Source organism: Schistocerca piceifrons, chromosome 5 (assembly GCF_021461385.2).
Source record: "Schistocerca piceifrons isolate TAMUIC-IGC-003096 chromosome 5, iqSchPice1.1, whole genome shotgun sequence".
Classification (NCBI taxonomy): domain Eukaryota; kingdom Metazoa; phylum Arthropoda; class Insecta; order Orthoptera; family Acrididae; genus Schistocerca; species Schistocerca piceifrons.
This window is the reverse complement of record NC_060142.1, coordinates 130,938,779-131,010,867: the sequence shown is the minus strand read 5'-3', so window position 1 is coordinate 131,010,867 and position 72,089 is coordinate 130,938,779. Positions and strand designations below refer to the sequence as shown.

Below are 72,089 nucleotides of genomic sequence, written 5' to 3'. Positions count from 1 at the left end.
AGAAGAACGCTGAAGATTAGATGGGTAGAACATGTAACTAATGATAAGTTACTGAATAGAATTGGGGAGAAGAGTTGTTTGTGGTACAACCTGACTAGAAGAAGGCATCAGTTGGTAGGACACATTCTGACGCATCATGGAATTGTCAATTTAGTACTGGAGGGAAACACGTGGGCACAGGGAATTGGGTGGGTTGGGGGGGTGGGGTGGTAAAAGCATAATAGAGGGACACTAAGAGATGAATACAGTAAGCCGAGTCAGAAGGATGTAGATTGAAGTAGTTCCTCAGAGATGAAAAGATTTGCACAGGATAGAGTAGTATGGAGAGCAGCATCAAATCAGTCTTTGGACTGAAGACCACCACCACCAACAGCTTCCTGGGCACACATGAAGTTACTTCCACATCAGATGATGACTTCCCATCCAAGACAACATGCTGTGTCCTCCCTACCAAAAAGTCCTCAATCCAGTCACGAACTTCACGAACTTCACTTCACACCCCATATGATTGTACTTTTAACAAGAAGTGTAGATGAGGTACAGAGTCAAATGCTTCTTGGAAATCAAGAAATACTGCATCTAGAATGAGATTTTCACTCTGCAGCGGAGTGTGTGCTGATATGAAACTTCCTGGCAGATTAAAACTGTGTGCCGGACCGACACTCGAACTCAGGACCTTTGCCTTTCACGGGCAGGTTCTCTACCAACTGAGCTACTGAAGCACGACTCACGCCCCGTCCTCACAGCTTTACTTCTGCCAGTACCTCTCATTCTGGAAACATTCCCCAGGCTGTGGCTAAGCCATGTCTCCGCAATATCCTTTCCTTCAGGAGTGCTAGTTCTGCACGGTTCGCAGGAGAGCTTCTGTAAAGTTTGGAAGGTAGGAGACGAGGTACTGATGGAAGTAAAGCTGTGAGGACGGGGCGTGAGTCGTGCTTCGGTAGCTCAGTTGGTAGAGCATTTGGCCGTGAAAGGCAAAGGTCCAGAGTTCGAGTCTTGGTCCGGCACACAGTTTTAATCTGCCAGGAAGTTTCAATACCGCATCTACCTGACTGCTTTGGTCCAAAGCTTTCAGCATGTCATGTGAGAAAAGTGCAAGCTGGGTGCCACATGATCGACATTTTTGGAATGCATGCTGGTTGGCATTGAGAGGTCATTCTGTTTGAACTCTGAATATGTTCTAAGATTCAACAACAAATCGGTGTCAAGAATATTGGATGGTAGTTCTGTGGATCAGTTCTACTACCCTCCTTGTAGACAGGTGTGACTTGTACTTTTTTTCCAAGAACTGGGCACAGTTTTTTGTTTGAGGGATGTTCGATATATTAGTTAGAAGAGAGACCACTCAACTGCAAATTCAGTATAGAACCTGACAGGGATCCCATGGGTCCTGGATCTTTGTTGAAGTTTAACGATTTCCGCTGTTTCTCAACACCACTGACACTAATACTTATTTCATTCATCTTTTCAGTGGTCCTAATATTAAATTGGGGCAATTCTCCTGGGTTTTCCTTTGTGAAGGAACATTTGAAAGTGAGTTAAGCATTTCCGCTTTTGCTTTGCTACCATCAATTTCAGTTCCTGTCTCTCTCACTAAGGAATAGACGCTAACTTAGGTGCTACTAACTGCTTTTACATATGATCATAATTTCTCCGGATTTTGTGAAATATCATTTGACACTATCCTCCTACAGTAGTCATGGAAGGGATCATGCATTGCTTTCTTGACAGCCACATGCGTTTCATCTATAGTGCTACACTTTGTTCTACTGGGTATGTATCTATCCACTGTGTGGTCAACTAGTCTTTTAAATTTGAGCCATAATTCCTCTACATGATTCTGCCCTGTGCTTAAAAATTTCAAGTGCCTCATCAAGATACGGCACTACCAATTTTTTTAATCTAGTTTATTGAAAATATGTAACTTTCTGTTTATTTTAGTTGTTTATCATTGTTGACACAATCACGTCATGGTGCTGATACCAGTTTCGATGCAGACTTCCTCAAAGAGGTCAGATCTATTTGTTGCCATTAGACCCAATATATTTTTAACGTGAGTGGGGTTCCTAACTATCAGTCTATATGGTTTTCAGAGAAGGCATTAAGTAAAGTTTCACAGGATGTCTTATCATGTTTACCATTAACAAAACTGAAATTTTCTCAGTTGATTGCTGAATGATAAAAGTCTCCACTGATGATTATAGAATGAATGGGGAACTTGTATACTAGTGAACTGATGTTTTCTCTAAGGTTTTCAGTTACATCAGGGGATGAGCCTGATGGGAGACACAACAATTGATTTATCATTCTATGGCCAACTCTGATACCGAGTCTTGTCCCAACAATCTCACAAGCAGCTTCAATTTCTATCTTGATGGAGTTTCTTGTCTACTGTGACAAATACACCAACTCCATTTCTCATTTGCCTATCCTTTCAATATACACTTGACTTTTCCCCAAAAATCTCACTACTGTCTATTTCAGGTTTCCACCAGCTTTCTGTACCTAGTATTATGTGAACTTCACTCCTTTTCATGAGTGCTTCAAACTCTTGCACTTTGTTGTGAATGCTTCAGCAGTTTACCATTAGGATTTTAACACTCTCACCAGCGGGAGTTATTTCTTTCCAACTTGTATTGATACTTCTGGGTTTCCCACAGTTACCATTATATAGATTGGATGGAGAGCCAGCTAAAAAAATAAAACCTTTTTTGCACCCCACATACAGTCAGCTACCTGAGTAGCAGCCTCTGACTTGTCACAGAACCTTCCTTGGTTCAGTCTTTCAACTCGACTCAGAATTAAAGAGCCACGATCAGTTCTGGGAACAATGCTGCAAATTGTGAGCTTCGTTGACACTTTATGTGCAAGGCTGGTCTTCTCAAACTTCTGTGCCATTCACTGGAATGACTCAAGTATGATCTTGCACCAAGACAACAGGCATCACACCATAATCAGCAATTGGTTGCTCCCTGTTCTCTCAATGGCTCCTGAAACTGCCTCTTCAACATGTTGAATCAGATCTACAGGAGAGAACAGCACAGGTACACGACTCTCAGTTCTTCCAACACAATGACTCACAGCAGCTGCCAATCATTTGACAGTAGTCTGGGCAATTGACAGCTGCTTACAAATGTCAACTATATCCTGTGTCCAAGAACAGCACTCACAGTGGGGCTGCATTTTGCCTCATCTACATGGATACTCTGCAAATCACATTCGAGTGCCTGGCATCTCCTGTAGTGTGCGGAAAAACGAACACCTATACCTTTCCATATGAGCCCTGATTTTATTATGGTGATCATTTCTCCCTACGTAGGTCGGCATCAACAAAATAGTTTCACATTCAGAGGAGAAAGTTGGTGATCGAAATTCTGCTGCAACAAAAAACGCCTTTGTTTTAATGATGTCCACCCCTAATTCTGTATCATTTCAGTGACACTATCCTCCCTATTTTGCAATAATACAACATGTGCTGCCCTTCTTTGAACTTTTTCAATGTGCTCCGTCAATCCCATCTGGTAAGAGTCCCATACTGCGCAGTAGTATTCTAAAAGAGGATGGACAAGCTTAGTGTAGGCAGACTCTTTAGTAGATCTGTTACATTTTCTAAGTGTCCTGACAATAAAACACAGTGTTTGGTTAGCCTTCCTCACAACATTTTTTATGTATTCTTTCTAATTCAAGTTGTTTGTAATTGTAATTCCTAGGTATTTAGTTGAATATATTGTCTTTATATTCGACTGATTTATCATATAACCAAAGTTCAGTGTATTCCCTTTAGCACTCATGTGGATGACCTCACAGTTTTCATTATTTAGGGTCAACTGCCAATTTTTGCACCATACACTATCTTTTCTAAATCGTTTTGCAATTTGTTTTGATCTTCTGACGACTTTACAAGTCGGTAAATGACAGCATTATCTCCAAACAACCTAAGACAGGGTCTCCCAAATCTTTTATATAGATAAGGAACAGCAAAAGGCCTATAACACTACATTGGGGAACACCAGAACGCACTTCTGTTTCATTCGGTGACTTTCCGTCTATTACTACAAACAGTGACCTCTCTGACAGAACTCACGAATCCAGTCACATAACTGAGATGATATTACACAAGCACACAGTTTCACTACAAGCCGCTTGTGTGGTACAGTGCCTGGTACAATGTATGACAAGGCAGCTAACAAATAACATTAAATTAAGCTCGCTGATTATCTTTTCATCTGTTGAAGCAAAAAGTTGCTAATTGCCTATCAGAATTGAAGAAAATACACAAAATGAGATTTCTATTAGGGCAATACAAAAAACCTGTCGTAAAAATTAGTAGTTTCCGAAAACATTTCTGGTTTAGTTACAGTTGTTAGCAAACTCGAAAAACAGATTTAATTTACAATAAATGCAGATAATGTATAGGGCTACTGACCTTTAAAAGAGAACTTGATGTATCACAATACCTTAGCTAGAATATCTACTACAGTAACTAAATCACAAATTCCACTTTATTACAAATTGGTTAAAAATTATGCTGAGGCGAATGGTAGCTTCCAAAATTTTCAAAAATACACTTTTATTTTCGTTGCTATACAAGATGTTCCATTTATCTGATGACCGCCTGCCTGGGGTATTGCTGGCCAGCCATGTAAGTCACAACTGCTGGTTGAATGAGTCCATCAGGAACACACTATGTGCCGTCCACCCCTCTTTTTTTTTTTTTTTTTTTGGGTTTTAGCCTGAAGGCCGTACAGACATACGTGCCTTGTCGGACAGTGTCATTTGAACAGTGAAACAGGTATCACAAGTATAACAGTGGAGTTTGCGAATGCAACAATGGCAAGAGCGAATTATTCAATTCCATGAATGTTTATTTACAATTCATATGTATGTACAGAGTTTCCAGGTGTTTGAATTCCAAGTAGTGATGCAGTTCACAACTTAGTGAATAAATTTCATGAAACAAGAAGTGTTCACGACAAGAAGTTAAACGATGACATACAGTGCTCACAGAAGCTCGTCTCTATGACATTGCGTACTGCCTGGAGAAAGTCTCTTAGATGTCTTTCGCAGCAAACACAAATATCGTGCACCTCTGTGCAACGAGGTGCTAAGCTGTTTGGGCTAAGGTCCTTTAAAATATCAGTAGTACAAGAACTTTGACCTAGCGATCCTGCACACAAGGTTAATTTTTGTGAATGGGTGTCAAAACAAATGCTTGATGGTGAAATGGACCCTTATCTCATTCTGTTTTCAGATTATGCTTGGTTCCATTTACTTGGTTATGATAATTCCCAAAACTGTCAACACGAGTGCAGACTTGTTGCACTTCATGAGGAAACCCCTTCATGATCAGAAAATAGGGATGTGGTGACAAGTGAAAGATATGTGCAAAACATTTTGTGACTTTTTTTAATGAACTGAGTGAAAGAGAATGAAGCTTCACATTTTTTCAACAGGATTCAACAAGAGCTGATATGGCCAATGTTTCTTTGCATGCAATTCACAATGTGCTCGATAAAAGTGGGATTAGTAACAATATCTGGTCCACTAGAAGTTCTGATTTAACTCTGCACGATTTTTATTTGTGGTGTGGGGTGCACTGGAGGACAAAGTGTACACAACAAATCTCACATGATAGAGGAACTCGAGGATAATATCCTTGAATTAATTGATCCATATGTCAGAGAGAATAACTTTGTGTGATTAAAAATTTGTTGAAGAGATGTCAGAAATGCAAGGAAAATATGGCCGGCAGTTCCAGCATCTCCTTGCATGACTGGGGTTAGTAAAAATTTATTTGCTTATATTTTAAATGTAGTCATGTTGTACACAGCAGTACACGGGTGAGACTGCATCTGATCGCCGGGTAACAGAGCGCTCACTGCCCATCATCTAATGCGCCACACTGGCGGTCGTCAGATGAATGGAACACCCAGTACAATGAAATTCAGGAGTGATGTATTCTTTGGCAGAACTTTGAAGCACAAACACTGATTTGCTACGAAGTATCTTACGTATCCTAAACACTCGTACCAGTAACTTACAGAAATATAGTTTTGTATTCATCCGAAAATTCTCAAAAATAACCTATTCTCATGTAATTGCACAATAAAATTAGAGAACGAGTGTTCTGTGCGAGAATAGACCTATTGTTCTCAAAAATTTTGAAGAGTACAGGTAAGTTTAAGTCTACAACTAACAATAACTGTAAGAGTTTATCGGGACACTTGTGAAAATTTGAAATTTCACGATATATCAAAATACAAACGAGTTTTGATACAACCAATAAGATTATGCAGAAGCAATGCGAACAGTGAAATATGCAAATGTAGAACTTCAAATCGGCAAAATGAATCTGGTATATGTGGGCTCACACAAAGGAAAATCCTAATACCTGTACTTGTCATACAAGTGTTTTGGCAGCTTGTGCTCCTTAATCCTGTTACCAAAAGCAGCTTGCGCTACCTTTGCAACACCACCGCCATCACACTTATGTGCCACCAACTTTAGCCAGCACAAGGTGATTTAAAAATTATACTTACATTCGAAAATTTTAATTGTGAAATGAAATTAAAATGTTTGATTGTTAAATTATGTTATCTCTAAATTTAAGACAACAATGAGACTGTTAAATTCATCCAAGAATTCTTTCAGGGAGAGGGGAGGAGATGTACAAGGTTTCCCAAGCCCCCATAAATGACAAATTTTTATTATAATCCTGCCAGAGCCAAGTTCTGTCTGTCACAAGCCAGAACAAAGGGGGAGTGATAGAGGAGTAACACCTCTTTAAAAAACCTTGGTTCAGCTGACCTAGCTGATAGTACCATGTGAGGGCCCCTGCCAGGGTGACAGTGAAGATGGCCGATGGTTTTGAAGGCAGAAGACAACAACCATGTCCCAACAGTGGATAAAGCAGATGAACTATCTTCCTGGAGCAGTGTCTGTTCTTCAGAGAAGTGGCTGCAAAGGGGGACTGACTCCAGAGGAGCGGCCTATTATCAAGCGCTGGGGGCATACAACCTCGTTTCTATTAACGGGAAGGATTTGTCTGACCCACACTAGTTTGATCAACCAAGCATCATGGAATGTCATCATAAAAAGAACACTACCCCAGGTAGTACATCTTTGAGGGAATCTACCACTCATAGGAGTGCAATCAGGCCTATGGATTCTGGGGAGCCTGAACCTAGATGCTTTGAAGACATGACCCTGCATACAAATTTCAAGACAAAACAGAATTACTATTTTGGGATTCTGAAAGTCAATTTTCTATTGTAAGTTGGATAACACAAAGAGTTGACTATGACGATGGACAAACATAACCATCTTGGCCATTCAAGAAACCAGATACTTAGATGAAGACAGGATTTATAAAGGCAAAAGGGCAGTCAAAATAGGTAAGAACATGCCTGTACTTGGCACAGCTTTTGTTGTTTATAAGAAGGTTGTCAGTTCAATCGTAGAGTTCTTCAGCCCTTCTTACAAACTTTCTATCCCAACTCTCAGCTGTGGTAACGAAGGATACACACTGATCAAGGCGCATGCACCAATCAATGAAGACAACAGACATAATCCTGAGAACATTGAACAGTTCTGGGACCTTCTTGAAGAAAAGTTAGAGAAAATACCAGTTAAGAACATAAAGATCCTACTAGGTGACTTTAATGCTCAGCTGGGAAGAGAACCGCAATTCAGATTAACAATTGGAAAGTATTCTGATCACAATACGACTAATAGAAATGGTATAAGACTCATCAATCTGTGTCGATCCTTCAATCTTCAGATGATGTCAACATTTTACAAACACAAGCCAAGTAAACAGAAGAATTGGCGATCATCAGGCAATGTGTGTGGAGTGAAACAGATTGATCATGTAACAATCTCTAGGAGAGCAATTAAGGAAATAATGAATGTTAAAGTACAGAGCGGTGCCCAGTTTGACTCTAATCATTACCTCTCCATGATCAAAATCAATTTCATCCCCCTCAATAAGGCCATGAAAACCAGAAATAAAATTCATAAATATAATGTTGCGAAGCTCAAAATCAATCAAAACGTATTGGAACAATACAACCAGAAACGGACATTTGAACTTCATAAATGGACGGACATCGTCTCCAAGATCCAACAAGCAGTTAATACTGCAGTCCTGACAGCTAAAAAGATAAAGCATAGTTGGTGGAATGAGGTTTGTGATGAGGTGGTGGCCCAAAGAACAAATGGCTGGCAAAAGTGGAACTAACCAGGAGACCTGAAGATTTTGATGTATTCCATGAAGTTGGAAAATATGCGGCCAGAAATTTATGAAGGGTTAAGCTATAGGATGGGAAACAGCAGTTAGAGCAGACTGATCAGGATTTCCAGAAAAACAATGCCAGAGACTTCTATCAGATGTTCAAGTCAAATTTGAAAGTACACCAAGACCCTAGTCTTTGTTTTAGAGACAAAAACGGAAAGCTCGGCCTGACCAACAAAGAAAACTGCACGATCATGTCTCGTTATTTTGAAAACCTACTTAATTGTGATGAACCGAAAGAAAGATTTCCTTCATGTGCCCCAATCCACAAACTACCCAACTCATCTCCACCTGGTAAAGAGGAGACCAGAGATCATCAACAACCTTAAGAATAATAGGGCAGCTGGAGAAGATTCAGTAGTGGTAGAACTACTGAAGCTGGCAAATAGTGAAACTATATATGCACTAGTCCAACTTTTTGAGGACATCTGGAGAACTGGAGCGATACCAACTGAATGGCAGTCAGCTTTAAGTCTATGAGTATAGGGGCCAAGTTCCGACATTATAATACAGTTGTAGAACCTGAGGACTTGTATGCATCAAACTTTGACCATGAAAAAGACAAGGACAAGCTGAGCGGCTGGAAAAGCGAGACCGTAGGCTATTAAGGAAAATCTTAGGTAATAGATGGGTTGATGGACAATGGCAAATGAGAGCAAACGAGGACCTGTACAGCAAGACAGAAACTATCACAGCATCCATTAACAGGAGACGATTGTTATTTTACAGTCACCTCATGAGGATGGACGTTGATCGACTGACAAAAAGAATATGGAATTTTATCCAATCTAAGAAAACAAGGCGGAGATGGTTTGAAGAATGTGAAAAAGATCTTAGGCGCATTGGTATCTCAGAGAGAGAAATTCCTGACAGTAACAAATTTAGAAGATTGGTAAATAACTACCAAGGATTTAAAATGGCATCAACATCTGAAAGACGGAGAGGACCTTTGTCCGAAGAGCATAAAAAGGCACTTCTTGATGAACTCAGAAGATACTGGCAGGAAGTCAAAGCTTGAACAAGAACAAGACCTAGACACTAAAATGAAATTGGTTGTTACCACATAGTCATAAGAGGCTCAACTCGATAAAGAAAGTAAAATAATATATTTATAAAGTTGCCACCTTTTTCATCCATCACCTTTTGGTTGATACAACAATTGACTGGTTCAGGAATAGGCTGAATGACCGCAGCAAAGCCAACTTTCCAGTCAAATCATGTCACAGAATTCCTGACTTTTTTGACTGAGGGCTCTCTGAATCGTGACCGAAAAATGGCTCTCTTCTTTTTTGAACAGCTGCCTAGGGCAGATGCTAAATAGCTTAGTTTCTTTACCCTGGCATTTTCCCTTCCCCTCCAAAAGGGGTCTCAGGCTGCTGAAATCATCTTTTCTTGTCCCTCCTGGAATCCTCACCATGAACAAATAAACCAATAAAGTTTATTTTTCTGAACTTCTTAATTACAACCCTGCACCTGTTTCTATTCCTGACTACAACACGGAGAGAGTATAGGTATCCAGCCTCTTTCCACAGTATATCTTCCATTCTGCAGTTAATATTCACTATTAATTACTGGTTTCAAACAACTTTCAGCTGTGAGTGGTACATGTGTGCTGTTATTGTTGATGAATGACAAGCATTGGGCCTTACCCTCAACACTTCTATAATTAATAAATGTTATATTTAAAATTTTCTTTTCTGTCATATTATGATGCTTGCCACCCTTACAAGGGTCCTGGCATGGTTTCATGTTTTAGTACCTCTCACTGCTCATCCAATACACAGACGGGCTTCTCCAACTTAAATAAATTCACACGCATGGGCCACGCATAGTTTGTAACCCAAGGAACTTGATTAGTGTGTGTCATACATGTATAACCTTTAAGAGGCTCCCTATATTTCTCCACCAGACTTCACAGATGAAGGAAAAACCTACCGAGATTGGTGTATTTGGCAGGTTTCCGAGGTGCCGAAACAAAGCCGCCAACCCGCAACATAGCATCACTATGCAGGTCATCGCTCCATCTGTGCAGGCACAAGGGCCAAAGTCAGTTGAACATTGTCTGACCTGCAGGAAGCAGGCCAACTCAGACGGTGCGCGCAAAGGCAGTAGAGGCCACCACATATATGGAGGGAGAGAGGGAGGGGGGAGAGGGGAGAAAGGAGGCAAGGAGGGAGAGAGAGCTGGGAAGGAGGGAGAGGGAGGGAGGGAGGGAGGGGGAGAGAGAGAGAGAGAGAGAGAGAGAGAGAGAGAGAGAGAGAGAGAGAGAGAGAGAGAGAGAGCTGGGAAGGGGAGAGGGGGCAAGAGAGGGAGGAAGGAGGGAGGGGACAAGAGAGGGGGAGGGGGTGAGAGAGGGAAACCTAAGTGTTCAACGCCTATTTTATATGCCTCTTCTGGGTATAAACCTTCTTCCATAAAGACTCTCTTCGTAATTTCTTATATGTATGTTTGTTGGAACATCCTTCCCTGAAGGATAGTAGATAGTGTCGGAAGTTCCATGCGGCTTTTCGCGGATGATGCTGTAGTATACAGAGAAGTTGCTGCATTAGAAAATTGTAGCGAAATACAGGAAGATCTGCAGCGGATAGGCACTTGGTGCAGGGAGTGGCAACTGACCCTTAACATAGACAAATGTAATGTATTGCGAATACATAGAAAGAAGGATCCTTTATTGTATGATTATATGATAGCGGAACAAACACTGGTAGCAGTTACGTCTGTAAAATATCTGGGAGTATGCGTACGGAACGATTTGAAGTGGAATGATCATATAAAACTAATTGTTGGTAAGGCGGGTACCAGGTTGAGATTCATTGGGAGAGTGCTTAGAAAATGTAGTCCATCAACAAAGGAGGTGGCTTACAAAACACTCGTTCGACCTATACTTGAGTATTGCTCATCAGTGTGGGATCCGTACCAGGTCGGGTTGACGGAGGAGATAGAGAAGATCCAAAGAAGAGCGGCGCGTTTCGTCACTGGGTTATTTGGTAACCGTGATAGCGTTACGGAGATGTTTAATAAACTCAAGTGGCAGACTCTGCAAGAGAGGCGCTCTGCATCGCGGTGTAGCTTGCTCGCCAGGTTTCGAGAGGGTGCGTTTCTGGATGAGGTATCGAATATATTGCTTCCCCCTACTTATACTTCCAAAGGAGATCACGAATGTAAAATTAGAGAGATTAGAGCGCGCACGGAGGCTTTCAGACAGTCGTTCTTCCCGCGAACCATACACGACTGGAACAGGAAAGGGAGGTAATGACAGTGGCACGTAAAGTGCCCTCCGTCACACACCGTTGGGTGGCTTGCGGAGTATCAATGTAGATGTAGATGTAGATGTAGAAGGGACATCATTTGTATTAATGCAAGTGTAACATGATAAAAGACATAGGATTTAACTTAGGAATATGGCCATTAACATATGTTGTACAGAATACCACATTTACCTGATTATAAAACAGGGTTTTTTCCCCAAATTCAACATTCTAAAAATACAAGGTCGTCTTATATTCGTAGATTAAACTATTGCTGCTGAGGTTAACATTTTTACTTTGTTTAATAGAGTACATGGGTTGTGTTACACTTAGAAATGAAACTTTGGCTATTGAGATCGCATTCAGATTTATTTTGAAGAATTTGTAGAAGAATTTGTAAGGGCAGGCCCGGGCAAATGATACTTACATTCAAACATGCTCAAGATTCCCCAATATGCCAAAGTGCTTGATACAGTACCGACGTTGCTTGAACAATCATGTGACTGACTCGCACAGTGCTTGTGCAAGGGAAATACAACAAACTATGGACTAGCCACCATAATTTACAAGTTATTGCTCTTGTTGAAATTTAGCAATTTTTTGAAACATAGGAGGAAAAAGCACTAAATTCCATCATCTTACAAATTCTTGGTGTATCTGAACAAGTTTGTAACAAACGTTTTGAGATGTGTATGGATGCCATGCACAAATATTATTGCTGCCCCCACACGTTCTTCAAAACATCACTTGAGTCTAAACCCAGAATCAATATTTTATTTGACTAAGAGAGACTGTAATAAATAGTAAAAGGTTGCAAATGAGAAATTCAGTCTCTATTCGCGTATTAGAACACTGGTTACATTACCAGCTTTCGATCAGTTTTAGAACAGGTGATGGTGACATACAGATGAAACAAGAAGGAAAATTAATTGAGGATGAAATCTCTAACAAAATAAATCATATTAAATTGACTAATTGTTGTGGCGAAAATAATTACAGCAACAAGATCCATCGTGGAGATAGTATCAACAGATGTCACTAGATTGCAGGACAAACAGAAGTTCAAGACTGGATCTGAATCATTGTGATTTTTTATTCATGTATTAGTTGCTGTTGTTACATGACTTGCACCCTACAAGCTACTGCAGTCAGCACAGCGCTACAGAAGGGTTGGAGGGGAACAATGATACCAGCTTGGCTGAGTGCAGGTATGGAAATAGTGAGTGGGGAGTAAAATACATCATGTTGAGCAACATGGGAATCTATGCTATGTACCTTGTCTTTTTAGGAACATTTAACACATTTACACTGCAGTTTGCTTAAGTCTAACTGTGGCTGTAATTGAACTGACTTTAAAACTGGACAAATACTTAAAAGTAGCACCCATTTCTGCAGAGGACTGAAAAAGTCTAGATGAGGATCAGTGGCGTACTTAGATGTTTCGTGCTGCAATGTTGGTGATGTCACCATGACATATGATAGGAGCAAAACAGGTGTATTGTATGCTGGTTGTACACAGCCAGTGATATTTGTGGCAATGAAGATATAAATTTCAGAGTTATGCTAATAGGATGATGGTGATTAAAAATAGTGATACCACTGACAACAAGGTTAATACGCGAAAAATGTAGAAAAGAAAATGGTCCGGAAATGAATATAAACGATCTCTCTCTATTTTATTTCACATTGTATTATCAAAATGTAGAAAATTAATAAATGGGATAAATTTAGAATAGGTATAATGTTAACTTTTTAGGCAAAGTTTATGTCAATAAAACAGTTTATAATTTTGATTAGCAAGAACATGTTAAAAAGATTTTCCCCAAGAATGTTTTTCGAAAAAAAGAGTTTCACTTTATAATCAGGGTCATCTTATGCTCGGGTAAATATGATACATGCTTCATGGGGAACCAGAGACAATGAAAGACTGAAGTTGTCTCAACAATTACGGCCACTGATGTTCAACAGAGAAATTAAGACATGTTCTCACAAAAATTTGTTTTTAGTCTATAGTGTCACTTTTAGTTATTTACACCACAAACAAAACAGTCCAGTATAAACAATATGCATTAATATTTCAAACCGTCACAAATGTATAAAAATTTTATTTGTACACTTGGTTAAAACTAGAAATGCAGATTTCTTATATAGTTCATGGTGTACAACACAAATTTGGCATCTTAAATGTGCAAATAAGTGCACTTCTTTCATACACCCTGAAATTTCACATAAAACATGTTTGTCTTTCTTCGAGAGTAATTATGCAATAAGCAGACAAAATCAAACTGTGCACAGGAACAACTTATGCAAGATAAATTGTTTTGTAGTTCATTTACATCTGAAACTAAAAACAAAATTGTTTTCTCTTGAGAAAGAGTTCAACATTATCACACTGTGGTAACAGGTCCCAAAAATTAATTTATTTAGCACTGCACATTGGAATCTGCTTCATAAACTTCCATCAGCTTCTCCATTATTTCCCACAATTTTTCCTTTGACAGGTCTTCAACAAATGCCTGAAATAGAGAAATAGTTTGTAAGTCATGTAGAAAATGAGAGAAATTAATCAATGGTACCAAGAAAATAACAACTTACAGAATACCAAGGAGTTTCCTCTCCTTCATCTGTCAATGGTACCTGGACACCATAGCACTGAAGTGCCAGATTTATGCATGCAACAGCTATATGCTGAGGTTCATAGTCCAGTACTGCTGGGTCATAATGGAAATCCTGGAATTAAATGAAACAAAGTTTGTATCTTCACTTTTCAGTTTCTCATAGTCCTCCCTTCGCATCTAACAAGGACTATGCATGCTACCTTTGGACATCATGGTTTATCGATACAGCAACAATTACATCTAGTATTAACTAAACTTGTGGCTTAACAGGAGCATTGCTCTTGAAGTATTATTTCCTCTCCTCATCTCTCTCCACTTTTTACTCATTAAATTTTATATGTAATTTATCACATCAACAATGAGTTCAGAATCTTGTGCATAAATTGAAACACTGGCCCCAATAAACATTATGACTGTCCTTAAGGTACTTTCTTTTAATTTTGTCTGTAAAAGCATAAACATGTCCTTAAAAAGAAAGGTTCTTCTATAATCCACTAAATGATTCAATGTGTTTAACCATAGCCATAAATTCCACTGTACAAAAAATTAATAGCACATAAAAATTGCAATATCTTTTTCTGCCTTCATCTTTCCCTTTCTAACCTTCACCAAATAATCCTCTTTTCCTCTCTGAAGGAGGACCATCCAAACTTTGTAAACTAGGATTACTATTTTCCACAGTAAATTTATCTATTGGCAGTGGTAGAAATTTTGACTTTACATTAAGTAATGGCCAACCTCTATGTCTCCACATGATTTTAATAATTTTCTTACTTGAATTTTCTTTTTGATGTAGCTGATGCCTGGGAAATCTTGAAGATGCCCTTTACTTTTGTGTCCTGTCCAGAATTTGAAAGGAATCCAAGAAAAACTTAACACGTTACATTCTGAGAAATTTCATCACTATCATCATTAGTAGTATTAGAAATGAAAAAAAATTCAACCAATTATGATGGGTTACAGAGACAGTCTGGCAGAACAGCCGTGTTCATACAGATATCATCAGCAGTGTACCTCCCATTGTTATAGGGTGACAACCTCTGAATCAACACACAACCTGGGGGTAGAACATAGAAAAGAGCACTTTAAATCAGCTCAAAGTATCTATCTGCAAATCATAAAAAGATAATGCTGGTTGTATTTAGTCTACACACTGCACGTATTGATAGTAAGAGATAATTTAATTCTACAAATAAAATCACTCCTCCATTAGGGAATTGCTTCAGCCAAATATGTATCTTGTATTCTGGGATCTACCAGTACTACACTACAGTGACTGAATATAAATAATATTAGACTCACTATAGGAAACAGATTGTGTGTGAACAATAGTCACCACTTAAAGAAGATTCTCCTTCAACAACGAGCTTTACAAAGCAAACATGCCACAACACGTGCAGTGGTAGTCGATTAAACCACTCCCAGATGAGAGGGTGTCTACAGTAAAAAAACTTTCTGCTCAATTGAATGAAATTCATAGCTTAAAAGTGAACAACGAAATTGTGTTTATTCTGCTTGACCTACCATTATTATTATTATTATTATTATTATTTTAATGTGTACAAATTATCATTACAGGACATTAGTGTAACAGACATGTCATTTGCACCATTTACAGTTCAACATCACATACCATATAAATCCATGGAATATAACATCAACCACAAAGTTTGAAATTACCTTGTGACTCTGGAATTATAAGAAAAGTGTCTTGTGCAAAGACAAACACGGAAGCACTTCTAAATAATACATTTGCATTGCATTCTACTGATCTATCTATCCAGGGTCTAGGTGGGATTTCTTGTTTGTAGTTTGCACTGATTGTAGTAATAACAGTTCCCAAATAATTCAGTTGCAAAGCTGGAGGTATGCAGACTAGATTAGCAGATGTTAAAACAACTTCAAATGGAACTGGTACAATAATTTCAGTTTACATTAGGGATACGTATGTGGACAGCACACTTAATGCACCACTTAATAGATTTTGCTGTTCAGCAGCATAGCTAGAATACAGGCTGCAAACAATGCAAAGTATTACATTTACGAGGAAAGACATCATGCAACATCAAGTTCTCAACCTTGATGTTACCTTAAATTTTATTTTCTACGGAGTGCCAGAAAACGAGCAAAGATCATTCAAGTACTGATGATGATGGTGGTTTATCAGTAAAATGGGCAAAAGCACCAAAGGTTATTCCACCTGTAGAGTCAAGGGTGTTAAATGATAACCACAGCCCTCAGTTGATGGACAATTAACATAAATATAGGTCTTAGGATTGTAGGGACCTAAAATTTGTACATGTAAAATGTGCCTCTGCTTCATATCTACGGGAAATTGTGTTGCTCTTTTCTTAAGAAGTGTTTTGTTTTGTTTTAGGGCGCAAAAGCAACAAGGGTCATGTAAGCCCATGTCAGAACTGTAGAACATGAAGACAAAGAGAGGAGTTAAAAATGACTACATGTTAATCCCAATTGACTGAAGAGAAAACAGCTAAAAACAGGGACATGGAAAAAGGTCTACAAAATACACCAAAGAGAAACAGAGGTCCTGGATTAAAAATTAAATGTTCTTTGCCATATTGCTACAACAGATAAAATCTAAAACATGGAGCACCACTTGACAAATGGTGATGGCTAAACAGACAGTGCCCGATACACAACCTAGCTAGAAAGATCTCCTCACAGCAAGAGGACCAAGAGGTGGTCATCCAGTTTGCTGGGAGAGGCGTAATAACCTGGAGCTTGTTTCCACGGAAAGAGGACCAGTAGTGATGCCAAACTGACAGCACCTGCTGACAGATGACAACACAGAGATCGGGCTGGAGGGAATGTAAGACCTAGCAGGCTGATATACCAGGACTGCAGCCTTGGCAGCAGTGTCAGCAGCTTCGATTCCTGTCACACTGCCATGACCAGGAACCCACATAAATATCACAGTGGCTCCATCAAGAGTGAGCAAGTGACAGCTTTCCTGAACCTGTTGCACTAAGGGATGAAAAGTGTGCAGCACACAGAGGCTTTGAAAGGCACTGAGAGAGTCGGAGCAGATGATGCAATTGAAAAGCCTGTGTCGCTGGATGTACTGTGTGGCCCGATAGAGGGCAAAGAGCTCTACTTTCAATAGTGAGCAGTGTTCCAGAAGCCAATACTGAAAATCATCAGTGCCAATGACAAAGGCTCACAACACCACAGTCAGTTCGAGAGCCATCAGTTTACACAAAGGTACTACCGTGAAAATCCATGCGAATGTCGTGAAACTGAAGGCGATAGAGGGAGGCTGGAGTAGTGTCCTTAGGAAGTGAATGAAGGACAGGGTGAAGACGGGCCACTGCACGAAGCCAAGATGGTGAAGGGTTCACACCCACTGGGAAAGTTGCCGGGTGCGTTAAGTCAAGCTGCCGAAAGCAAACTCCAGGAGGTAACAGGGAAGAGGGATGCACTACGTACTGGTGATCAAAGGGGTCATCGAAGGAGGCACAGGACAGGTGGCCACGCATGGCGGACAAACAGCACATTTATCTGCTGAGGAGAAAGACACAGCGGTAGTTCGGCAGCTTCTGCATACAGACTCTCAACCAGGTTAGTGTAAAGGTGCCAGTGGCCATACGGATGCCACGATGGTGGATAGCATTGAGATGGTGTAAGAGGGACGGACGTGCAGATGCATAAACCAAACACCCATAGCCTAGTTTCAAAAGGACAAGAGACCAGTACAAACGGAGGAGGGTGGTTCGATCTCTTCCCCAGGAAGTACCACTGAGGACACACAGGACATTTAGGGACTGCATACAGCGGGCTGTCAGGTAAGACATGTGGGAGGACCAATAAAGTTTCCTGTCGAGTATGAACCCCAGAAATTTTGCAGTTTCAACAAACGGAAGAGCAACAGGCCGAAGATGTAAAGGCAGTGGAAAAAACCAAATGCACCGCCAGAAATTATAGAAACTGTTTCATCAGTGGAAAAACGAAAGCCATTGTCAATAGTCCATAAGTAAAGACGATCATGACATTGCTAAAGAAGCTGCTCAATGAGACAAATCCATGGAAAACTGCGATAGATGGCAAAATCGTCAACAGAAAGGGAGCCAGAGATGCCTGGCAGGAGTCAGACCAATAGGGTTAATGGAGATAACAAAGAGTATCATGCTCAGGACGGAACCATGAGGCACAATGTTTTCCTGGCTAAAGGCAGAACCCACACATACTTTGAAATCTCAGTCTTTTGAAAATTCCTGGAGGAAATGGGGCATGCGGCCATGGAAGCCCCATGTGTAGAGAGTACAGAGAATACCAGTCCTCCAACAAGTGTCTTAGGCTTTCTCCCAATTGAAAAACATGGCCACAATCTCAGATTTCTGCAGATAACCACTGATAACATGGGTGGACAAAGTGACAAAATGGTCAACTGCAGAATGGCGCACTCGAAATCCACACTGTGCAGTGGTTAGTGAAGTGCGAGTCTCAAGTCACCATACCAGCCAGACAGGAATCATATGTTCCATCGCCTTCCAAACACAGCTGATGAGAGAAATGGAGCAGTAACTTGGAGGAGGGTGTTTGTCCTTACCAGGATTAGGTATGGATACGACAGTGGCTTGAGGCCAGTGTCTGGGAAACATGCCCTCCCCCCAGATGCAGTTGAACGTATGAAGCAGTAACTGGTGGGATGCAAGAGAAAGGCACTGCAACATCTGAATGTTAACATCGCCTGTCCCTGTGGTTGGAGGATCGGGATGAAGGGAGATCCTGATCTAGCTCCCTGATGGTAAAGGCGGAATTGCAGCACTCAAGATTCTGAGAAGAGAAGGGTATTGCCCTTGCCTCCTCCGCTCATTTCCAAAGGAGGAAGCTAGGGTGATAGTGGGAGAAGCCCGAAATCTCCGCAGAATGGCAGCCCAAGGTGTTTGAGAGATAACAATAGGGTCCACTATGACATCATTGGCTATTGTCACACTGGAAACTGGGGAACGGGTCTTGGTCCATAGAGCCATTGGACAACGGCACAACGGAAGAGGGAGTCGAAGTGTTAGAAGGACTAGTAAATGAAATCCAGCTACCTTTTTAGCTATCCCGCAGGACACAGCGACACTGTGCACTCAACTGTTTATAATGGATGCTAGTTTTCCATTGTAGAATGATGGTTAAAAGGGCAGCGAGCATGTCTCCACCCATGAATTGCACCACAGGACCAGGACATGGTGTGGTAAAGAGGAAGTATGAAGAATGGAATGTTCTTTGGCGGTAAGGATAATGTTTGTAAGATATTCTACCTGGTCATCAGAACTGGGGAAATGTTTGTTGAAGGTCGCCAGGGAGGAGCAAAGCCTCCAGTCGGTCTTAATAAAATGCCATTTTAGTGTGCACGTAGGTGGGGTTAGGAGTCAGCAAACGGATAGCACATGGGAAATGTTCGCTTGAATTTTTGTCAGAGAGAACGGACCACTTGAGGCGATGGACAACCTGGGCGGTGATGAAAGAAAGGTCAAAATGCATGGCATCTCAAAGCACGTGGGTGCTCCTGTGTTAAGGCAGATAAGGTTAAGTTGATTGAGAAGGTCAGCCACGAGGGCACCTCTGGAAAGGTTCTTAGAGAACCCTGAAGGGGATGGTGCGCAATAAAGTCACCGAGGAGCAGGAAGGGGTGAGGTAGCTGCCCAATAAGCTGCAGGAAGTCTGCCCTGGTGACATCGAATGACAGAAAGGTGTAAACAGTACAAAGGGAAGAGGTCAAGTGACGAAGGAAAAGGAGAACTGCAACAGCTCGAAGGCGGGTAGTCAGGGAGATGGATTGACTATGATCATCATCCCATAAGAGCAGCATGACTCGCCCATGAGGTGAAATGCCATCCTCATGGAGGGAGGTCAAAACAGACCAAAAAGAAATGTGAGAGCTCAAAGCAGTTGTGAGGATGCAATTTTGTTTCCTGGAGGCAGAGAACAAGTGGATGCTGCAATTCTAAGAGCAGCTGTAAATCCTCTTTGTTTGATTGAAGGCTACAAAAGTTCCACTGAAGAGCCATAATGAGGAACAGGGAGGAGGGGGGGAAAAAAAAAAAGAAAAAAAAAAAAGAAAAAGAAGGGGTTTCACCTCGTCGGCTGCCGAGAGCCAGCCTTCAAAGATTCACTGCTACAGGGTGCAGAGGCTGGAGGATCCTGTTCTCTGAAATATACAGAGGTGTTGGCATTCTCCATCTGTCAATCTGCTGAATAGGTGGCAGAAAAATAGTTGGCGGTGTGCAGTAGTGACACGGAGGTCAGCTGGGCGAGGATATCATGTGGCGACACCGTCAAAGAGGATCTCAGAGTCAGCAAAGGGGAAGACCGTTTGCCTTTGTTTGACTTCTTGGAGCCTTTTTTGGTTCGCAGAGGAAGACTCGTATGTTTGTTGGCTGGAGGGATTTAGGAAGTCTTCGCAGGAGTATTTGTTCTGTTCTTTCCAGCCTGCCTGTTGTGTAGCAGGTGGCTTCGCCCCGTGAGGCGAAAGTTTGGTAGCTTGTTGCACAGCTGGACGAGGAGACATCAGTGCTACTATGAAACTGGACAATTTCACAACCATATTGTTGAATTTGAGGTGGCATGTTTGCATGGCCACGCCCTTTATGAAGTGAGATGTAGCAAGAACAGTACTAAATGCAGGGTTCGTGACTAGCCAGTAACTTGCAAGCGACCAGGTAAGGCACTTTTTTTTCCTTTATTCGGATCTCCTGGACAGCCCACTCCTCAAGATACAGTAGCATGTTCACCATTGCAGTTAAACAGCGGGGAGAAGGAGGCGGACAATTGCCCTTGTGAACACCCCTATGACAGGTTACATATTTGGCCAATTGTCGACAGGACACACTAGTGTGGTTGAAATGATGACACTGGTAGCAGGACATCAGGTTTAGAATGTATGGTCAGACTGTGATAACTTCACAGCCTCCGTTGATTTTGGGCAGAAGCACCACTCTATCAACAGTTAGAAAAAGAGTGCACGTGGGTACTAAGGATGCATATACCTTTTTCCATCAACCAATGGACTGCAACGACATCCTGATCAGAGCGGTAAGTTTGGATTTCTGCCTCGGCCAGACCTTCGAGCAGCCTAATGTAAATAACACCACAGGAAGAATTCAGACTTCTATGGGCATCAACACAAACAGGAAAGCCATGCACAAGCAAAAAGCAAAGTGCCGTTGCGTAAAAGAAAGCAGGATTTCTCAGGGTCAGCAATTGCATCAACATCTTACTGAACAAGAAATGGATTTATCATTGCAAAGGACTGACCACCTTCAGTATGTGAAACCATGAGGAACATGCTGCAGCTGGGAAGGTCTTTGAATCAAGAGCTCCATTCTGTTTATGTTTCGTCGATGTTGACTGAAGATGATGGTTGGCTCATTGCGAGAAAATCCCCACGATTGCCCGTGTCTCTGATGGCACATGCCTTCCAACTGGGGGACTCCCCTCAGAGGGAGGCCTAACCCACCTCAGGCCACACCTCCCGAACACCTGACAGAGGGACCAATCGGCGACTTAGGAAGGTGGCAGCTCAAGTAATCACCCCTTCCAGGACTTTGCCTGTACCAGAGGATATGTGTGAACAGCACCTGTCGACCCGGGACTGGGAATTACGCGTTACCCAATCACCTGTTAGCCATCAGACATGTTGGCTGGCCTTAAGCAGCCCACTGGGAAGAGGAAGAAAAAGAAGAACCTCAAACGCTGAAATGGAGGAAGGATAGGAGAACGTGAATCAAGAAAAAAGGAATAACAAAAATGTGATACTGTACTGATGTCAGCTACTGAAAGTGTGAAACACATTCCCAAAAACAGCCCAGATATGTTCCCCAAGGGAGCGGAAAAGGAATAGCAGGAGGATAGACATGCAGCACCAAAGGGAAAAGATGCTGCAATGGCTGGGGCCTCTTGGTAGCCAAGCACGAACCTGCCAACGAGTGGCGAGCCCCCAGGGAGGGGCATAAGAAATGAATTTGAGCTTAAGTGTAAGTCACTAAAAGAGCATTGCTCAAGATGCTTGGGAAAATTTTGTTGTTAAGACTGCATGTATCAAATTCGTAGCTAATGTTGTTGATCTGATACTCGAAATAACACTCATTTGGTTATAGAATGAAATTGCAGGATTTTATTATTGAAGCACCAAGGACATGTAAAAAGGCATTCACACAAGAAGGATGCAAAGAACCAACTAACTGCCTACTCCACTATGAAGATAAAACACGCTAAAAGAAGCTAGTCCAACAGATAATGTTGCACGTAAATGATACTGTGGGTGCAAAATCCCTACAACTTAGTATGAACATAGCTGCAGGTATGAGGTATGACACCATCTGTAAAATGTATGTGAAAGTTAAACTATTTTCCTGTATTTTCCTGTATTTTTGACTGATTTGTGTCTCTTATCACCTGTGCATATGATTTTCAACATAAGACTTTGGAAGTACATTCAGGACCTCAAAGGTTATAGTTATTCAGGGAGAACTAACTACTCTCTAAAGTGAAATTGAATGAGGATTTATAACTCATTCTAAGAAATAAATAAATAAATAGATAGATAATCTTAGATTTTTTAGTGATCAGCATTTTGAAGCTTGTGTTGTAGAAGTAGAAATTCATGGGAGGTAAAATGCAGCAGTCACAAATTAACTAATGTGTGTCGTTATCAAACGATGCATGAGTATATTCTGGGGAATTGTGTTCTGTTTTAAGAAAAGTTAGTTTTTCACGCATCTGGAAGTTGGTGACATCATATCTCTTGAACCAAGTGTTGTACCATGATACAACTTTGCAGGTACATGCGATGCTATTACGTGGACACTGTCGACAAAATGAGTTACAAATACAGCTAGTAGTAAAGAAGAAATAAATTAAATTGTCAAGGCCAATGTGACTGTTTTACTGAATGAACAGTACAAATGTACTAAGTGATAAACTTTTTTCTTTCATCATTTTGGGGTGGTGTCAGCAAGAAAACATTTTCCAAGGTTTGAAGTTGTGTATATCGTTTGTTGCAAATCACCAAATGCTCTCATTCTCAAATACAGAATGAGTGTAGTCTGGGTACGTGCATGCGGTGGGTTATGCTGACTCTTGACATATATACATTTTATAGCTGTAATACTTGCCTTCTGCATTGAACTTTTCATATAAGATTATACCTCTTATTGAATAGATTGTGTCAGCATTTTAAATTCTTATATTTGATCATTATTTATGAGAAATACTGAAAATCAAATTTTTTGTTGCCTCTGAAAGCCATTAGACAGTGAAGTGGTGTTAAAATTAATCATTTATACTGGTTCGTTGTCCAGTTCTTGTGCTGGTGCATTTCCAGTCATGTTCAGAACAAGAAATCCGTACCATGGCAGTATAGAAATGGCTTGGCTCATCCTGCAATAGCTCCTTTTTACCATTACGTTAAACTGTCACAGTACCTGGTCTGGTCTGCCTCAAGCTGTGTAAAAGCACTGATACTGCAGTTGTCATGCTGACATATGAGTGCATTGTGTTCAACATTTTAGACCTTCATGTCTTACATTTCATTTAAACGAACCAGTAACCCTGGGAAAACCCCATGTATACGCAATAAGTGTGTGGCAAAGTATTATTACACATTCTTCGATAAAAACCATTTTAATTTCACAAGCACTGTGATTGTGCAAATCACATAACAAAACATGAAACTTATTTCCACGAAGACCACACCTCCTTCACTAGCCTTGCAGAAGAACTATTAAAAGATATTTTCCAAGAGTCAGTAAATCACTGCACCCTTTATCTGGCATTATAAAACCTGTGAACTGAAGTAACATGCATTTCTCCATAATCACTTAATGGCAACAGAATGCATTATTCTGGCTGATAAGGACAGCAATTCCAACAAAACATTTAACCACTATGGGTTATCTCCATGTGCCTGTTCAGCGGCACTATTGGCATATCTCCCACTTCACTCTGAAATCTATTTCATGATTTTCATACACAAAAAAGCTTTGTTTACATTGTTTAGGAACTTTTGGACCAAATATATTTCTTGTTCTTTTTTATTACTATTTTGACATTGGTTCATTGAGTATTCAATGAACTGTGGCTGAAGCCCAATCAACAGGGACTTACATGCTTTGAGTGAAAATAATAGTGCATTGAGAATGGCTAACTTCTAGCTGAAATCTAGATCTGCATAATAAAACTTAAGCATGGACAACCGATTGCTGCAATCTATAATTTACAAGTTTATTTATATTGTTTTCTTTTTATCAATTTTAATAGTATTTTATGAAATCACTTAATATGTATACAGGTCTACCTATATTTCACAAACATAAACAAATTCTACTTTTGGTTCTATAAATAACAGGTTTTGTATTATAAACAATATGATCAAACACCAACAAAAATATTTAGATGAAAACTACTTCCTCAAATGTAGAATTTCTGCCATAATTTCGTTGCTTCAGCCAGAATTTTTGTTTTCTTATATTCCAACATCTTAATTTCAGACTGTATTTCTTTCTGGCAAATTCTTGTTATTTTTCAGTTTCATTTAGTTTCTTTTTATCATCTTTATGCAATAACTTGCATTATTCACAGACAGTTTTAAACTTATGTTAATTTTGAAATTGTCAACAGCACCATCATCATGGACCGTAGCATAAATGTATCTTTGAGCAACAAGACTTTTTTCATTCAGATTCTCCACATTCAGAATTTACTGAAAACCTCGTTCCACAACATTTCCATGCGGAAGTATTAAAATGCTTCTGAGAAAATGTACAAAGTTATAACTTTCTTTTTGTGACCATTCAACCACTCAACCAAACGAGTTTCCCTTCTTTCGAACAATCTCATTTCTTTTTGTATATGAGCATTTCTACAAATGCTAACAAAATCTTGGTCAATATGAACTACCTTTTTTTTTTTTTTTTTTTTTTTTTTTTTTTTTTTTTTTTTTTTTTTTTTTTTTACGCCTCATAACCTTTCATTAGTGCAAGAAGTTCAAGGCAGAATGTTAACCTTTCTACAGCTATTTGTTGATTTAATGCTGCTGAAGGGTCCAAGCATGAAATGGCACATGTTAGTTTCTATTTCAGTGATGACCTTTCAAGTAGCTTTTGTATCATGGCAGTAAAACAAGAATGCATTTTTTCTTTAAGCCTCAAGATGTCAGCATTTTTACTTTAAGCCTCAAGATTTCACCTGGGTCCTTAACTTTCTTTAGGGCATCTTGTGTAGTAAAATCCAATACAAAGCATTGCGCCGTGATCAAATTATTCTTATACTTCATGTCAATCTTCATGAGGGATTTTTCATCTACCAAAATGATTGATCTGACAACTCGCTGCATTAAAGGGCAGGTAAGAGTGAACAATTCATTATACAAAAGAGGAGTCATAGGTACATCACTTTGGAAATCGTGTAAGAAATCTTTGAATGGATGTGCAGTCGGAGGAGGGAGAAAAAAAGCCAATTTTGGATCTAAGAATTTGTCTTTAGACACTTCAGATACAGTTTTAAAACTAACTGAATTAGATAGAGTTTTATTTTGAGTCAATTGAGAAACATAATTTCTTAGATGGGGAAGAATTTTTACAGCTCATTCGGCCACATTTGCATTTTTAATCCATCTTGTCCCTTAGAATTGCAATGGAAAATCTGAGGAGGCTGTACATTGACTTCTTTTCTGTATGTGAGTCATGAAACTAATAATATGAGGCTGTTAAAATTGTGCCATTTCCCAATGTTTGTGACATGCCATTTTTGAAAGCTTAATGAACTACATGCAGGCTGCAACTACCCGCCTGTAAGAGTTGGGTGTTTTCAGAAGTTTCTTTCAGCTCATTATCCATGTTCTTCCAAACTTTAAAATTCACGCTTGGTCCATCCATTGCCAACTGCAAAATTTTTGGAAGATCCTGTACACCAAAAAATCCTTTCAAAGCACCTAGTAAGTCACAGGCCCTTGTGCGTTGAATAAAAGTAGGGTCAAAATATCGGGTTGAAAGCTGTGATTTATTTCGATACCAAAATCTAACATGAATGTTCATTTGAGTTTTTCGAAAACAATGTTTAAACTCTCATTAAATTCAAGAACAACATAATCACATTGTTTAATCATGTCAATAAGTTCGCCATGAACATGTAGAGCAATATCATAAACAATACTGTATGCAATTTTTGTTATTTGCAATTTAACTTTTGACACAATATGTGTCCGGAAGTGACGATATGCAAGCAGCAGAACTTTGGACTGACAAACGATTATAAATTGTTGTTGTTGTTGTTATTGTGGTCTTCAGTCCTGGTTTGATGCAGCTCTCCATGCTACCCTATCCTGTGCAAGCTGCTTCATCTCCCAGTATAACATGATTTATCGACTCTAGACGTTTGTTGCAAAGACGATGAGTTACTATGCTCAAAGATTCGGGAGTCAGTACGCCTCTGCAACATTGTGCCTGCCTACTCCGTAACAGCTGGAATACAAAGACGATCATATTCGACATTGTTCATGGGTGCATTGCGTCCTCTCGCCGTATGAGAGTACGTCCAACATTGTCGAACTTGGTCGTTATGCGGGGTCCGGGTGTTACGTTGGGGGCAGGCACAATGTCACGCGGGCGTACTGACCTCCAAAACTTTAAACATGGTACACTCAGCGACAACGGTATTCTGAGGCTGTACTTTCCCCTCGGTGTCTTTTCAGGTGTATTCGGCCCTGACTATCTTTTCCTGAATTGACCATACAAGAAAGCATCGAACACTGCAGGTTTAGGAGCTCTTGGAAAGAGCGAAGAGACAATGATGATAAAATCAGACAGATTAGAGCTCACACAGAAGCATACCGACAATCCTCCTTTCCACGAACAATACGAGACTGGAATACAAGGGAGAACCGATAGAGGTACTCAGGGTACCCTCCGCCACACACCGTCAGGTGGCTTGCGGAGTATGGATGTAGATGTAGATGTACTTACTGCAACCTACATCCTTCTGAATCTGCTTAGTGTATTCACCTCTTGGTCTCCCTCTATGATTTTTACCCTCCATGCTGCCCTCCAATGCTAAATTTGCGATCCCTTGATGCCTCAGAACATGTCCTACTAACCGGTCCCTTCTTTTTGTCAAGTTGTGCCACAAACTCCTCTTCTCCCCAATTCTGTTCAATACTTCATCATTAGTGATGTGATCCACCCATCTAATCTTCAGCATTCTTCTGTAGCACCACATTTCGAAATCTTCTATTCTCTTCTTGTCAAAACTATTTATCATCCATGTTTCACTTCCATACATGATTACACTCCATACAAATACTTTCAGAAACGACTTCCTGACACTTAAATCTATACTTGATGTTAACAAATTTATCTTCTTCAGAAACACTTTCATTGCCATGCCAGTCTACATTTTATATCTTCTCTACTTCGACCATCATCAGTTATTTTGCTCCCCAAATAGCAAAACTCCTTTACTACTTTAAGTGTCTCATTTCCTAATCTAATACCCTCAGCATCACCCGACTTAATTCGACTACATTCCATTATCCTCGTTTTGCTTTTGTTGATGTTCATCTTATATCCTCCTGTCAAGAAATTTGTCCATTCCGTTCAACTGCTCTTCCAAGTTCTTTGCTGTCTCTGATAAAATTACAATGTCATCGGCGAACCTCAAAGTTTTTATTTCTTCTCCATGGATTTTAATACCTACTCTGAATTTTTCTTTTGTTTCCTTTACTGCTTGTTCAATATACAGATTGAATAACATCGGGGAGAGGGTACAACCCTGTCTCACTCCCTTTCCAACCGCTGCTTCCCTTTCATGCCCCTCGACTCTTATAACTGCCATCTGGTTTCTGTACAAATTGTTTCCAGAGCACAAAATTTTAGCTTTTGTGACTTTTCCGGATGATAAAAAAGACTGTCCTAAAGATTGTTTAATGCCCAGTTTTTTTAAGTTGAAGGTTCACACCTGCTTCTGTGGTATCAGCTGCCTTGGAAGAATTGCTAGATGCTGAAATTTCTGCAAAATTTAAATAATCCTATTCCACAAAGACCAATTACATTCCAGAATGTATAATTAGAATTAGATTTTTTGCCAATTATAATGAAAATATTGGATTGTTACCACAATGCCCTCATGTCAAAATAATAATAAACCAATCCTTTCTTTGTTAAACTATGTTCTTTATGTAGCTGTGAGTCTATGTTGGGTGAAAAAATCTCTAAAAAGAGTTCTTCCATTAAAAATGACATTCTAAAATTCTTAACTGCACATCCTAATTAGTCATATGGCAAGATTATCTGACATGCATTCCTGCCAATTACTATTGGTAAAAATTGTGAAATACAGCAGAAATTGTCATGGTGGACTGAATGCAATGATTTCCAAAATCAACACAAATAATTCAAAAATCAAACAAAGAACAGATTAACTTAATTTAAAAAAAAGACTCCAAATACAATTTGTGTGTTGCAAATAAGATAAAATAACAAAAGATGTAATGATCAAGTCAGGTCAATGCACTCTAAGGAAAATCTGCTTTTTGTAATGGCTCATGTTCACAGACGATGATGCTCTCGGGCATAAAAGTTTTAGATTACCAATTTTAGCGCAAAGATAATTCTAATCAAAATCTTCCTCCTCTACATCTGCTCATTGTCTCAAGGAATACAGTTCAACAAAGATACCTATATTTTAATTGTTCATCTAGAACGATGACATTGTGGCAAAAACCAAATCGTATACAAAATAGGGTTACCTGATTCACTGCTTTGGGAGTCTTGGTGATGCATAAATATATTTATCAGAAAAGACTTTTGTTTGTCTGCAGAAAGTTTATGTTTCTGGCTGTTAGCGTTGCTATCCAAAGCGTTTTTCCCATTGTCGAAATATTTATCGTTATCTTGCACCAAGAGCACAATGCATTCGTTTGTAATTTGGTGTCAAGGATAACCCATGGATAAATGGACTCATATATACTCTGGTATCGAGTTATACTCTGTTTAGGCACAACTGAAAACCACTGCACTCTGATAATGTTATGAGCTACTTCAACTGTGTGAGAAATTCACATCATCCATCTCTGTTACTGACAGTTTCCGTTCTGTCCCTCCATCTCAGAAAGATGTAGATGGCGCTAGTCTTGGAAGAGGTGTAATAATGGGTTCGTTTCAGCTGCTGCCAGACAGCTACTTTCAGGTAAACACACACACACACACACACACACACACACACACACACAAAAAGGCGTTTGCGCGTATGTGCGGCTCCGATGACCGAGAAACCCCTGTTTGCGCTTTGTACTGCTTAAACGCTTCTCGTCCCATTTCTGGTTAGATTCCCGCGTATAGTGGTGGATAAACATCTGATATGCTTACCTTACTATTAACAATGAATTGTAAACATGAAATAGTCGAATGCAAGAACTGTAATAGCTTCGAAAAGGTTGAAAAACGTGCCACAAACAAAACAAGTGACGTGAAGTATACCACCACTCTAACTCAGACAGATGTGCGCATCTGAAGGCTTGGCAGTCTAGAAAAATGTTTCCATGTATATTCTGGCTGCTATCTCTCACTGCTTATACACTAAACAGCAATACTCCCAAGTAGCCAGAAGCGGAAGATGGCACTGCTTACACACGATTTCAGCTCTGGGCATGCACAACATGCTATCTGGCAGCATGTATTGTTTAAGAAAACCTGCCTTCCCACTGCATTCGTATATTTCCGAGGTTACCGTATTTACTCAAATCTAAGCCGTACCTGAAAAATGAGACTTGAAATCGAGGAAAAAAAAAAAAATTTTCCTGAGTCTAAGCTGCACCTGAAATTTGAGACTCGAAATTCAAGGGGAGATAAAAGTTTTAGACCGCACCTCCAAATCAAAACAAAGTTGGTCCATTGTAGCAGACAATTTAGGTCGAATGGATGAAGATACAGCTACAGTAGTTTGGTTCGAGTCTTAAGCTTAGCAGTTAAGCTTTACCAGCTAGCCATTGCAATGCATCAGCCGCTCTGTCCGTATTTATACGGGTACCTTTCCTTTTTCAGGTGCTTCGCCGGGTTTGAATTGATTCCTTATTTTGCTTTGATCTGATAAGTGCCGTTCTCTGTTATAGGTGTCTGTCGAATTCTGGTAATGAGGGTTTATGACCTGTTGCCTCTCGCAGCATGGACTGCTTTTGTGCGCACTACCACTGCTTATAAAAAGAGAGAGAGAGAGAGAGAGAGAGAGAGAGAGAGAGGAATTGTCTCATTAGCGAAACAATAGCAAGAGACTGCTATTTGTTGTTACTTACACTGCTGCTTTCTTTGATAATGATCAACAAGTACCAAATAATAGACTGTGTATGATAGAAGTTGTTCTGAATGAGAGTTAAGCGAAAATTTTGCAGACACCTCTTTAGTACATTACATTCTGCACAGAAATTACAGTCATCTTAGATTTCTAAAACCTAGTCAGTTGCCTTGCTTCATTTCTGATTGTATCACTATTCAGCATAAGAATAATATGAATATAAACATGACACGATACATATATTCTTCCGCATTTTCTGTGGTCTCACTCTAGTTTTGTAGTTTATTAGGCAGACAGGATTTAAATGAGATAACAGCAAACACAAAAGAATACATGGCGTAATGTTTACATTCCTATTATTCTTATGGTGAAGAGAATACTGCATGTGATTCACGATTCATAAATGTTCCTATTAGCAACCATCTCTAGTCACACGTAGGAAAATATTCAGAACGTAGAGTTGGCCATATTGACATACATCCCAAACAGTCTTGCCAGTCATATTTTCATAGTAGATTTTTAGTGATGACTTCAAATGCAGAGTGTAGTGTTGTTGTCTTGAATCCGTAGACTGGTTTGATGCAGCTCTCCGAGCTTTTCTATCCTGTGCAATGCAGAGTAGCAACACTTATAAAATAAGAATGAAAATAACTTACTAAAAAAAACCAAAAACTTACTAAAAATTAAACACTGAAATTTAAAATAAAATTGTATAAGGTTTGTAACACATCTTATACGAAATGTTTAAAATATCAGTCATGATTTTGAATCACTATCACTCGAATCTTTGTTGCTCATTTCTTCATACAGAGTATCGTCCTCGATACCATCTAGTGCATTGGATATCGAACATTTTTTAAATGCTTGTTGCCCAGTCCGATTTGGAACACACTTCCATGCATCATAGATTCACTGACACACTTGCGACAACCTTGCGTGCTTCACATGTCCTGTTGGTGTCAGTTGTCAGTCGCTTTTCGAAAGCCAGTCTGTGTACATGCGTTGAAGCTTGTCCTTAAATGGTTTATTCAAACAGAAGTCAAGTGGTTGCACAATTGACGTCATCCCGCCTGGAATTACTGCAAAGTCTGTTTTGCTTTCCTCTAATTTTCATTTTACTGCAGGTGTCGTATGGCCTGCGTACGCATCTAATACCAACAGACTGCGTAAACCAAGCATTGCGCCAGGACGACGATTCCCCACACACCTAATCCATTCCAGCACCGTGTCCTCCGAAAACCATCCAGTTTCGTTTGCTCGTAAAATTGAAGTTTTTGGAAACACTTCCGAATTTGGTAGTCTTTCGCTTGAAAACTATGAATGGAAGTAATTTAGGTCCATCTGCTGTGCAAGCAAGCCTGCCGGACACCCGCTGCTTTTTCACCCCCTGCTGTAAGAACACTTATGTCTTTCTTTCCATTGGCATCAACTGTATAATTTGATGGCATGTCAAAATATACAAGAGTTTGGTCAGCATTTCCTACCTGACCAAGGAGGTAGTGCTTTTCTGTGAGCTGTCTAATTATGAAGAGCTGAAATTCCACAAGTTTTTCTTCATAATTTTTCAGTTGCTTCTGTGCAACTGAAGTTCACCTCTGAAGTGAAAAACCCCAGCGCTTCATGAACAGATCAACCAAGCTGCGACTGGCCTTAAAATTTTCGATTTTTTGCTCTCTAGCAATTTCAGGTGCCTCACTTTTTAAAATTTTGGTGCTCACAGGCAGGAATTTTTGACGCTGTTCCTTAAAAATTCGTTTAAAATCACTTCTAGTGCATGATATCGGCTACACTTTGGCCCACTAAATGCTTTCCTGCTACTTGGACATTCAAATAATTTGTCTCCCTGCAGAAGCCATGCCTGATGTTTCTCTCATCAATACCGTATCGCAGACCTGCAGCACGATTAGAACTTTGCTCCGCAAAAGAAATAACTCCCCTCTTGAATTTGGCACTATAATGAAAGCACGGTTCACCAACACCAACAAGCACTTCACAAAATTCCATGAAGCAATAGGTGCCGCTACATGAAATCTTAATGAGCCCCAGCATATCAACTCGTGCAACAATCCTGAAGCCTTGTGCATTGTTGGTATTTTTGTGTAAAGAAATATATTTTTGTATATAAAAACAAAGATGAGGTGACTTACCGAACAAAAGCGCTGGCAGGTCGATAGACACACAAACAAACACAAACATACACACAAAATTCAAGCTTTCGCAACAAACTGTTGCCTCATCAGGAAAGAGGGAAGGAGAGGGGAAGACGAAAGGAAGTGGGTTTTAAAGGAGAGGGTAAGGAGTCATTCCAATCCCGGGAGCGGAAAGACTTACCTTAGGGGGGAAAAAGGACAGGTATACACTCGCTTACACGCACATACCCATCCACACATACAGACACAAGCAGACATATTTAAAGACAAAGAGTTTGGGCAGAGATGTCAGTCGGGGCAGAAGTGTAGAGGCAAAGAAGTTGTTGAAAGACAGGTGAGGTATGAGTGGCGGCAACTTGAAATTAGCGGAGATTGAGGTCTGGCGGATGACGAGAAGAGAGGATATACTGAAGGGCAAGTTCCCATCTCCGGAGTTCGGATAGGTTGGTGTTGGTGGGAAGTATCCAGATAAGCCGGACGGTGTAACACTGTGCCAAGATGTGCTGGCCGTGCACCAAGGCATGTTTAGCCACAGGGTGATCTTCATTACCAACAAACACTGTCTGCCTGTGTCCATTCATGCGAATGGACAGTTTGTTGCTGGTCATTCCCACATAGAATGCGTCACAGTGTAGGCAGGTCAGTTGGTAAATCACGTGGGTGCTTTCACACGTGGCTCTGCCTTTGATCGTGTACACCTTCCGGGTTACAGGACTGGAGTAGGTGGTGGTGGGAGGGTGCATGGGACAGGTTTTGCATCGGGGGCGGTTACAAGGATAGGAGCCAGAGGGTAGGGAAGGTGGTTTGGGGATTTCATAGGGATGAACTAACAGGTTACGAAGGTTAGGTGGACGGCGGAAAGACACTCTTGGCGGAGTGGGGAGGATTTCATGAAGGATGGATCTCATTTCAGGGCAGGATTTGAGGAAGTCGTATCCCTGCTGGAGAGCCACATTCAGAGTCTGGTCCAGTCCCGGAAAGTATCCTGTCACAAGTGGGGCACTTTTGTGGTTCTTCTGTGGGACATTCTGGGTTTGAGGGGACGAGGAAGTGGCTCTGGTTATTTGCTTCTGTACCAGGTCGGGAGGGTAGTTGCGGGATGCGAAAGCTGTTTTCAGGTTGTTGGTGTAATGATTCAGGGATTCCGGACTGGAGCAGATTCGTTTGCCACGAAGACCTAGGCTGTAGGGAAGGCCAGACATACCAACAATTAAAGGGAACAGCCATGGGTACCAGGATGGCCCCCTCGTACGCTAACCTATTCATGGGTCGCTTAGAGGAAGCCTTCTTGGTTACCCAAGTCTGCCAACCCAAAGTTTGGTACAGATTTATTGATGACATCTTCATGATCTGGACTCACAGTGAAGAAGAACTCCAGAATTTCCTCTCCAACCTCAACTCCTTTGGTTCCATCAGTTTCACCTGGTCCTACTCCAAATCCCATGCCACTTTCCTTGACGTTGACCTCCACCTGTCCAATGGCCAACTTCACACGTCCGTCCACATCAAACCCACCAACAAGCAACAGTACCTCCATTATGACAGCTGCCACCCATTCCACATACCCTTCCCTACCGCCTAGGTCTTCGTGGCAAACGAATCTGCTCCAGTCCGGAATCCCTGAATCATTACACCAACAACCTGAAAACAGCTTTCGCATCCCGCAACTACCCTCCCGACCTGGTACAGAAGCAAATAACCAGAGCCACTTCCTCGTCCCCTCAAACCCAGAATGTCCCACAGAAGAACCACAAAAGTGCCCCACTTGTGACAGGATACTTTCCGGGACTGGACCAGACTCTGAATGTGGCTCTCCAGCAGGGATACGACTTCCTCAAATCCTGCCCTGAAATGAGATCCATCCTTCATGAAATCCTCCCCACTCCGCAAAGAGTGTCTTTCCGCCGTCCACCTAACCTTCGTAACCTGTTAGTTCATCCCTATGAAATCCCCAAACCACCTTCCCTACCCTCTGGCTCCTATCCTTGTAACCGCCCCCGATGCAAAACCTGTCCCATGCACCCTCCCACCACCACCTACTCCAGTCCTGTAACCCGGAAGGTGTACAAGATCAAAGGCAGAGCCACGTGTGAAAGCACCCACGTGATTTACCAACTGACCTGCCTACACTGTGACGCATTCTATGTGGGAATGACCAGCAACAAACTGTCCATTCGCATGAATGGACACAGGCAGACAGTGTTTGTTGGTAATGAGGATCACCCTGTGGCTAAACATGCCTTGGTGCACGGCCAGCACATCTTGGCACAGTGTTACACCGTCCGGCTTATCTGGATACTTCCCACCAACACCAACCTATCCGAACTCCGGAGATGGGAACTTGCCCTTCAGTATATCCTCTCTTCTCGTCATCCGCCAGGCCTCAATCTCCGCTAATTTCAAGTTGCCGCCACTCATACCTCACCTGTCTTTCAACAACTTCTTTGCCTCTACACTTCTGCCTCGACTGACATCTCTGCCCAAACTCTTTGTCTTTAAATATGTCTGCTTGTGTCTGTATGTGTGGATGGATATGTGCGTGTATGCGAGTGTATACCTGTCCTTTTTCCCCCCTAAGGTAAGTCTTTCCGCTCCCGGGATTGGAATGACTCCTTACCCTCTCCTTTAAAACCCACTTCCTTTCGTCTTCCCCTCTCCTTCCCTCTTTCCTGATGAGGCAACAGTTTGTTGCGAAAGCTTGAATTTTGTGTGTATGTTTGTGTTTGTTTGTGTGTCTATCGACCTGCCAGCGCTTTTGTTCGGTAAGTCACCTCATCTTTGTTTTTATATATAATTTTTCCCACGTGGAATGTTTCCTTCCATTATAGAAATATATTTTTGTTGCTACAAATATTTGAAAGGCTGCTACATTCAAAGATGAACAATACGGAATTTCTATTTACTTCGTTGGATAGTGTATGAAAATGCAGTGGTCGAAACTCGGGGCGAAGAAAAAAAGCGCGTCTTCTACCTTTTTTTTAAAAATTTATTTACTGATGCAGAGGTTTTGGCGCCAGTATTTATCTTTGTGCCTGCAAAGCATGCCTGTGCAGCGCTACATATATTCGACGGCAGAAGTTAGTTGTGGTGGCACCTACCAACATTTTTCAGAACTATCGCTTGATTTGCACTCGGTTCTAAGCTGCAGGCGGTTTTTTGGATTACAAAAACCAGAAAAAAAGTGTGGCTTGGATTCGATTAAATACAGTATACGCGGATCTCTCTTGGCTGACAATCAGCATGTAAAAAAATTGCTACCAAAACTACACGAAATCGCACTTACAATTAACAATGTCAATGTAAAGTCATCCACAGGAACAATCAATCATTATTACTAACAAAAACATCAATACCAAATCTTACGAAGCTTTAAGCTCGAATTATTAAAATGTTCACAAGCATGTTTTGTGGAAGAGATTTTCTGACACACAATCGAGAAAGAAAACTAAATGTCGAAATATGTATCCATTATTTGAATGCTTCTTAAAATGACCATACATTGATTTAAAAAATGTTTTTGCATATAAAAATGAAGTGATGAATATTATTTTAAAATATCCTAGTTTCCCACAGAAATTCAAGGTGTTTCCCAGGTTTTTTACCTTGTCTTTTCAAATTCAAAGCTTTTTCCCTGTTTTCAAGGATTGGTGGCCACCCTGGTTAGCTTTACCGATGAAGAGTTAGCCAATATGCACCTAGTGTACGGGTTCACTGAATGCAATGGAAGAGCAGCACCACGATGCTACACTGAGGTGTTCCTGAAGCAACAGCAACCGTATCACAGTACTTCTGCATCTGTCCGTGGGTTATCATGTAGATGTAGTCACTGTTTTATGCTGTGCCTTTTTGTTATTGCACATTATGTGCCTTTTCGCTTTTGAGAATGTATTTTCACAGAAACAAAGGTGATTGGGGTTTAAACTAACTAAAGTGTAATTACATATCACTCTGTATCACCTCACCTGAGACCAAGAGTTTCTTATACCCAAATGATCAGAAAATATGTCTGAACAACGTTCAAAATGTTTGTGTAAGAATGTGGAATATCTATTAGGACAAAGTGCAAGTGGAAAGGAAATTAGACGTAAGATGAAGTCTGGGAGAGGATGGTCGAGGAACTGTTCTTATAACCAAACAACAGCAGTAAAAAAATTCAATAATGTTATCACTTTTCTTCAAGAATTTATTTTTATCACACTAAATGTATATACTGCATGTCCCTTTTAAGAGTATTAGGTGCAGTTTCTATGGTGTTTTGATAGGTACTTGCAATTTTGTTTTTTCAATATGTAGCTGGAGTCAGCCCAAGCAAATACTGCTCACGACATCTGTCTTGCGACACCCAGTGTCAACAAAAAGTCTTGGCTGTTTCCTGTCACACACACACACACACACACACACACACACACACACACACAAATAAAAAAAATTGCTTTTTTAAAACAGAAATTTACATGCCCATTTGATAGAGTGGTCCCAGACTAGCCCAGTGTGGTATCTGTTTTATGGATATGTAACAATAGGGATGGTGAAACATTAAGTATGACTTACTGGTTATTTTTCATGTTCTACTGTCGCTCTTAATACATACTGATGAAATCCATATTGCACTAGACTAATCTGGGACTGCTCCAGCAAACGGGCATGTAGAATTCTGCTTCAAAAATAATTTTGTTTGTAACAGGAAACAAACTGATGCTTTCTGGTGACACTGGGTATCATATGAAAGACATGATGAGCAGCATCAGTTTGGGCTAACTCCAGCTACACTCTGCAAACAGTAAGTTGCAAATATCTGTCGAAACATCAGAGAAAATGTGCCCAGTGACACTCTGGTCCCGTAAGAGGTGTCCCTCCTGTCTCTAAAGTTTTTTCTGTTGTTTGTGTCTATAACACACAATAGTTTATTCATATTTTATGTCTAGTTCACTTATCTGTTACAATCTAAGTTTCCACAGAGATATCCATTTTATTTAATTACCTGCAAAAAGGCTGCTGATGCCTTCACCAGAGGAACCTTTTTCCACTCCTCTTTGTCAAACCATCCTTCCAGTGTTTTCAAGTAATGAAGCATATACTGTAATGGAACCAAGGGCAGGAGGTACATTTATTAGTAAAACAGACTTAATATTGTATTGGACCTCAAAACTCTACACAGCATTAACACACAGTTCTGTACATGTATGATGCAAAAATACTCTGCTTAAATACAATGAACATTAGACAATTGTTTCTTGTTCATACTAAAACCAACAAGGTTTAAAAACAATAACAAAATGAGTACAATAATGATAAAAACAACTGATAGAAAAGAGGGCGTAACCGTGAGCTCAATTCATATGTGGAAAAACTTACAGACACCACAAGGAAAAGAAGTATTTTGTTCTTATAGAAAAGTCACAAAACTGAATATGGACTTATATGAGCTAGAGATCCATGAAATGTGGCCATTTCAAGAAGAAACTTTGACTAAAGTTTCCAAGGAAAACCTGAGGAGAAGACTGGCAAGATGTGAATCACAGAAACGAAGGAAAATGATTGAAATACAAAGTACAGGGATACTTGAAGAAAAAAGTAGAAATAATGTGGTCCTTAGCTACTTGAAAAAAAAAAAAATAAATAAATAAATAAATAAATAAATAATAACAGATGATGTGATGTGCTGTCCTTATATCAGAAAAAAAAATATACCTGTGACGATAACAATTCATATCACAGACTAAGGGAAAAAGCAAAGTGGTACAAATTAAGATATTTGTTGTCAGACTTGAAGCTAACTGCTTCAAATTAAAACCGTACTTTGCAGCTTCAACTCTGTCTACATCAGGACTGTGCATCAGTTCTACGTTTTAATTAACGTGCTTCATTGTAAAACATATACTTTATTCCTCTGTTATCCATTCATCTACACATTGTGTTGTGTAAAACCCACAATGGAGGGCTTTAGGGATCTGGAACAAGTCAAACTATTCGTCAACAGGCAGGAGCAACCATAGCTGTCTACTTCTCGTAAATATACTAAGAACAAATTATGAAATTATGATTAGCACTAATCTGTTGAGACTGATAATTATTGAAATCACATGTAAATTACATTAGGAGCAAAACAGTTACTTTTTTTTTGGGGGGGGGGGGGGGGGGGGGCGGCGGCGGCGCATGACACTTTCTCATTCTACACCATTCAGCTGCTGTTTTTATCCAAAACTTATTTCCCATTTCATATCTGACGCCAACCAGCAACATGTTATAGACTTTTAGTCTCAGAACACTAAACTTCACTCTTAACCCTAGTCTACATGGAAATTACTTCTACTTCTACTATTGTGGTTGTGTATTGCTGAGTCCATGCTAAATTCAGTCTTGTTATTAACTAGAAATAGCATTAGGGAATACACGTATTAGCATGTAAGTGCCAAAATCACCAGATTCCTGAAGAGGCTTCTATCGGATGCTTCAGTAGAATAAATACAGTTTTCAGCTTAAGTATGATGCCCCAGAGGATTATCCCGCAGGTCAATACAGTGAGCAAAGCAGGCACGGCTGAGCTTGGACAGAATGTCATTTCAGTCGCACTAGAGATGTCAGTGATTGCTTTTGAAAGTAATACATTAGCGGCCAAATCACAATAATTTGAATCCTAAATTACTTGTTTTTGCCATCACTGGCCACCCTTAGTTCATGAGACAGATGCTGTGGTTCACTCCCACAACTGCGGAAATGACAATATTGTTTTGAAGGTTAGTGCCCAGATAATTTCCTAATGCAGGATGATCCAAGCCTCAAAAGACATTGGGAAAAAGAAATCACCTTTGAAGATTAGATGGCTTCCAAGGGCTGTTGTTAAGCACAAAACATCAATAGGTTGAGGGGTGAGGATAGGGGGTGTTGCACTCTGCTGACCACAAGATTGTTAAAGAAGGCAATTTTTCAAGAAAAGCCTCCAATGTTTTATGAAAGCAAGGACATGCCTACAGGCAGGAGATAGAACTAGAAGAGACGGCGAACATGAAACTAAAAGAATAGACATATAGTAAGCATAAAAAGATGAGGGACAAAGGTAAACATGACTGAGGAAAGATACAACCAAATAACTAAATAAGAAACAGAAATAAGTATGAAATCCTTATGTAAAAATCAATAAAGAGTGAATAATTGTCTATCTATAAAAATGGAGAGATGAAATAAAGCAAAAATAGGAAAAGAATGCAGCAGCATAACCTCGGAAAGTAGCAGAATGTGGTGGCAATAGCAGAAGACTTTGAGAAATTCAGGCTAAAAAGAATATATAATCACAAGATGAGGAAAAGTACCATGTAGGACAAGTGTAGAAATAAGTATAATTGGAAACATTATCAAAGGGACTTATTGGGAAGTATGTTGGAACTCATGCAATATTATGTGATAATACAACCAAACATTTACCTAACCTGCGACATTTGGAATGAAAGAGACTCAACTACACAATACAAATTACGGAGACTGTTGGCTGTGGTATGAATTTGGAAAAACCATCCAAAACATCAATCATTAAAAGAAACTCACAAAAAATTGAACTGAAAAATAAGAAAGCAAGACAGCAGAGACTCAAGGAGAGTTGGTTTGAGAAGCAACATATATTGCTAAGTCACCAGACAACTCAAAGTTTCGTGGGAATGTGTATCTCCCCAAGTGAAGTCAAATACATACTCTTCGGAATGTGCGAAAGTTGTACTATGACTGTTCTTTCATTGCATTGTGGTTCTGAGTTGATAATAAAGTCAAAATATCTTATACATGGGTATTGTAATTGGCCTACATAACTGGTGGCACCAAGAGGAAAACACTTCATGAACAGAAAGTACAGTCGTGTTTTGCATTATTTTTCAATAGCCGTGGGAGATGCAGCAAAACTGTTACGATTGGTGAGGAGAGCTGACAGTTATAGCAGAAGACGGAATTTCTGGAAGTTTCTATGCTGTGGTGTTATGACAGCTCAGGTGCGGCAAATTTACCAGCTCGAACAGTATCTTCAATGTCATGCACGCATCCACGCATTGTGTGCTGCACACCAGCCATCTCAGAGTAATTTGTGCCGCGACTGCAGTTGAGAGCACCACTGTTTTTGTCAGTGCAACCTGAGATTTGGTTTGCAATTTTAGAATGTATTTTTGCCCAACAGATAATCACTGAGGACCAGAACAGATGTTATCCTGCAGCCTCCACACCCACGGACCTACTAGGCATTCAAGACTGTGCTGATCACGCACTGCACCAAGTTACCAAAACTAAAGCTTAAGCAGGTGCTGTATCATGAGCGAATAGATGACAGAGCCCCACTGGAATTCTGGAAATACTAACGGGCTACGGTGGAAGTTACGGTGGTCTCTGAAGAGTTGGTACTCTACACTGGCAGCAGCAACTGCCTCCACAGGTGCAGCTAACCCTGATCATACAAGCGGCAGTCCTCTGATAAAATTGTTGCAGGTAGCTGACCGTCCACACCACACGTTAGACTCAGCAGTTGTAGTGGCTGTAGCACCAGCAGATACTGATGCCACATGTTAAGGTCACGCTTCAGAGTCATCAGAAGGACAAACACATCGTCGTATGATAGTTTCATTTCAGCGAATACCAAGGAGGACTGGAGTTCGTCATTACTTACAAACCACACACAGGAGAAGACGGCTGACCAATTGCAGGTGATGGAGCATCGAATAGGTTCAGACAGACAGATGCAGGCATGATGTTCTACTAACCCACCAGCTCAGGACCGCACAAGATCAAGATGCTGCATCAACCACCTGTTGGTATCACACCGACCATCTGTTTGTATAATAGACAGTTTGGGCTGCAGGCTACAATGTACGAGAATCTGTTTAATTACCCAAATGGCTAAAGCAGTCCGCTGTAGGTGCTAAGGACCTCTTCTTCTCCAAATGACACTGATGGTGCGTGAAATACAAGACACCAGCAGTTCCCAGACCACGGCGCAATATTAACATACTAGTTAAGACTGCAGAACCATCTGTCCTCTCAACTCAATTGGCAGTTTAACAGAAATGCATAGGAACATTGCAGTGGTTGCACACTGCCTAGGACAATCTGTGTTAGTATCTCTGGCGGACAATGGTTTGGGAGTCAGCACTCTACTGACATCGTATGCACCAGATATGGCAGTGCCGGAGTCACTGCAGCTGTTAGCCTCCAATAATTCTACTACCAGGACGCTGGGTCACAAGGAGATGGTAACTGACATCAGTTTTGCTGCTCCTTTAAAGCGGATGTTTGCAGACATTTGCCACCTATCTTAGGAAAAGATTTCCTTGCACATTTTGCGCTGTCTGTGCAGATGGTTGGGTACATCATGTCATAAATACATGTCAACAGCCTGTTCCGCAAATATCAATGTTACCACACAGTGTAAGGACAAGATGTTACACTATACACATATGATCCCAGGGCCACTAGTTACAAGGTGCATCAACAGAACTGCTCCATATAAAATGCTGTAAATTGAAAGTTTTTGAAGAGATGTTGCATTCTGTTATCATATGGCATTTGGACAGTGCCTGGGTGTCCCCATTATAATTAGTCAGGAAGAAAGATGGTACATGTGTCTTTGCAGGGATTACAAGGGACTAAGTGCTACGACTGTTCCAGAAAATATCCTATTCCATGTATTCAAGAATTCACAATTCTTTGGCTGGAACCGCAGTTTTTACTGTCCTGGATTGTCGTAAGATCTATAAACAGATTCCTTTAGCACCTATGGATGTTTCTAAGTGAGCAGTGGTCACACCTTTCAGCCTTTTCAAGTTCTTGCACACATTTTTCAGACTTAAAAATGCAGCTCAGATCTGGCAAAGATTCATCTATGAAGCGCTGAAAGGACTGCCATTTTACTTTGCGTATTTCGACAATATCTACATATACTCTGCTGATGCCCAATCACAAGTAAGACATTTGGCTTAGGACCGGCAAAGTTACAAGACTACAGTGTATTAATGAATGAAGACAAATGCATTTTGGTTAAAAGCGAAGTGACATTTCTCAGTTTTTGAGTTTCAAAAGATGGAATTTACCCACTGGCGGAAAAGTTGGCTTTGCTGCCACATCTGAGCAATTACCCAGAAGCTACTTCCATGGCAAACTAACTGGATCACCTAAATTGGGGAACTTTTAGCAATTTAAGAGAGTGTGAAGCACTTCTGTCCTCATGTCGAAGCCCATCCAGAGATGATTTACACTGACCAAAAGCCAATTTACCCATATTCCAGAATGCAAGCGGCAGGTGCTCAGCTCGACACTCCAGGTACACAGTGCGTCAGTCAGTTCATGACAGATGCTTAGATGTGCAACATATTCAAGTGACCAACAACATACAGTTGCGATCCTGACGTTAAGATGATCTCAGCCAGGCACAAAAGGCAAATCATCAGTTGATGGACTTACTGGCAGATCATTTCTGCAACTCCAGCAGGTTGAGGTATGAGGTTCTGGTGTCAAGCTACAGTGTAATGTCTCTCGGTAGGTGCTGCGGCCCTATATCGCGCCACAATTTCACGAGATAGTGATTGACAGCGTGCACAGTTTGGCAAACCCAGGGGCAAACACCTTTGTTACGATGCTAACTAAACGTTTTGTGAGGTGGTCTGTTATGAAAGAGGCTCTCAAGTGGGCTTACATCTGCCTCCACTGTCAACAGTGTTAAGTGGGACATCACGTCGTGCTGATGTTAGGCATTTTTCAGGTCTACTGGTAAGATTTGCAGATATCCACCCTGACAGCGCGCGTCCCCTACCATGTTCTGATGGTTAAAGATACTTGTTCATCTCAGTGCATAGAGGCACAAAATGGGGGAATGCCATACCACCATTGACAGTATCAGCTGAGACAATTGTCACACACTGGTTGGCACACTTCGGCTATTCCCTGTACATTATAACAGACCAGGGCAGGCAGTTTGAACCCACCCTGTTCAGCAAGCTGATTAAACTCTGCTATTCCAGCACCACAACACCACCAGTTACCATCCAGAAAGCAACGGTGAGGTGGAGAGGTGGCATCACACACTGAAAGCAGCCCTCTTGCCAGCCACAAAGGTGGACCAAAGCACTCTTTCTGGTACTGTTAGAGTTATGGACAGCTGAAAAGGCTGATGCTGGCACCTCAGTGGCTGAGATGGAATACTGAGAGCCGTTAAGGATGCCAGCAGAGTTTCTCAATTCTACACTGCTGCCAGACCAAATAGGGTTACCCTTATGGGTACAGAGGATACAGGGTCATGTGGCCAAGATTTGACAATCACTGCCTGTACATTACAGTTTGCACTCTCTTCTTGCACAAGGTACCAATAGATTGTTCACACATAACGTTGTCCACCGATTCTGCATGAACACCTCTTCAGCCCATGTATACGGGTCCCAACTAGGCTTTGCCATGAAGTGAACACACATTTGAGATTCAGCAAAGTCAGATGAACAGCAAAGTATCAGTGGAAAGACTGAAACCAGTGTGGTAAACACTGGCTCCAGCTCCAGACGAAAAGGGAGTGGTGACGGGGCATGGGGCTGATGCTCCCACAACCGTGCACCCAGTAGATGAACCTATTCCTGGGCAACCCACACCAGCATTGCTGGCAACCACTCCATTCACAAAGTCATTGCAGCTGCCGAAGATGGTTCACACCACAGCTGGCAGAGCTGTCAAATTTAAGTACCTCTATATTCTCAGTGCTCTGCACTTGAGCAGGAGAGCTGAGTGGGAATAGGTACCTCCCAAAGTGAGGTGCAACAGCTACTCTTTTGAATGTTTGAACGGCAAAGATTAACTGTTCTTTGGTCAACATTATTGGAAAACTGCCCAAAAATTGCAGAAAAATTCTGAGGTACTTGCCTCTGCTATCTGAATGAATTAGAAATGTTGGGATTATGCTTCCACACCTAAAGTTATCCCCATAATGGAGAAAATATTGAGTTAAACCAAATACTTCCTATGGAGCTCTGTAAAGTGAGGTTGTTCAGGGATTCACCCATGGAAACAACTGGTTCTGCATTTTCAAGAAAGCTGGGAATTTAGTTTTAAACCTTAACTTCAAACAGCATTAAATGTGGAAATTATTTTTCATTAAGTCTAGCAACTGTACAATGTAGGCTGAACTGAAATTCAGTTTAAATGTTAATTAATTAAACAAAATGTTTGTTCTCAATAAGAGAGGATTTAATATACCTGAAGTCAACAAATTTTCGATACTTGGTGTTATGCTGGTGCCTTGGTTAAGTTTGATTAAGCCATGTGACAAAATTTCATTTGGTGTTGAACAGATTTTAGTTTACTATCTAACCTCTGCACTACGTGTGGCACTAGACTCAATGATACAATCTACCAACAAGATGCTTTTTGAATTACAGAACATAATAAAGCCACTAAAAGTTGGACAAAGAACTACTGCTCTCATAAACTGAGATATTGTACACCTTTTACTCTACTTGCCACAGTATGCACCACCCAGTGTTATATATTGTTTGGAAATGTTGTCCAATTTTAATTTATATCTCCATATTTTATTGTGAATATGATTATTGCCATGTTGTTTACATTTTTTGTATGACTTACACAGGTTGGGTATTGCTGCCTATTTATTGGATTCCCTGGATAATGCCCTACTGATCATAATAGTCATTCTAAAAAGAATAAATTTTGGAAATGCGGCTAACATTCTTGCTTCATATTCCCCCTGTTCCACAACTGGGTGTCACATCATAATACAAAATAGTGTAAAATCGAAATAGCTCAAACACAAATAATCACAGCACGGCTATAGTGGTTCTTCAACAAGAAACCTAGATGGCAAAATCAAGTCGATTACTTCATAACACATACATACATAAATATTTTTTAATTACAAATTGAACAAATTACCCCTCTTAGTTCATGGTTGAATATCTACTAAATGTTCATAAGACCATTTTTAGCTCTACATCACTCAATACAAAGCCATATTAATTCATATTTTAGTTTGTTCTTTTATCAACAGACCTTGTGAGGGTGTGTTACAGTGACCTCGAACTTCAGCATTCTCATGATCAACAATTCTGCTTGAACTATGGCATCACGCATGTTCCAGTACTCATCTCCAAGCTCCAAAGGTGCTGAACCTCTATGCAGAGTATTATGTGTCACATTAATAACATCTCTTATCTTCAGGGGATCATCTTTCACTTTTCCAGCAAGGTATAATGTTGTTGCAGCAATTAACTGAAACATAACAAAGCAAAAATATGTGCTATATGAAAATGGTATCAAATCAACACTAATGAGTAAATTAATTGCAGGTAGCTGTCATCTTCAGGTGAGTAGTTGCCTCTTCTTATTTTTGTTAACTGTTTTCAACCTGGTATTTTCTTTATTGTACTAGAGACTCAACAGTGATGGTGTGGATAGGTTAGTCATAACACAAGATAACAATGTATATGATTATAGTCAGATAATTAGGAACAGATGCACCAGGCACCCCCTCTTCAAAGATGTGCAAACAATGAGCTGCTTGTGTGCCAGAGTATCATTGGTATATAATGTGTATCCCTTTTCAGGTAATACAGTTGCTGCCAGAGTAAACTGTCACTGTCAACAATGTGTGGATGCTACTGACTGCCTTCGGCAGGTATACACTACAACATTATCATGGCCTTGTTTCAATACCTTAATTACAAAAAAAATGGTTGGGGAAAAAAAGAAAAAAAAATCAGCCAAACAGTGGCAAAACAAAGGTTTATTACCCCTTGTCCTAGGTTTCGATATTTCTAAAATATCTTCTTCAGGAGAAGTTAGCCTTTGTCTTTGGCAAGGAGTATGCTAAAGTTATGCAAATATTTTATCATTTGACTCCAGCTATGGTTTTATGTCGACAAGAGCCCTCACCAGTGGGTGAATACATTTGTGCATTTATTCTGACGTGCACTGAATGTAATCTGACTGTTGTCTTAAGCCATGGCACATGATGTTTCTGGTTTTTATATCAATTTTATGTATCACAAGAGCCACTCGGCTTCAGCTAATGTAATTTACGACCATGTGATGTAACAAGGCCCACTCCTTCTAAAAGTGAGAAATTGCTGTGAAGTGATCAACAAAGGATGAACAAATGTGTATGAAAAAACTCTACTCAGATGTCTGTCGGTCATTACAGACCATGTGAGGGTAGTAAACATTTCAGAAGTGATACTGAAGTTTGAATGGAGCGACTGAATGGCTTAAAGGACTGGCGGCAGCCGACTACTAGACAGAGAATCTAAAGATCATGGTTGGACAAGAAAAGACTAACAATGAAGGTGATTACATGGCCATAAAGAAATCTTCAGTTTTGTGAATGAGGCAGTTTCAAATAAAATATAATACTTGAATTTATTAAACCCAAATAGTCATTACTCAATGGATTACCTTCGTATGTTAACAAAATGGAGAGTGCTGAACCCCTTCTCTCCGATGTGTTAAGATATACTATGCTCGACTCTAACAACCGAACCACATCTTTCGTCTGGGCTTTGATTATCTATCATCATATTCCGGAATGAGGGACACGCCCTACCCAAGATCCTCCCCACATCTCAAAGTGATGTTCCGTCGCCCAACCAACCTACACAACATCCTAGTCCATCATGTCGGTCCCAATCCTGACCCCTTGTAACAGGTATCATATCCCAGTGGAACAGCCATGTGCAAGACCTACCCAATCCAGACACCCAACACTTCCTATTCCAGTCCCATCATTGATGTATCTCACCCCATCAAAGGAAGGCAACCTGTGAAATCAGCCATATCATTCACCGGCTCTGCTGCAACCCTAGCACAGCTTTTTACATTGGCATGACTACCAATCTGCTGTCCATCAGGATGAATGGACACTGCCACACTGTGACAGGAGCAAAGTAAACCACACAGTGGCACAACACGCAGGTGAATATAACATGCTTGATTTCAATGACTGCTTGACAACCAGTGCCATCTGGATCCTCCCCTCCACCACCAGCTTTTTCTCAATCGCACAGATGGGAATTATCCTTTCAGCATATTCTCAATTCTTGAAATCATCCCAGCCTGAACCTGTCCCCACACCCTCCACCCAACAGTTGCCGCCCCCTCCATCAGATCATCCCCTCATTCTTTATGCTCCCTGCCCTCATTGTGTGCTGCCCTCCGCAAATGCACTTGCCTGTCCTTTCCTCTTCCCTACTCCTCTCCATTTTCCGCTCCCTTCCCCCCACCTGTCCACATCCCACCTCCAAACACTGTGCCTGGTTGTGTCATCAGGTTGTGACCTATGACCTAGTCCCTGCATGCCACATTAGACAGCACTCTTCTACCACCACCACCCCCCCCCCCCCCCCCTCCCCCGCCACCAACCAGCCGAGTACCCTGCTATCCCTCTCTCTTTTCCACTCCACTCCAGATTGCCATTTACATGACAGTCTTATTCTGAACAGAACTTCCAGTAGTAGTGGCCATGTGTGTGTGAGGTGTGCTTGTTCGTGTGAATGTGTACCTCTTTACTTTGTTGAAGCATGCTTTGGCCAAAAGCTAGAATGTTTAATGGCCTTTTTGTTGTACCTGTCTGCAACTCAATAGGTAATCTTTATAGGAACTGGCAGTCTGTTCCTTTCTTAATATTGCTGATACAGTCTGTAAATTAATGTAATACAAATTGAGGGGAGTGGGCAAAAATAAAAAGAACAGAGTGGAAACTCACATAACAATCATATCCGCTACTGTCAGTCTCTTTGAAAAATCTGTGGAATAAAACAGCTGCAGTTGCTATGGTCAATGGCTGTGCTTCCAGCTTCACACCTGAAACAAATAAAACAATTCTGAAACAAAATACAAATTTTAACTCCAAAAAGGTATCACAACTTCATAACTTGCTAGCTCTTAATGAACCACTAATATTTTCAGCCAACATGTACTACTATCCACAAAGTTTACTTCCACAAAAATTGTGTATCTAGACATCACAATCAGAGAGACAACTATGAAAATACTGAGCTGGCAAACAGCTAACATGTTTCTGTATTCATAGTCCATGACCCTCAATGTAAAAATACCCAACACATTCAACCCTTAACGTGTTTCATCAGCACCTCTCAACTACGCATGTATCCAATTTTGAAGAACAAAAGTTTGCTTTTATCTGCTGGGTTTTGCATTTTCATTGCTGCTACTAATGAGCTGACTATTTTTTAACATGTCTGAGTTTCATACTGGACTACTGTTTTCCATGCAAAAACTGATACGGTATTCAAATATTTGCACAGAAAAATACATTTGTATCAACAAAATGACTGATTTTGACTGATTTATGTAAATGAGCTAGCATCTTTTCATAAAAATAAAAAAGTAAATGCATGTGTGACTCTGAGAAGTAACAAACTTTATCTTACAACTGAAACTAATTGCAAGCATGCAAAATTCTTTCAACAAAAACTTTAAAATCTGTTCCACATTTTGTATAAAATAAAAAAATTAAAAAAAAAAGTGGGGGAAAAGGAAATGTTACATAGATACGTAAAAATACGTTTTTAGAGCCAGATTACAATACAACTGAAAAATAACGGTTTGGAATAATGAGAAATCATGTTGCCAGATGTGTGCAATAAACAATGCTTCAATGTTCTCTATGGCACATGTAACATACACCACAAAATGATGACTTTTGTGAACAATCAGTACATTCAATGAAAGATCACTAAATGTTTAGCCTCATAACTACACATGCCAGTGAACAATAAACATTTATTACACACACTTTAGATCGAGTACTTTTCCAGAGTACTGAAAACATGCAAAAGTTGTGCCCTTACTAAAGAAAGGTAATGCAGAAAGTATCAAAATCTACAGGCCAGTCCCACTACTGCCTTCATTTTAAAAAAAATTTAACTGAATCAATCACGAATGGTAGACTAATGAGTTACATGAATAAATACATCTTTTTAACGAAGCACAGTTTGCTGCAGAGTTATGTGCACACCCCTACCTCACCTTACGCTGAATATTTCTGAAGTGCTAGTCGTGCTCTAAATTTTGTCACTGTCAAAACAAAATAAATTTTATGGATGTAAATGTTACTTATATATTTAATTTCTCATTATGAAGCTTTTCTGCAGACAAATTACTGTACCAGCAATCCAACAGTTATCTTAAAATACGTGTCTCAAACAAGAATAACAAATTTTCAACAGTTTTCCGATTTTGATAACCAATTCTAACTAAACAAAACTAACTAAAGAAATGAATTAGTCTGTTAGTAGTTAGGTTTTGGAACACAAAACACGAGTTACTACTTTTCAGGATGCAAATTATACTGTTAAACTTTAGAATGTTTTATTGGTTAAGTCACATTACAGCCATTTGTGATACCACTCCCAAGGGGAAGCCACGACATTTGGAACGCGGATTTACTGCAAACTTCGTACGCTCTTAGTACTCCATTAGGACAACAAAATGTATAAGCAGTAGTGCGTACTTCTCAAGCGTTATTGAGAAAATCTCAAGATAATTTCAGTCATCAAATATATAGCTTTGCGTGGCCATTTTTACCAGGAAGTGGCGGCAGCAGAGTGGGTAGCATTCTGAAAATGTATGCTTGTCCATGATTTGAGAAATCCCTTATACCTGGAAGGAGCCTGAAACTACTTGTTACCTCAAAGTTTAGACCAGCACAGATGGCTTTCGAAAGATGTACAATTAATCGTCGCTTTCGACATTACGAGTACAATGGCAAGATGGTATTTTTCGTAAAAACATGGAAAACAAAGTTACAAGGTACCAGCTGCATTGAATAAATGCTGTTTCTGCATACGCAAGGTCTTTTGAGGTTTTCATGGAAAAACAAACCTCGTTAACATTTTCAAAAACCTCTCTTTCAGCCGATAATTTGGAAGTAAACCATGCATAATGCAGCAATTCCTCAAATATCGGTGCTGATAATTGATCATGCAGTATCGAGTGTATTTTAATAGCGTCTTCACGACAAGCAATTTCTTGGTCTTTTTCCATTAAATATGAACAATTTTGAAGACACGGACAAGCATACATTTTCAGTATCACTTTATGTGTTTGGTCATTTACTAGTCGAGAGTTATGATTATTATATTATTTGTGATAATAAAAAATTGTAGACTGTCAAATAACATTGTACATTTAATAAAAGTTCGTCCGATTACATGTATTTTTCCCATTATATCAATTGTAATATAAACAGTAAAGAAAATGACTGTTTAAAAAATAAGAAAAAAAGAAAGAAAAACCTGACAAACGGGACTTAATCTAGCGATCCAGCAATTACGGGCTTGAGCGCTACCCACTCGGCTGCCGCCGCTTCCAGACAAAAACGGTCACGCTCAGGTATTTATTGGACGACCTAAATTATCTTGCGATTTTCTGAATAACGCTTGAGAAGTACGCGCTACTGCTTACACATTTTGTTGTCCTAATGGAGTACTACGAGTGTACGAAGTTTGAAGTAAATCAGCATTCCAAACGTCGTGGCCTCCCCTTGTCAGACCATTTATGGAGTGAAGAATGTACAGGGTGAGTCACCTAAGGCACAACACCCTTTTTATTTTGTGAATGCTTACACACACATCAAAACGCGGTTTCAGCAAATATTATAGTGTCGAGGCCACCTTTTTTTTTGTCTGGTTAATGTTTTTACTGCTGGTATCAAAGCTATTGAAACAAGCACATTTTTATAACTAAATTTGTTAGCTCTTGAGAAGGTAATTACAGTGACACAACATTTGTTAATGTTGACATTGAAACCTGTCATAAAAAAATTTGAGAAACGTCCTCGAATTTGAGAGCACGGTGGCCGGAATGGCCATTAGTGATGCAAATACTGCCAAGCACAGCTCTTGTGCTATGTTGTGACAATGTCAGCACATTTGGCTGTTTGCATGTTTGCATTGCAACTCACTCATTTCTGCTTCAATATTCATTGCATACAAACACATACAATCTGGAGAAGTTGGAAATACTGGTTTTATATGGTGAATGTGAAAGAAGTGCCATAAAAACAGTACAGTGATATAGGGCTATCTACGTGGTTCGCCAATGTCCAACACGCCAGGTAATTGCACAAATTATTAACACGCTAGTGCGGATAGGCTGCTTGAACGTCAAAAAGATGACAAGAAAGAGAACTGCAACTGGCAGAGAACATTAAGAAGCTGTTCTGGCTACGACGCTAATCAATCTGCACAGTAGTACAAGACATATTACCAAGGAATGTGGAATCAGCCGCAAGAGTATCATTTGCATCCTGCATCGACAGAATTCTCATCACTATCACTGCAGCTACATCATGCTTCGACACATGATTTCAAATGTTATACAGAATTTTTTCGGTTTGCCCTTCAGCAACTGAGAGAGAACTAAGTCTTACCGAAGTGTGCTCTTTTCTGATGAAGTAATGTTTACTAAATATGCTAATTTAAATTTGCACAACAAGTACTACTGAGCAGCCGAAAATACACACTGGCTTCATCAAGGCAACATCAACAGCCGTGGAGCATAAACTTATGGTGTGGCGTCATAGGAAATTACATTGTGGTACCTTACTTCATCTCAGGCGTTCTAAGGGGACATTCATAAGCACTTTTTGATGAACATTTTGCCGATTCTTCTAGAAGATGTACCACTGGATATTCAACAGTGTATGTGGCTGCAACACAACGGTTGTCCAGCTTGCTCATCCCATGTAGCACCAGAAACACTGAGAAAAGGCCTGCAAAGTCTCCAGATTTGACTCTCCTTGATTTCTTCCTTTGAGGAGCACTCAAAGATGCAGTCTACGATAAATCCTTAACTATGCCAGATGAGATATGTCAACAAATTGCCAGTGGGTGCTCTTACATCTGTTCATCATTTCATCTTTTTAACAGCTATTGCAAAGATGCCTTTCAGTCCATGGTCAACAATTTGAAAACATTCTTAAATAAAGCATAAAGTTATCTTTCTGAAAGACAAAACTTACGTTATGTGATTTGGATGGTTACCAAAAATTGTTAGTAAACTGTTTATTTCGTTTACGTTTGTACAAAATTGCACTACAATGTCAAATAAGTCAACAGCGTGTGTCGCATGTAGATTTAACACTTTCATTACACACTTACATTCAGCATGAAATGACATTTTGTTAAGAAGAATATTTATTTTGCAGTGTACAGGTGGTCACCTAAATATTTTTAATAAAATAGTTAGTTCAACAAATGTATCCCACATGACGTAATTTAGAGAATTGTACTCACAGATAGTTGTCTGATACTACGTATTTTAAAGCACACAACTACATACAGCAGAAGGTAGGTCAAATCTCCCTTCTAACATTTAGATATTAACACAGTTGACTTTGCAGCACGTAAGACATCTATTTTTGAAGAATGAACAGCTTATTTCTCTTTTTTAGCTCGTGTACATCTGGGAGGACACACTAAGGTGAAATAGTTTTCCTAAGCACTTTGTGATAGGCTCCATTCTAGCCTATGTCATATTTCCATAGACAACATTCGTAGGTGAACCTGCATCTAGGTCTTAAGTTACTACTGAGTTCAACATCGACATTATGAATGCTATATCACTGCAACTGGCTTCTCAAGAGACCTTAGATGTAATTAGTAAAGGGAGAGAGAGACAGAGAGAGAGAGATTGGGGGGAGCGGAGGGGGGGGGGGGGGGGGGGGGGAGAGAGAGAGAGAGAGAGAGAGAGAGAGAGAGAGAGAGAGAGGAGTGTGGGAAGAGAATGCAACCTTGGCACAAAGAAAGGGCTGCAACAGCTTGGAGCCCTGAGCACACCATGCACGAATTCACGGAATTCTCAAAGAGGTTAGAGCCCTCCTCACTCTGGGGAGTGATTTGATTAGTAATTCCCATAATCTTTACCTATTTGCCAAGTTACCCACTCTTTGTAGTTTTGCGGGCAGTGGGGAAGTTTTCAATTGATACAGTAAGGCATGCACAAAAATTTTTGAAGTTTTCGGTAACCTAAGTGAACAAGGCAGTGTCTACAGGTTAGCCAAGGAACAGTGTTATTCAGCTATTGCACCCATTGGTTTCTGGTTGTTTTTGGTCTACATCAGTGCAGCCATGACTGATGGAAGACGTTTTGGTGAATTTCAGCTTAGAGTTTGTAGATATTTTATACCTGCTCACATAGAGCAAGAGTCTATTCATATTCACTACATGTGAGTTTGAAGTGAATAAGAACACTCAGCTCAGTATGTTAAGAATATTAAATGTAGTGTCCATGCATTTTAAGTTCCACACAGGAATTGATACTATTAATATCACTTGAGGGGCCTTTGCCAAGCAATACATCACGAGTGTTGGGGAGGCCCACCTCCTTGCAGGAGCTGGAAGAAACGGCCAGACATGTGAAGAACGTTAGACACCTCAATGAGCAATGAGAAACTGACATCAATAAGCAAGAGATATGCACACCATTGGGTAACGCAGCTAATAACAGTTTCGCATTTCAGATCCAGTAGTATTAGCCATCTTAGATGGGACTGTCAAGAGGTTCATCTACATCTACATCTATACTCCACAAGCCACCTTACGGTGTGTGGCGGAGGGTACTTATTGTACCACTATCTGATCCCCCCTTCCCTGTTCCATTCACGAATTGTGCGTGGAAAGAACGACTGCTTGTAAGTCTCCGTATTTGCTCTAATTTCTCGGATCTTTTCGTTGTGATCATTACGCAAGATATATGTGGGCGGTAGTAATATGTTGCCCATCTCTTCCCGGAATGTGCTCTCTCGTAATTTCGATAATAAACCTCTCCGTATTGCGTAACGCCTTTCTTGAAGTGTCCGCCACTGGAGCTTGTTCAGCATCTCCGTAACGCTCTCGCGCTGACTAAATGTCCCCATGACGAATCGCGCTGCTTTTCGCTGGATCATGTCTATCTCTTCTATTAATCCAACCTGGTAAGGGTCCCATACTGATGAGCAATACTCAAGAATCGGACGAACAAGCGTTTTGTAAGCTACTTCTTTCGTCGATGAGTCACATTTTCTTAGAATTCTTCCTATGAATCTCAACCTGGCGCCTGCTTTTCCCACTATTTGTTTTATGTGATCATTCCACTTCAGATCGCTCCGGATAGTAACTCCTAAGTATTTTACGGTCGTTACCGCTTCCAATGATTTACCACCTATGGCATAATCGTACTGGAATGGATTTCTGCCCCTATGTATGCGCATTATATTACATTTATCTACGTTTAGGGAAAGCTGCCAGCTTTCGCACCATGCATTAATCCTCTGCAGGTCCTCCTGGAGTACGTACGAGTCTTCTGATGTTGCTACTTTCTTGTAGACAACCGTGTCATCTGCAAATAGCCTCACGGAGCTACCGATGTTGTCAACTAAGTCATTTATGTATATTGTAAACAATAAAGGTCCTATCACGCTTCCCTGCATCTGATTTATGACCCTTCTTGAAAATGGGAACGACCTGCGCTTTCTTCCAGTCGCTAGGTACTTTACATTCTTCCAGCGATCTACGATAAATTGCTGATAGAAAGGGGGCAAGTTCTTTAGCATAATCACTGTAGAATCTTAAGGGTATCTCGTCTGGTCCGGATGCTTTTCCGCTACTAAGTGATAGCAGTTGTTTTTCAATTCCGATATCGTTTATTTCAATATTTTCCATTTTGGCGTCCGTGCGACGGCTGAAGTCAGGGACCGTGTTACGATTTTCCGCAGTGAAACAGTTTCGGAACACTGAATTCAGTATTTCTGCCTTTCTTCGGTCGTCCTCTGTTTCGGTGCCATCGTGGTCAACGAGTGACTGAATAGGGGATTTAGATCCGCTTACCGATTTTACATATGACCAAAACTTTTTAGGGTTCTTGTTTAGATTGTTTGCCAATGTTTTATGTTCGAATTCGTTGTATGCTTCTCTCATTGCTCTCTTTATGCTCTTTTTCGCTTCGTTCAGCTTTTCCTTATCAGCTATGATTCGACTACTCTTAAACCTATGATGAAGCTTTCTTTGTTTCCGTAGTACCTTTCATACATGATTGTTATACCACGGTGGATCTTTCCCCTCGCTTTGGACCTTAGTCGGTACGAACTTATCTAAGGCGTACTGGACGATGTTTCTGAATTTTTTCCATTTTTGTTCCACATCCTCTTCCTCAGAAATGAACGTTTGATGGTGGTCACTCAGATATTCTGCGATTTGTGCCCTATCACTCTTGTTAAGCAAATATATTTTCCTTCCTTTCTTGGCATTTCTTATTACACTTGTAGTCATTGATGCAACCACTGACTTATGATCACTGATACCCTCTTCTACATTCACGGAGTCGAAAAGTTTCGGTCTATTTGTTGCTATGAGGTCTAAAACGTTAGCTTCACGAGTTGGTTCTCTAACTATCTGCTCGAAGTAATTCTCGGACAAGGCAGTCAGGATAATGTCACAAGAGTCTCTGTCCCTGGCTGCAGTTCTGATTGTGTGACTATCCCATTCTATACCTGGTAGATTGAAGTCTCCCCCTATTACAATAGTATGATCACGAAACTTCTTCACGACGTTCTGCAGGTTCTCTCTGAGGCGCTCAACTACTACGGTTGCTGATGCAGGTGGTCTATAGAAGCATCCGACTATCATATCTGACCCACCTTTGATACTTAACTTAACCCAGATTATTTCACATTCGCATTCGCTAATAACTTCACTGGATGTTATTGAATTCTTTACTGCTATAAATACTCCTCCACCATTGGCGTTTATCCTATCCTTGCGGTATATATTCCATTCTGTGTCTAGGATTTCGTTACTGTTCACTTCCGGTTTTAACCAACTTTCCGTTCCTAATACTATATGCGCACTATTTCCTTCAATAAGAGATACTAATTCAGGAACCTTGCCCTGGATACTCCTGCAGTTTACCAATATTATGTTAACTTTTCCTGTTTTTGGTCTCTGAGGACGGACGTTCTTTATCAACGATGATAATGTCCTCTCTGGTAAGCCGTCAGGTATTTTATCGTTTCGCCCAAGGGGGGGGTCCCTCTAACCTAAAAAACCCCCGTGTGCACGCCACACGTACTCTGCTACCCTAGTAGCTGCTTCCGGTGTGTAGTGCACGCCTGACCTGTCTAGGGGGGCCCTACAGTTCTCCACCCAATAACGGAGGTCGATGAATTTGCAACCACTATAGTCGCAGAGTCGTCTGAGCCTCTGGTTTAGACCATCCACACGGCTCCAAACCAGAGGACCGCGATCGACTCTGGGCACTATGCTGCAGATATTAAGCTCAGCTTGCACTCCGCGTGCGATGCTGGTTGTCTTCACCAAATCAGCCAGCCGCCGGAAGGAACCAAGGATGGCCTCAGAACCCAAGCGGCAGGCGTCATTCGTTCATAGGTACCCTGGAGACAATTCCTGTGGCAGGCAGTCCCAGTAAGGTGCCATATATGTCAGAAATGCTCTCTGGGACTAGTTTTGCAGGCTAATGGATTCAGCAGGCTGAACAACAGTGGCAGAGCAGAACATTACTGTCAGCATCTAGGTGAGGTGGGTAAACACGGGAGTATTGTCTGTCAACACCCAATGGAGGAGTTTAGCCTTAGCAGTTGCAACAGGGAATGGGGAAAGGGATGTACTTAGTGACCACTGTTTGTAGAGTTGTAATCTTAGTCATACACTTCATATTTTAATATTCTGAGAAAATATTTACTGTTTTCAGTGAATGGTTCTACCAGATTCTTCAGTTTTCAGTTAACCTTAACCCAAAAACTTAAATCTAATTAATGTGTAGTAGCAGATGTGACTTTTCAAAACAAATGCCATATGTAACATTTTCAGGCTTTGGATTATACTTAACACATAATTAAACCTTTAAAAAGCATGTTAAAAATGGAAAACAATAAAATTAATAATTTTTTCTTATTTTTTGCAGTGGTCTTAACACCAAGAATTTGCAGTGGTCTTAACACCAAGAATTTGCAGTGGTCTTAACACCAAGAATTTAAGACATTTCACCTTATTTACACCTAATTATGCTGAAATCAGGCAGACTATTGCGTTAATTCTGAAAGCAATTTGTCCATTTTATTGTTGTTGTGGTCTTCAACGAAAACTGGTTTGATGGAGCCCTCCATGTTTGTCTAAGCAGTTACTTAGTACCTGCCTAATTACTGCAACCTGACTGAACTTGTTTCCTGTACTCAAACTTTAACTATTCCTTGAAGAAACACAATATGTCTCTCAAACATATTCTTTTTAGTCATGCAGTACCATAGATTTCTATTTCCCAGATTCGATTCAGTACCTCTCCGTTACTTATCTGAGATACCCATCTCACCTTCAATATCACATTTCGAAAGCTTCTATCCACTTCTTATCAATTCTGTTTATTGTCCACAATTCACTTTCCTATTAGGCTACACAGCAGGCAAATTAATTCAGAAAAGAAACTGTAATACTTAAATTTACACGCAATGTTAAAATATATCTGTTCTTTCAGAAAAGCTTTTCTCTATCTTTATGAAATTTCTTGTAGAGATTATGGTGAACTTTGAAGATAACACTAAAATTATAATACCTGCTCCTCAGTTCTCCTGTTAAACCATCTTTACCTAACAACTTCCAGGCTTTCTAAACCACTAATATTATTTACTTTATTTCTCAGTCCTCAACAGCTCTGCTTCTACTTTAGGCATGTTACACAGCTCTCAAAATGATTTCTTCTGCCATTTCTCCCTAACAGCAGTAAGTGAAATATTCAAGTTGTTTTTAATTTTGTCCAGTTGGCTACACTTACAAACAGACAGAAAATATTCATGTTTCCACAGAAATCCTAGTCCAGAGATTTTGAAACAATTCCTTCTATCTTAGCAAATGAGCAGAAGCATTTTCAAGAGAGAGGAGGGGGAAATCGGCTAACTATATCTCTATAAAGAGCGAGAGCAATTGGGTACAGACAAGAAATGCAAAAACAGAACATGACCACCACAAAGGGAGAAAAGTACTACTCACCACATTCAAAAATAAATCTAACTGTAATGAAAGTGCCCTCTGACTGCCTATAGTCTACCACAGGTAGTGGCTTCATCTTATCCCTCTGCATCTGCATTACATCGATTACATCCTTCATCTTATGTCTCTCACCGCCACCACCAAGCTGGAAAAAAAATTAACAACCTATGAAACCCTCACAATACAAAATGATACTTTAACTAACTTTTTTTACCTATAACTCATGTAAGAAAATAGTTTTACAATTCACCATCCCCACAGACATTAATCATAGCTTTTGGACATAGAAGTTTATTATTTACAAATGACACGATATAAAACACATCCAATGGTACAGTGGAAGAAACTCCCAACAGTATTATGCAAGAAACTAATACTGTATGGGAGCCAACAGCATTATACAAGAAACTAATACTGTATGGAAGGAAAAAAATAATTTCTGTTGCTACTTTCTTTTTATTGAAAATGTGAGAAATTACAGAGTTGCAACTTCTGCACAAAGATACAATGTGACATCATGATGGCAAATAGACCTGCATCTGAACCTATAATTGTTTTTGTGATGGAGTATTGCAGGTCAGATCCAGTAAAGTATTTTTAGTCTTGTGGTGATTGCTGAACAAAGAATGGCAGGGCAATAAAGTGAACAATTTCACTGCTGAAAATGCTTGAAGGTCATGTGCAAGAGTTTCCATTTGCAGTAACACAGAAGAGGAAATACAGAAGTTCAAATACAAGCAAAAATAACTCTAAACAGTGAAAAATATCAATTTTTTTACAATATAAAGTAATTTGATGGATAAAAAAATCTAATAATGAAGCAGTGGCAGGAGACCACACATATAAAAAAAGTTTCACATATGCAAGCTTTTGGAGACTGTGGCTCCTTCTGGCAGAAGGGTCGAAGGGGGTAGGAAGAGGTGTGAAGGGAAAGGACTGGAGAGGCTTAGGAAACGGGTTAGAGTTCAGAAAACTCACCCAGAACACCATGTCGTCATCATCCTGCCCGGTAAGTCTCCCCTGACAAGGGGTTCTGGGTGACTTTTCTGAACTCCATCTCTTTTCCTTAACCTCTCCAGTCCTTTTCCTTCACCGCTCTTCCTTCCCCTTCAATCCTTCTGCCTGGAGGAGGAGCCACTGGCACCAAAAGCCTGCATACATAAGGTTTTTTTGAATGTGTGCTCTCCTGCTGCCACTTGGTGAATGGATTTTTGTCAATCCAATTAGTTATAACTCTAAACTGTGACCCATTAAAAACAGTCAAAGTATCTTCACCACATCAAGCCAATAATTTGATGATACTCATACTTACAATGAGGGTCATTTAGTGCCCTCAGAAGGTTACACATATTACAGACAATGTCAGTCTCATTTATTAAGAGTCAGCAATATTATTGGGTATGAAATACATACAGCCAACCATCTATTTCTCTGCTGTAAATGCTTGCACACTGAATGTCTACGTCATCACCTGATGACCTGACTTTAATGTCGTGTCACCAAAAATGAACAAACAACCAGCAACCTGTCAGGGGAACCCTATTTAGCAAACTGACAGCAGTCACCATGAAACTCAATGCAAAAGCAATCAAAAAGGTGTACAAGCCACCACTTTGTCTGCTCACTGATTTTTTTCATCAACATTCTAATAGCCAATATCTAAGATGTTGATTTTCTGCAGCGTCTCCATTGATTACAATCAGTTATGCCAATAGAACATATCCAGTAACCGATCATCTTTACTAACTTACAACTGTGAAAACAATTTTAGGTACAATGTGATGATATTCGCAAATCACACCCGCTACTTTACATAGAACTACTTACAGTTCTTGCACAGCAATGCAAAACATTTAATAAATTAACCACAGTTTCAGTTGGTACAATAAAAGCAGTTTTATCACCATCGAGTGTACAACACACAGTTTGGGGCATATGACATTTTATACATGGAAGTTTGATTCTTTAAAGAATTGGGTGAGAGGATTTAGTGGTATGTATGGCAATCAGGGCCTTCGTAGCATTTGTGTAATAAACTGAGTCAAGGTGTGGCAAGTATCCCCAAAAATGAAAAAGAAACCTGACAATGGTAGAGAAGTAGTGATGAAAATTTTAATAGTACGTTTTTGTGTTAAATGATGTTAAATTTAAGGCACAAAAAGAGTGGAATGGTTGATATTAACCACAGACTATACTGACTAACTTCATATGATCTTCTGACCCAGGAAAGAGTATAAAAGTATTAAGGTTATAATGTAATGAATACATCAAAAACTGACCAATGGGCACATTCATTGGTGAGGGCAGGAGTTGAGGAAAGCAATGTGACACCATGTTCTTAAAGACTCAGAAGCAGGCAGAAGGTTGTCTGAAATGGTAGCATGATATGAGGTAAGGTGAGCGTTTTGCTGCTGTAAGTGACATCAGTGGGATGCAACAATGCGTCTCAGCGACCACATGCGGTCTGCAGTACCATGTCAACCTCCCATGGCCAGTGAGACTTCTACAGCCATTGTGGGGAAATTCTAGCTACTAATAAGAGTGAAGTCAGCCCTTAATGTGTAGCCTGTATGAGGAAGAGTCTCAACTGTAAAACTGGTCCAATTCAGTGTGCCACAGAGAGGGAGGACCTGCTACCATTCTGGGGAACGGATTCTAACTGCATTAACTTGTTAAGAAATAAATTAGCCGTGGTCAATAACTTTACTGTGCTGGATCAGAACTGTTTTTGATGGTTACTTAGAATATAACATTCAGACTTATTATTTGAACTCCTGATTTTTCTTTCATCTGTCTTAAGCATTACAAACTAAGCATTAACACCTTTCTTATCAAATGCTGTCAGGTGAAGGATAAGACAAGGTAGGGAATGACTTGCCATCACCACATCGAGAGCAGCATTCTGAAGACTTCAACTAAGTGGACATTATAAGTACCTACAACTTTAATAACGGTCATCCACTTCAACAGTTATGTCTCTGTTGTCACTTGTTACTGGAGTCACAAATACTCTCTGCACCAAATTGTTGTAAAGTTTTAATTACTTCTGTCATTATTATGTAAGTGAGGGCTACACTTTTTCCAGAAAGTCCAGGCTTGTATTTTAGCACTGCTGCTGAGTAAATTGCATACAGAGCTTGGACAGAATGGGAGGAGTGGCTTCAGTGTACAGAGAATCTCCACGAGTTAGCTGCAGCTGACAATACAGTGAGAGCCAGCCGTGAGAGGGTAAGTACCAGACACTAGCTGCCCTGAACTAGGAGGCTTTGTACATTTTTACAACCCTCAGTGACGAAACAAGAAATTTCCAGCTGGCTCTTTAAAGGATGCCTTTCAAGTATTGCAATATTAACAGGGAACAAGCTTAGGTTAGAACCATGATACTTGACGAAGAGAGGTAATACTACGAAATTTGATATGCTTACTATAATTGCAGCCAGTAGAAAATAAGCAAAGATAGTATGCGGCCAATATCATTTGGTTCAGTACAGGGGGCAAACAAGCAAGGTTAAGTGATATGGGCCTCACTAGCAGCAACTGCGAACTGAAAATTAACTGTATCAAAACAAGCAAATCAAAGTAACAGACTTGTTACAGAAGTTGATCACATTCTTGACAATCCTTAGTGGACAGTGTGATGGAGTCTTAGTTTAACTGGCACCCATGACAGGACAGTCCCCCCCCCCCTCCTCCCCCCCCCCCCCACACACACACACCTAGCGGTCAGAGGGGTGCAAGAGAAAAATGAAATACAGATGCACCATTACGAGTATAAGATGAACAGATTGATACAGGTGAGCACCATGGTGAGATAAATGGAGAATCTTGAGAGATTACGAAGGAACTAAATGAGGGGCAAGAAGATAGGGGAGACCGAAATTCTGAGGAATCAAGAGTACGCCAGCCCACAAAGTACTATAAATATGGGGATAGAAACATTATTGCTACAAATATGGGAAGAGTTGACAGAAAAATCTGAATTTTTTAAATTCATCATAGGTTCATTGGAATAAAAAATTAAAACAGACTCAGAATCTCTGGAAGTACAGATTTTAAAAGCTGATGAGACTTCGAGATTGCAATGGTGAAATCTATGAATACAGGCTTAGGATTCTTGAAAAAGGGATTGGTTGCCATGAATATGGGTTTAGAAGGGATATTCGAGACAGTCGGGAAGGAAGTGAAATCTGTTTAAATTTGAATGGATGAAGAATGACATTTGAAATCATTTTATATGGACAGATAAGCAAAGTAGATGAGAAAGTAACCATCAAAATCAAGAACATTAGGGAAGAAACGAAAGACAATCTAGAAATAATTGATTTGCGAAAATCATTCTGAAATGACAGGGGAAGTAGCTAGCATTCTGAAGGCAACTATGAAGGACAGAAAATTTAGGGAACAGATCCCCTGGAACCGAAGAAAAAGTACATGAAGAAAATGTATAATCACCCTCCACTGATGATGTCACACCGGATTCAAGCCAATGGCCAGAGATTATACACAGCATTAACTAATAGGCCTATGTGGGAACCCTCTGGGGGTGCTAGACCAATATATACGTAAGGTCTTTTTTTTCCTTTATTAGAGACATTTTTGTTGTTACATGTTTGCTTAATTTCTGCCTTTTCCCTTTTAATTTCCAGCTTGACCCTAAAGATACGGTTTCATTTGGGAAGTATTACATCAAAGCCTTCTTATATCTTAGTTGCCATGGTAATAGTAAATAAACAAATCCTTTTATTACTAAGAACACTATCAGTAGCAGAAGGTTGGTAGTGTATGGTTGTAAAGAGCCTGCATCCAATGAATATGTTTGCCTCGGATGCCAAGGCTGTATGGGAGGGAACGTTTGACATGGAAAGAATGGCAACTGTCAAAAAGTACATACTGTTGTTTGTTGATAGTTTGAATGTGGACAGAAGTGTGTAGCTGGTCTTCAGTGAGGATAAGATCAACATCAAAGAAAGTAGCATGTGATTTGGAATAGGATCATGTGAAATTTAATTGGAGAAAGTATTCAGAGATTCCAGGAATTTTAGCATCTGAACCTCACCATGAGTCCATATGGCCCCCTCCCATGCCTGTTACGCACAATACACTTAGCTTCTCACTCTTATTAACTCATGCACGAAGTTTTAGTGGTAATCTCTGTCTTGCATATTATCCTGCCTTGCACCTTTAAGGTCTCAGGTTTTCAAATCTCATCCAATGCTGTCCCCAACAATCAGTCTTTCCTTTTCATCCCATACGGTGTCTGACCTGACCCGCAGTTCTGGGAGACTTCCCCAAAATCTAGCCCTTTTCCTATACCTCTCCAGTCTATTTCCTTCACCCATCACCCTTCGCCTTCAACCCTTCTGCCCGAAGCAGGAGCCACTGGTTCTGAAAGTTTGCCAATCGCAAAAGTCTTATGTGTGTGTTCTGCTGCCACTTAGCGAGTAATTTTTTATCTGTTCAATTAAATAATTGTTATCAATAATTGTTTTCATCTTACTTTTCTCTGGAACCCAAACTGAACTTCTCCGAGGTTGTCTTCCACCAATCTTTCTATTCTTGACTACTGAATTAAACTGACTGTTCAGAAATACTTACACCCATCAGCATCTACCTTCTTTGGAATTTGCAATATTACACTCTTTTTGAAGACTGAGGGTACTTTGCCTGTCTCACATCTCAGGTGGAATAGTTTCGTCATAATGTGCATTTTGTACTTCTCACGGCGTAATGAATGGTCCATTAAATTTCGGGAATGCAGCCATGCAAATAAAATTTCCTCCACTGATATTTTGGCCGCATATTGTCCGGCCATCCTCAGAGTGTCAAGTGTACATAAGCCAGCGATCCTCTTAGAGGTAACATGATTTGTTCCTCAAGATGCGCAGTCACAACCAAAATGTGATCAAACATTGATAATTTGCAATAACAGTAGACATGACCACTCTGCTCACTAACATTTCATAAGGTGCAGCCACGAGATTCTGTTTTTCTGTTCAGATTTGCCTGATGCATGACTTTGCAACTGCACAACATGCGCATTTTTGCGTACATAATTTCCTGGAAATTTAGGCTGTATGTATATAGCGTTGCTTGCTGGCTTCAGTGGGAATCTTTGCACTTTTTAGCAGACAACGAGTAGCTGGGGACCATGTGTCTTCAAAGGGACTATGCTTAAATTTATAGATGATTACATACAAAGAAATGTCGTACGGAATGACACTTCTAAAGATTATTTGAACAAACATTTGAGATAGGATGCCCAGAGCATCAGGTGTTAAATACAAAGTTTCCAGTCATATTACTTTAAAGACTAGGGCACTGTTAAGTTTCGCAGTAGGAAAACGGAAGAATAGGCCAGAAATTTATGAAAAGTGTATATGAAGATTGTGGACGAATATTCATGCTTTGGTGACTTAATAGGTGCCCCACATCTGAACAAAACAAATAATGGGCTATGTGTAGCTAACAAACATGTACACACAGAAATGAAGGGTACTGTTGGAGGAGAGAAAAAAAAAAAAAAAACACCTCCATCCTAGTGAACTCTGGTATCTATGCAATTTGCTAATTTGTCGAGTCCAAAGATGTTAGTCTACACTGCCTATAATCTTTCATGATTAAAATTGTGTGAACAAATTTATTTATACAATACAATAGAAGGATTGGAAGTTAGTTAACCTCCACACAGCGACTAAGAACGTCCCTTAAGTAGTTCCCAGTTTTGGAAATAATTATTGAAATGCTATGTCTTGAAATGTGAAATAAATAGTTAAAACTGGTATATATGTCGCCAGTTGCTGCTAATGAAATGTTATTGTCAGCCATATGGCTGCTGTTTCCCCAAGCAGAAAAGTCAAAATTTCGCTGTAACTTCCATCTTAAATTTACAAACTAAACGTTGTCACTTTGCATTTCTCGTACCTCTGTCCTTCAGGTACTTCTTTACCTACACTCCTGTTTGTGTTTTCATTTTCTGTCACTTCTTTTTCATCACAACAAACGCAGCACAAGCTTCCAAGCAAAGAAGGGGATCCATAACATGCTGCTTGCACACCAAGGCATGTGGAGACGAGGATGTCCATGCTTTTTTCCACAAATTTTGTGCATGCACTTTTATTTCCGTGCATCTGGGATTACGCACAAGGAAAGAGGCATCGTGTAGTTTTTGGAAACATAAGAGCATGTGAAAAATTCAGATCTTATGCAGATTACGTTTATTTCCAATGTCACATCATGTAACAAGCAGCTAACGAATGGTGAAAACTATATACAACTTGGTAATAATTACATCGTGTGTTCCTCCCCTAGCAATTGCGCAAACCTCTATAATACGACAAAAAAGTTACTAAGAGAGTTTAATATGGAACTATTTCTCCGAGACTTATCAACAACTGCACTTTCTTTTTTCTTAGATTAGATTCAGTTTTTGTTCCATAGATCCAAAAAATGGGATGATTCTCATGGGTGTGGAACATGTCAGAAAATATAACATACAAACATAAAACATTTGAATATAATACTTACTACCCTGAACATTTGTCAGGAGATTGTCGAAATAGGTGAACACAATGTGGTAAACTGGAATAGCTAATATTTACAGAATTAACATGCTGTCAGAATGAAACAGTGTTATGCACTATTAATAAATTTACCATAAACAAAATACCTAATCTTGACTGTTGTGACTAAGTGCTGTCGAAACTGAAATCTGATAGACATTTTTACTTAAGCTGGCTTAACAGTCTCTGTTAAGATATTCATCTATAGAGTAGGAGTTGCCTATCAAAAAGTCTTTCGAACTCTGTTTAAACCATGCTTACCTGAAACCAAGTTTTTAATGGTTGCTGGCAATTTACTGAATATGTGTGTTCCTGAATATTGGACCGCTTTTTGGACCAAGGTAAGTAATTTTAGGTCTTTATGTGGATTGTTCTTATTCCTAGTATTGATACTATGTATTGAGCTATTGGTTGGAAATAGAGATATATTACTTGCAACGAATTCTAGTAAGGAATAAATAAACTGAGAAGCACTGGTTAGAATACAAAGTACCTTGAACAGTTTTCTAGATGATGTTCTTGAATTTACACAACAAATGATTCTTATCACATGCTTTTGCACCCTAAAAACTTTTGCTCGGTTTGATGAGTTACCCCAGAATATGATCCCATATGATATAATAGAATGAAAGAAAGCAAAGTATGCAAGTTTTTTTATATTTGTAGCTCCTACATCCAACATCATACTCACGGCAAATACAGGGTTGTTTAGGCGCTTAAGCAATTCTGTGGTACTCCCTTCCCAACTGAATTTATTATCAAGTTGTAATCCCAGAAATTTAACACTGTCAACCACTTCGATCTGTATGTCTTCATATGTTATACATATGCTGGAAGGAAATCTCTTACAGGTTCTGAACTGCTTATAGTGGGTCTCCTCAAAGTTTAATGACAGTGAATTAACATTAAACCACTTATTAAGGTCAGTGAAAATTTGATTAGCAGCTATTTCTAAATCTGTACTTGACTTGCTACTTATTGCAATGTCTGTATCATCTGCAAACAAAACAAACTTAGCATCTGGCAATGTAACAGATGAGAGGTCATTAATGTACACAAGAAAAAGCAATGGACCCAAGATGGAACTTTGAGTAACACCACATTTAATTAATTCCCAATTGGATGAAGACTGACTGCTTACTGCACAGCTATTTTGCAACGACACCCTTTGTTTCCTGTCAGATAGATAAGACGCAAACAATTTTGCAGCATTGCTGGCGACACCACAATATTCTAACTTACTTAAGAGAGTGCTGCAGTTCACATAGTCAAAGGGTTTTGACAGGTCACAGAAAATGCCAGTAGCCTCTAATTTATTATCTAATGAATTAAGTACATTCTCACTGTACGTATAAAAAGCTTTCTCTATCAGAATCCTTAAGAAGTCCAAACTGTGACTTGGACAATATATTATTTTCAGTCAGGTGCTTAAGAAGACGCTTGAACACAATGTTTTCAAATATTTTTGAGAAAACCGGCAAAAGTGATACTGGTCTATAGTTCGATGGTACCTCTTTATCCCCCTTCTAGTAAAGAGGCCTAACTTCAGCATTTTTTTTAGCCAGTCTGGAAATGTTTCACTGATAAGAGATTGATTACACAAATAACTTAATACAGAACTCAATTCGCACGAGCACTCTTTAATTAACTTCGCTGATATGTTGTTATACCCACTGGAATAGGCCTACTTAGATTTTAAGGACTTTATGACGGATGCTACTTCTGTTGGAGACACGAATTATTTGTAAACACTGGTCTCAGATAGGCCTACTCTATTGCACTATTCACCGAACCTGATAACCCCAAGCTGTCACTAACAGAAATGAAGTAGGCTACTTGTTTCGAGGGTTGTTCATAGATAGTAGATACACTCTCCTTTTTGTCCCACATGATATCTTTATTCCTTGTGTAATCCATGGTTTACATTTTGGTCTCTGTGTGATTTGAGTTACCTGTAGGAAGTGCTTTTTTTCTAAAAAAAAGTTTGAGGGCACACTGACATTGGATATAATGCAGCGAAAATTACTCATAACTGAAGCATGGGATACCACTCATCTGCTTTTAGCCACGACGTCTTCAGCATGCCGGAAAAAAGGAGAGGGAGAGGGAGAAGTGGTATCAGACTCTTCAGTTGACTTAGCTCAAATGAAGCACGCAATACCGAGAGACAAACATACAAGAGAATGTGGTATCGAACACTTCAGTTTACGTCACCTCAAATGAAGCACAGTTTGTTAGTTTTCTGCTCATCTCTCACGTCCACCTTAAAAGTTGCAACGAAAGACAGGACACACTGTAAAACTTCGCACAACCGACAAGAATGGAACAGCAAGCGCAAACGAATAAAGAACAACAAAATAGAGACAGCAATGAATGATGAAGGATCATGGTAGCGGGACCGTAGAGACACCTATTGGTAGCTCGGCGTTTGAGCGTACGCATATCCGTTTAGCACTACCATCGCTCACTATTAGCGGGCGAGGGCACTACACGCTTGTCGAACTGGCTGCCAGCGATTCAGTTGTTGAGAACAGTTGCCGCAGCTTCAAAATGCTTGAAACAGTGAATGACATCTTTTCTCCCACCAAAAACTGCATTGGTATCGTTCCGTATTGCAATTACCACCACAAAAAAATGGAATAAAAAATTTACGTTCGTAAAATAAATCTTTGGCACTCTTCCAAGTTCTCAACATCGTAAAAAAAATTACTTTGTAGACGAAAAAGTTTAGGGGTACGCATCCCCCAGCGTTCCCCAGAAAAACAGCACTGCCTCTAGTGAAAAACAATTTTCAAAAGAGGAGGTAAGTTTATTAACGAATGCTTTGCATTTTCCTTTTGAGTCAGAAGTATTTCAGGCTAAACATCTATCCAGTTCATGTGTTTGAGCAATTTCCTGAGTTCCTCAATTTTTATTACCCTCATGTACTCAGATTTAATCAATTTCATATCCTGACATGTTTCAACATTTAACACAAGATGTTGCATGTCATGAATCAGGTAGCCCATTTACTACTGGTTTTGTGATAAGACTTTTTTCCCTAGATGTGTTTACAAAGATATGATCAATAGCAGTCTCAGAGCATTTACATATCCTAGTTGCAAAGTTCACAGTAGGAACTAAATTGAATGATAATGTTACTGATTGCAATAACTTTTCACTGACAGAGCTTTTCAATAAATCTGCATTAAAATCACCAGCAACCACTATTTCCTTGTTTTTTTACCAAGAGATGGAACAAGAGAGCTTCCATTTTTTTTTAAGGTTAAAATTTCAAATGGTTCAAATGGCTCTGAGCACTGTGGGACTTAACATCTAAGGTCATCAGTCCCCTAGAACTTAGAGCTACTTAAACCTAACTAACCAAAGGACATCACAAACATCCATGCCCGAGGCAGGATTCGAACCTGCGACCGTAGCGGTCTTGCGGTTCCAGACTGCAGCACCTTTAACCGCACGGCCACGGAGGAACATCCAAACATTAAACAATAGCCAAAATATAGTGCACGTACTATTTACAAGGCTGAAACAACAATTATGATTCATTTCAAATTTATTTTATACCTGTATCTTAATCCAAACTTAAGCTTCCTTCCCTTTCACTTACACGCTAAGTCCACACTTCGCACCAAGCTTTATAAACAAACAACAATCAAAATTCATATACGTCAAAGATAGCACTACTTCAACGGATACCAACTTTAGATTTGCGCCAGTAAGTAACTGGCACGAACTTACTCGACTGCATACACACAGTTAACACAGACAGGCGAGCTACAAACCTATTTCACTGTATTAGTCACAATGATGGAAAGCATTCCTTGTGGTGTATTCCCATCGACTCCAAAGCTATTTGCCGTAGAGCGTTAGCATCGCCTACCACGATATGTCGAGTGTGGACAATTTAGTGATTTGTGGTGTCCTCACTATTAATACTTCAAGTTAGAAGCAAAAGAAAAGAGAAGCGCTATCGTCTTTGATCGACGAAAACATGCGTTAGAAGACGAGGCAGAAATAACCTATAACCTACTACAAAACTGAGTTTGGAAAATCTAACTTCACTAGGATGTAATCCTCCGATTTTGAAAATTCGGGAGAGTGTTAGTTAGTTAGTTACTTTCATTTTCCATGGATCATTTTCCCCGATAACTCGTCATGATGTGTAAAGACTCATTTTTCATTCATATTTCTCTGGTATGTGGTGCCATAATTCGTTCAAAAATCGACACAGACTTCACGAAAGAAATTCGAGTCAACAAAAGACTAACTCTTACCTCTGGTCTCCACATATATTTATCAAAGAGCGCGCAAGATTCTAAACCCGAAATTTTTTTATACAAGATGTAACCAATAATGGCAATTTCACACTGGGCATTACGTCACATCACTTCAAAACATTCCACAATGCATTTCAAATCATACCATTCACAGAGATCGCTAGCGGATCGTCACATCACGTCACGTCACGTCAAGATTTCTCGGGAAGAAAGTTTGGAGGGCGGCGCCGTCTCCTAACATCGGAAGTGAGCTATTCTCGCCCTACTCACTTATAGTAATGGATCTTCTGCTATTGCTTCTTTGTAATATTTATATTTTATTATTGTGCTCTGTTTTAGTGCTAAATTCTAAATGTTCCATGGTGACCTTCATTTTTGAGAAATTTAGTACATAAAACTGGAAAAGAGCATATGTCAAGAAGTTTGCTTTGACCCTTAATATACTTTATTGTTTTGCTAGTTTCTCAATTCCGGTACTATACCCCAACTAGTTGTTTCACGGATGGTAACCTATAACCAAACTTTAAGCATTTGGTAATGGGCTAAGCGAATTGACAGGGCATGATAGTATGAGTACATTACATTATGGTGCCGTGATGTGATGGTATCGTGGCCACCAGTGTGAGCTGGTCTTATCTGTCTACATTGTACCACAGTTATGTAGCGGAAACTGAGAGTAAATATTTGACATAAGAGACTATCAGATTTTGAAACAGCCTCAAGCTGGTCTTCAAAAGCCACCGAAGTTATAGTGCATGCACACTGCGAGAAATTTTTAATTCTGGACCTCTTATGTCAGCAGGGGTGACTTACTAATTATAAAATTGATAGTTATGTAAATTTTACCTCATAATTTAATGAATTCTCACAGTGTAAAATTAACAGTCAAATCGCTCTGGTCATCTGGGCTTCACACGATGAGACAAAAGTGCTAATAACGTTTAAGCATAGTCAGAATTGGAAATAGTTTTACATCACTTGTTCAAAAGTCTTTATCTTTCATTATACTCATAGGAAAGGTTATCTTACTAATGTTAACGAAAGATAGTTGAATATGAGGGTGAGAGGATAATAAAAACCCTAAATGGTGCACATTCACTGTAGCTTAAGTGGGTTTTGTAGGCCAGTTAGAGGTTGTTTCCCAGCTTGATAGACCATAAATGTCACTTATCAAATTATTTGTTTCGAATTCCCCTACACCAAGGATGTACCTTGTAAATTGTTATCATTTTTGAGAACGTGTAATGCAGCCATGAAATAAACTTACTGTGAAATACAAAAATATGTTACACTGGCGAAATCGACAATGGCTCACAATTCCTAAATATCTTTAAGAAGTGGATGTACATCCTAACGCCTTCCTCCCTCTCCCTGTACATCCGCCTCCCCTGCTCTTAGTCTATCTCCTCCTCCCCCTCTGTATTTCCATTTCCTTCCCCACTCTCTGTCCCCTTGCCGCTCTTTTCTTCCTTTGAGCCTTCATTGAAAACGAAACTTTGATAATGGATTGAAGTCACTTAAAATGAATGGGTGTTTGTGATTGTTGGTACATGGGGTATGAGAGAGACCTCTCCAGATGCTGGATCTGTGATAGTAATAACTTCAATGACAATACTGAATGGGTGAACAA

General features: G+C 40.0%; 1 protein-coding gene across 2 annotated transcripts; it reads right to left on the bottom strand.

Annotated features, from left to right (window-relative positions):
- Positions 1-13,285: 13,285 nt before the first annotated feature.
- On the bottom strand, positions 13,286-69,881 carry LOC124798080 (cyclin-Q). Of its 2 annotated transcripts, none has more exons than XM_047261321.1 (7): positions 69,747-69,881; positions 58,624-58,768; positions 48,327-48,424; positions 45,620-45,838; positions 37,584-37,679; positions 14,137-14,271; positions 13,286-14,057 (listed from the first exon to the last, which is right to left on the bottom strand). In XM_047261321.1, the coding sequence occupies exons 2-7, from the start codon at positions 58,739-58,741 to the stop codon at positions 13,965-13,967; spliced, it is 759 nt and encodes a 252-aa protein (XP_047117277.1). In that variant the 5' UTR covers positions 58,742-58,768; positions 69,747-69,881; the 3' UTR covers positions 13,286-13,964. The 2 variants fall into 2 exon arrangements, with proteins under 2 accessions (XP_047117277.1, XP_047117275.1); XM_047261319.1 differs by lacking the exon at positions 69,747-69,881 and adding an exon at positions 59,602-59,710.
- Between the last annotated feature and the right edge of the window lie 2,208 nt (positions 69,882-72,089).

Excerpts from the sequence above, each read along its gene's own strand:
- LOC124798080 (XM_047261319.1), bottom strand. Across the intron at positions 48,425-58,623 it reads TAGATTTATTTTTGAATGTG|GTGTGAAGCTGGAAGCACAG; the intron begins GTGAGTAGTACT and ends TATTTGTTTCAG. Across the intron at positions 45,839-48,326 it reads GTAGCGGATATGATTGTTAT|TTAATTGCTGCAACAACATT; the intron begins GTGAGTTTCCAC and ends GTTATGTTTCAG.